Genomic DNA, 72,089 nt, shown 5'->3' on the forward strand with positions numbered 1-72,089 from the left:
CGCACACACGGCGCAAACAAGAGTATGCCGGATTTTAATAGATATGCACGTTGCCGCACATATCTTTTAAAATATGGGGTCAGCACGTGCAAAGGCTGCGCAAAATCGGCAGCCTGCACGCGCCGAACTGTGCAGCCTGCCTCTGTTCCCTCCCAGGCCACTCCAAAATTGGAGTGGCCTGGGAGGGAACTTTCCTTCCACCTCCCCCCACCTTCCCCTCCCTAACCCACCCCCTAGTCCTATCTAACCCCCCCTACCTTTATTATAAAAGTTATACCTGCCCCGGCCGGCTGCCGGCATGTGATTCCACGGCCCGGGAGCAGTTTCAGAGGCCTCGGCCATGCCCCCGAATGCCCCCATACCGGAACCACGCCTGCGGCCCCACCCCCGGAACGCCCCCAGATGATGTGCCGGCCACGACACGCCCCCCAGTAAAGCCCCGGGGGCGTGTCCCGGGGCTTACGCGCACCGCCAAGCCTATGCAACATAGGCTCGGTGCGCGCAAGGGGTGGAAGGGGCAGCTTTTCAGGGGTTACGCGCATATCTTAAGCACATACCCCTTTGAAAATCTGCCCCTTAGTTTGTAAATTGTCTCAAAGCAAATTTGTTTTCTCTACCTGGTATCTCAAGGCTGTCAGTTTTCATGTTAACATTGCAGACTGAACAATTATAGCATGGGCAATGACCAGGGGGTATGATGTCAACTATTTATTTTTGTGGTAAAGCAGATGGTGAGAGATAATTAATATTTTTAGAACGTTTGTTGGTTATTAATAGGTCTTTGTCTCTAAAACTTTCAAGTAGCTGTATCATAGGCCAATGGTGTTTCAGAATTTTAATTATGTTGTGTGACATATGTGTATATGTCAGCGGACAGACAATTTTTTCATTATGTTTTTTCTTTAGGTTTTAGAAGATCAGATCTTTTTTGTTTGAATGCTCTATTAATAACACTCACAATATGTTTCTCAGGATATTCCCTGTCAAGGAATCTCTGTTTCATTTCCACAGCTCTGGATTGAAATGTCTTATCTGCACATAGCCTTCTAAGTCGCAAAAATTGAAAGTATGGCAAATTGTTGATTAGGGATTTGCAGAGCAAAAGTTTATGTTCATAAGTCCATAAGTCGAAAGGGGGTCCCATTTGCGGTCAATATGGACATATGGAGAATTCCATAAGTTGAGTCTATGTCCATACGTGCAAATAAAAATTTAAACCCCTCACCCTCCTTAATCCCCCCCCCCCAAGACTTACCAAAACTCCCTGATGGTACCGCAGGGAGTCAGGACGCCATTTCTGGCGTCACGTCGGAGTGACGCGGCGTCACGTGACTCCCCGCGCGATCGCTCCGGGACCCTCGTTGCACCCAAAAGGAACTTTTGGCCAGCTTGGGGGGGCCTCCTGACCCCCCCAAGCTGGTGACGGCGTCTGCCGTCTTTCAGAGAGATTAAGATATCCAGAAAAGAGTGACTTCTTATCAAGTTGTATCGTAAATCTCAGTTTAGGGTCTAATGTGTTTAACCAATTATGAAAACTGTTCAAATCATTTTGTGTTTTGTCAAAAAGTTTTTTTTCAAATTGGGCTACATACAAATTTGCTATCGAAGGGGCCATTGCTGACCTCATTGCTACTCCTTTCGTTTGCAAGAAAAACTCTTTATTACATTTAAAATAATTATTTTTTAATGCTATTTCGGCAAGTTCTATTACAAATTGATTTGGAATGCATCTGTGTGGGTTATGATGTAGAAGTTGATCAGTAATGATTTCAACAGCTGATGACTGTGGGATATTCGTATACAAAGATTCAATATCTAAGGTAACCATTATTATATCCCCTAATGTTTTTTGGAGGTTTTCCAAAATTGTAATGAAATCAGGTGAGTCTCTGATGTATGATGGGATGGAAGGTACTTGTTTTTTAAGAAACATATCTATAAAAGTGGACAATGGTTCAAGCAGGGAACCTATATGAAAAAGAGAGTGCCTATGTGTGTGAAGGAGAGAGAGAGAAGATGAAGATTGTGTGGCCTTCTTCACCCAAATTCACAACAATGTCTGAAAAATCAAAAGATGCATAAGAATGCAGAGGCAGTGACTGAGAGCAAGGTTAATTTGGATGTGAAGACCCCCTGAAGCAGAGAACAATCGAAACATGGCCATGTCGGGGTGATGCACGGACTGAACATTTAAGCTAATTGTTTGATATCAAGATGCTCTCTTTTCTTGTGAAACAATAGGAGATGATCTATTTTGCCCCAGGGACTTCCATGACTTTTTAAATAAATAGAAAAAAATGTTTCATAAAAAATTGTTACTCCGAAGTGAGTCTGGAAAATAAAAAATAAAGTTGGACCAGAGGTTTATACAGTTTGTGATTATTGCAAACTGAGGTCATGAAGGTCCTACAAACATTTTATATTATGTCATAGAACACGCAGAAACAAATATTGCAAAACAAAACTTAGTTTACTAAATGTTGGGAATATATGGATAATAAATCAGCAAAGTAGTATCAACATTAAATACAGTATCACAGTAAGCTGCACATAAAGCAATACAGGTAAATAGACAGAGAGAAATAAAGATAGAACTTTAATAAAGAATAATAAAGAACAAAAGCCCTGAACACCTCCCTTATACACCTTCCTCATATATATATATATATATATATATATATATATATATATATATATATATATATATATATATATAAGCCAGTGTTCATAGGAAATCTGGAGGATTCGGATCCGGGGACTCTGAAGAAGACACCTCTGGTCTGTTCAGCTCATCCAACTAAAATAAGGAAATGCTAAGCTTTAAATATCCCTCTCTGCAAGTTAGGTGTTTCAATTTGCACTTTTACCCAGGAAGGTATTTCAGTACCAGATCTTCCATTTGGTAAAGGATATCAGTTGTTTAACTTATTATTAGCTCATTGGTATGGGTATGAGTGTTTAGAATTTGATCTTCCCAGGTGATAAGAAATACCAAATGTCATGGCCTTTGATGTATCCAGGGACACCGAATGTTCCTTGGGGCCTCCCTTCTCTTTATCAGCACATTGGTGCCAGGAAGCCTCAGGAATGAGGGAAGGACCCAAGAAACAGCAAGGTAGGCGATCCAGTAAAGCCGTGAGGAAACAACAAAGAGGTGGATGCCACAAAGAAGTATTTTCCAATTCTTTATTAGTGGAGACGTGTAATATAGAACTATTCTTAAGAAGCCCGACTCTGGCCGAGTTTCGCCACACTGAGTGGCTGCCTCAGGGGCTTAATTTTAAAAACCAGTGAGAAGATCTCTCAAACAAACTCATCCGCAATAAAAATCTTTCTTGCTGTGTTGAACAACAACTGTTTTCAGACTAAGGTACACCAAGGAAATAACCCAAGAACTGGCTTATCTTTGCTATAGACTGACCGGAATTTTCAATACATCTCACGCTTAAGCAGTTAAGGTGATGTATATTCCATCTCCATTTTAAACCCTGCCACTATTAACAGATTTATCTGTCCTTCTTACTGGCCAAAAACAAGCTGGAGAAGGAGAGTTCAGTGCATGACAAGCTACCGTCCTCTCAGAACGTTTTGCAAGCGATTTAAAAAGACTAATTCCTCCTACATAATACCTTATAGCCCAGCACAGAACCTCCCTTGGGCTCTTTAAATACGTTCTATAAATATTATTGTCGCTCTCTACCTACGTCACCGTGAGTCAATCTGTTAATAGTGGTAGTCTGAAAACAGATTTTTATTGCGGATGAGTTTGTTTGAGATATCTTCTGACTTCTGACTTGTTTTTAAAATTAAGCTCCTGAGGCAGCCACTCAGTGGAAGAAATGGTAATAGTGTCATGCCTTTGTACCATCCCTGCACTCAAATCACATGCAATATATTGATTCATACCTATCAATCATTGGAGTCTGTTCTGATCCATAGCTGTCTATTCACGTTACAAAGTCTTCCGGAGATCTTGCCTAACCTCATAGTTTTTTTTCATTTGTACATATGTATATATTTGCAAACTTTGTTTATAATTTTAGTGCAAAACTTCCCATGTTATTTTTCCCCCTCTCGTTAATGCCTTTGTTATCATGTTTTACTGTTCAATGTAAAGCGCCATGCCGTGCGTTTGTTTTGCGTTACAATGTGAACCGATATGATATCCTGGATGAATGTCGGTATATAAAAATTTTAAATAAATAAATAAATAAATAAATAAATAAAAGTATCTTTACACAGCGATTGAGCCAGTGAGGATGTGTGTGAGCAAGAACGAGCCAGTGAGGATGTGTGTGAGCATGTATATGAGAGAGCAAATGAGACAGTGAGCATGTGTGTGAACAAGAGCATGAGTGTGTGACACAGCAAGTCTGTGAGAGAGAGCATGTGAGCCAGTGAGCATTTACTTGAGACAGCGTGGGATCTAGTGAGCATATGTGAGAGAGAATATAAGGGAAAATGAATATGTGTGATAGAAAGAAAAGAAAGTTGTGCATATCTCCCACCCCTTACTAATCCAATACAATCTCAGGGTGACTGAAATCTAAAGTTCCCAGATATGGAGAGCAGGAGATTTATTTTAGCTTTAAATGTTAATTATTGGGAGGTGTTTGCTGTGTCTGCTATTTTCAAATATTTTATAGATGTTTTGGAAATAAAAAAAAACAATGTTATATGTTTGTAATCATTGGATGATCTCTTCATCAGCTGTTTTGAAATATTTATTCTTTTTTATGAGTTTGTTTTTACTATTATGATTGATATTTCTTGATGTTATTGTTTGATGTTTAGTGAGGATTGATATCTGTTTTTCTATTCTTACAGTATGGCTTGTTGTGGTATCAAGTTCAGTTTTTGTCCGAGTATTTCTATGTTTACCTTATTATCTCTTCATTTTGTATTTGGTGAGGGTCTGTCTATGTTCTACATGTGTGACTAAGGTGAGATATTCTGCTAAGCAGACTTGTGGTATTGCCCCAGCTGATTTGCATGGATGGAATGGGGATCTACAGCTATGTTTACGCACTGCTAGTCTAGAGTATGCTCTATTTCTTATTTAGGAAAAATGTGACATTTATTTTGGAGAAATTTGGGCTTAATTTTGCCAGATTTCAGAGTCGACTTGGCATGTTGATGCATGTGCTGCAGAGAAAGTGCACAAGGGAGTATGATACCCCTTGGGCCAGTTTTGAAAAAATCCCCTGGGCTGATATTTTCCTGCAATCTGCCCCTGGTCCCAGAGATATATACTTAGACTGGTACTTTTTAATATATTTATAAAAGATCTGAAAATAAGTCATGAGTTAAGTTACCAAATTTGCAGATGACACCAGCTTTTTCAAATTAGTTAAATTGCAAACCGATTGTGAGGAATTGGAAGAGGATCTTGAAAGACTGGATAACTGGGCATCTAAATGGTAGATTAAATTTAATGTGGACAAATAAAAAGTGATGTATATAAGGAAGAATATAGTTACACAATACTGGATTCCATTTTAGGCATCACAAACAGGAAAAAGATCATGGAGTCACTGTGGACAATACTGTGAAATCCTTGGCTCAGAATGCAGCAGAGGTCAAAAAAACAAATAGAAATGTAGATATTATAAGGAAAGGAATGGAAAATAAAATGGAAGATATCATAATGTCTTTATATTGATCATTATATGACAACACCTTGAGTGCTGTATGCAGTTCTGATCACCCAGGGCATGCACACCATCTGTTGGTGTGAACCTAGTAGGTTCACCTACTAGACTTCATCAACATGCCACAGCACAAGAGTTCACTATCATTACAAGTCTGCTGAGGCCATGAACCCAGTGGACTCGTGTTGTCCAGGCCATTCAACAATTGGCTCAGCATATCTAGCAGCAACTAGAGATGTTGCATCAAGTCACTGGTCTGCTTGAAAAGCTGTCAGTATGGATGGATATTATGCAGGCCCAGCTACCAGCACCAGCACCTGCACCAGTTCCTGTGGCTTCACTTTCACCCAAGCTTATCTGTTTCCCGGGACCTATACCACACCTACCACTGCCTTCCAAGTGAAGTGCTACATAGATCGGTTTTCAGCTCTGTTCAATATCTTTGTGAGTGACATTGCGGAAGGGATAGAAGGAAAAGTTTGTCTATTTGGGGATGATACTAAGATCTGCAACAGAGTGGACAATGTCTGAAAGAGTAGAGAGAATGAAAAGTGATTTAAGAAAGCTTAAAAAGAGGTTGAAGACTTGGCAGCTGGGATTCAGTGCCCAGAAGTGCAGAATCATGCATCTGGGGAGCAGTAATCCAAAATAGCTGTATTTGATGGGATATGAAAGACTGATGTGCAAGGACTGGGAGAGAAACCTTGGGGTGATAATTAGAGATGTACAAGAGAAAAACATTTGTTTTCATTTTCAGTTCATTTTTTTGAGGGTTTTTCCATGAATTTCAGTTTGTGGATTGTTTGATTCATTTTCATTTCTGAGAAAAAAATGAATCTAACAATAAAAAATTAAAAAATGGCCAAAAAATGAAAATGAGGCCTCCCAGGTGTTATGATCTACTCCTCAAGAAGGGAGGAGTTATCAATCTGTAATGCTTCACTCCTTGAGAAGGGAGGAGTTAGCAATCTATTGTAGATCTGATGCCGGATGGGCGGAGACATCAGATAGGAGTTAGCAATCTGATAAGGATCTGCTAGGGAGTTAGTAATCTCTATGTGCGAGCTCCTCTGGAGGAAGGAGCTAGCATTCTGTTATGGTTAAACTCCTATGAAGGGGAGGAGTTAGCAATCTTGTAGAAAAGCTCTGTGTTAGAGCTAGGAGAAGCAATCTGTTGAGGACTAGCTCCAGAAGGAGATGGAGTTAGCAAGCTGTTATGAATCTATTGCTGAAGACTCCTGGTAGGAAAGGATTAGCCATTTGTTACCAGCGGAGTGCTTGGAGAGGACACTCAGCTGTAGAGGAATGTAGATAGGTGAATCCTTGGGCCTATGGCAGATGACAGCGCCCCCAGGAGGATATCCTGAGAGGGACCACCGGCTAGGTTTGAGTATGGAGACAGAAACAGAATTATTTTATTAGACAGGTAGTAGAACCACCAGAGGTGGCAGTAGTGAGTTGCTACGCCCGGCAGGGCTGAAGACTCTCAGGTACTGGAACCATAATCCCAGGGTAGCTGAGCTGTAGAGAAACTATAGATAGTGACTAGACAGGTATACTGTGTTCATAGCCAGAACTGGATGACAGATCTCACATAAGGTCTTTAGAAAGCTCAGTAGCTGGAAAGGGTTAGGCCCTCGAGGAGCGAGTACCTGGTTCCAGAGAAAGCTCTGAGAGAGTGATGATAACTCACAATTGTCTGTATCTGTGATAGCTTCCAGGCAGTAGAGAATCTTCAGAGTGTTTAGGAACATGGGCCCTCGAGGAGAGAGTACCCTTTCCTATCGGCAATCTGAAATAGAGAAAAGAGAGCGAGGCCCCCAAGGAGCGGGAACCCCTGGTAAGTCCGAGGAGGCAGAGTAGCTTAGGTAACGAAACCCTTTGCTAACTCGATCCGTTAGCAATTTCTGAGACCTTTTATATTGGAAGCGGATGACGTCAGTTCAGGGGGACGCCCCCGAGGTTTGCGCCCTTGCTGGTACATCAATCGGCACGTGCGCGTCCTACATCATCAGGAACATGGCGGATCCACAGTGTCGTGCCGCTCCGGGGACGCCGGAGGAAGACGGCAAGAAGATGCCGTGGCAGCAAACCGTCCTTCAGGCCCAGAGGGAGTTGCCACAGTGGTAAGGAGGGCGGATTGAGGGTGTCGAGCAGCGACGGATGCAACACCAGGGCCTCCTACCTGCCATCTCAAAAAAATGCCGGGGCCAGGATTCCCCTGTCCCCCACTTATCTAGTCCAGTGGGGATCTACTGGCTTCGGCCTAGGCCCAGGTTGAAGCCTCAGCCTTGCGTAGGCTGGATCCTTATGCCAGGTCCTAGACCCAGGCCCAGGCCCAGACCTGACGATGGGGCCTTCGCCAAGAGGCCAAGTCCCGATATCTGGGCCTTGGACCATGGTCAGGCCCAGGCCTTTGAGCCCAGACCTCAGAGCCTCTTTTTGGTCCTCTTTGTTCTTTGGCACTTGCAAACCAAATGATGCCATCTGCTGGAGTCTCAGAGTTAATTAAATCTGTCCCATTCACTCCAGTGGATGGTGCCATTTTGTTGTAATGCAATGAAATGAATTAGCCTTATTTGTTGTGTTTTGCAGTTTCATTTTAAATGAATGCACATCCCTAATGATAATGTCTGGCCATCTGAAGGCAGCAAAGCAATGTGATAAGGCTATATCTAAAGCCAGAAGAATGTTGGGCTGCATAGAGAGAGGAATAACCAGCAAGAAAAAGGAGATGATAATGCCCTTGTACAGGTCCTTGGTGAGACCTCACCTGGAGTTCTGGGTTCTGTTCTGGAGTCCTTATCTCAAAAAGGATAGACATATCAGAGGCGGTCCAGAAAAGGGTGGCTAAAATGGTATGAGGAGAAGCTGAAGGATCTGAAAATGTATACTCTGGAAGAGAATAGGACATATAATACTGACCTTAAGAAACCTGAAAGGGTTTAATGATGCAAAAATCTGGAACTTCTCTGTTGGAAATGAACTATAGAACTAGGGGTCACAAGATGTAACTCCAGGGGGATGACCCAGAGCCAACATCAAAATATTTCTTCACAAAGAGGTTGGTGGATGCCTAGAATTCCCTTCCAGAAGAGGTGGTGAGGATGAAAGCAATAAACAAATTCAAAAGGGCCTAAGATAAACACTGCAGATCCCTGAAGTATTACGTGCGCCGGCCGCGGCAGACCCGTGGCTCGGCCCCCTCACCTCTTTCAAAGTGATCCAGCTCCTGGTCCCTCGTCTCTGGCGACTGTGGGCCACCGGCTCCGTCCTCGGGTCTCCCCTAGGGCCTCTGGCTCTGTTGCAGTTCCTGATGTTCCGCGTCGGACCTCTCCGCGTGGCCTGTGGAGAGACGCCGTCCCGACCAGGGCCACACCCCTCCCTAGGCGTATGCGCATGCACAGCTGATCCTTTCATAGGGCCCGCGGCGGGAACCTGGCCGCGGCCCCAGATGATGACGTTGGCAGAGCTCCAGTGTATAAGCCCAGGCTCTGCTCTTTCAAATCACCTTTGCAACAGATCCCCTTGCCAGTTGAGTGCTCGTTGCTTTTTCTATTCCTGGTTCTTGATCCTGATTGCCTTTGTTCCTGTTTCCTTGTTCCTGAGCTCCTGTTCCTTAGTCTCCCCTTCGGATTGCTAACCTGGTTTGACCTCTGCATTGCCTGACTACTCCGTTGTCTCTCCCCAGCCCCAGACCTCGGCATCTCCTGACTACTCCTTGCCTCTCTCCAGCCCCGGACCTCTGCATTGCCTGACTACTCCGTTGCCTCTCTCCAACCCCGGACCTCTGCATTGCCTGACTACTCCATTGCTTCTCTCTAGCCCTGGACCTCTGCATCGCCTGACTACTCCATTGCTTCTCTCCAGCCCTGGACTTCTGCTTCGTCTGACTATCCTTTGACTCTTTCCTCATCCAGACCTCAGCCTTGCTTGCCACTGCTTCCAGGCTGCCGCCAGCACTGAACCCAGCTTGCTTAAAGACGCCTCTTCAGCCTTTGTCCTGGACGTGGTTCATTCAGGCTTTGGCCTACTCTTGCTCAGGTGCCCTCTGTCAGACTGTGTTCCTATTGGCGCCCGGGTCTCCGGGACTCCGCCTCATCCAGTACAGACTGATACCTATACTAGTTGCTGCCTCTGAGCTGATGTTGATCCACCCATCGGCGACCACTGACGGAGGCCACCTAAGTCCAGCCGTCCCCGGCAACCAAAGGCTCAACCCGCAGGGAATGAGGGCTGGTATTGGTGAAGCACCAGCTGGCCTCCGTCCGTCAGCCCTCTCTCCTGCCAATGGTGGGGACCCGTAGGATCCCTCCTACGGGTAGCATCAACCCCACCTCGGCCCAAGGGTCTACCTCTGGCGCAACATGAAGACTAAAGATTGGAAATAAAGAAAAGGGTGCATGCGGATAATAGGGATGGGCAGACCAAAAGTTTATGTTCATAAGTCCATAAGTCGAAAGGGGGGGTCAATTTCGGTCAATATGGACATATGGAGAATTCCATAAGTTGAGTCTATGTCCATACGTGCACCAATTCCCTAAATAAAAATTTAAACCCCTCACCCTCCTTAATCCCCCCCCCCAAGACTTACCAAAACTCCCTGGTGGTCTAGCGGGGAGTCAGGACGCCATTTCTGAACTCCTTTGCGAGGAGCACGTGACGTCGGCGTCACGTCGGAGTGACGCGGACGTCACGTGATTCCCCGCAAAGGAGTTCAGAAATGGCGTCCTGACTCCCCGCTAGACCACCAGGGAGTTTTGGTAAGTCTTGGGGGGGATTAAGGAGGGTGAGGGGTTTAAATTTTTATTTAGGATCAACAATCGCGATTTCCAACATATTCAACATAGCTATGTTGAATAAGTTGGAAATCCGATCGTTTTCGCCTCATCACTTTTTTAACTTAAAAAAAAAAAAGTTGCGTTTTACCTATAAGTTCAAAACGAATGCACACCCCTAGCGGATAACCTGCATGGAGAAGCAGTTACTTCCCTTAACAGAAAGCATGGGGATTACTACCCTTAACCAGTTATCCTTGATACTTTTGAAGCAACATTGCTCTTCACTTTGACACTGAAGGCAAAAAGAGGAAATGGATTCAGATGAATGTGTTGATGTGAATCGGTTATTTACACTTTTGGATAATAGAAGGACTAGGGGGCATTCCATGAAGTTTGCAAGTAGCACATTTAAGACTAATCTGAGAAAATTATTTTTCACTCAACTCACAATTAAGCTCTGGAATTTGTTGCCAGAGGATGTGGTTAATGCAGTTAGTGTACTGGGTTCAAAAAAGGTTTGGATAAGTTCTTGGAGGAGAAGTCCATTAACTGCTATTAATCAAGTTTACTTAGGGAATAGCCACTATTAATTGCATCAGTAGCAAGGGATCTTCTTGGTGTTTGGGTAATTGCCAGGTTCATGTGGCCTAGTTTGGCGTCTGTTGGAAACAGGATGCTGGGCTTGATGGACCCTTGGTCTGACCCAGCATGGCAATTTCTTATGTTCTTATGACAGTCAGACCCTGGGTCTGACCCAGCATGGCAATTTCTTATGTTCTTATGACAGTCTGGGATACGGATATGCAGACATTAGGGGAAAAGCTCAGTGTCGCTTCTATGGCCAATTCCAAAAGCAAAACACATTCAAGCATCATTGTCTGAATTATCTTGAAGACTACTTACCCTGTAAAAATCTTGCTAGTTATGGGTTTGATTTTGCTTGAAAATATTATTACCCTTAACATAAGACTTGGGTGTAACCTGCACAGAGCGGCATTTACTACCCTTAACCGTAGCATGGGAGTAACCTGCATGAAGCAGCAGTTACTACCATAAAAAACTTGCTAGGCAGATTGGATCAACCATTTGTTTTTTTTCTGCCATCATTACTATGTTATTATGTTACCTTGGGGACTCCAACAAATGTAGGATTTCATAAACAAATGCACAATGTATTTCAAGCTCCAGGTGGCTCTTTTCCATTCTGACTGCACCAGGGTGAAGTGCTTTCTCTCATGGGTGGCTCTGCCTTCGCTTGGGCCTCCCCCTTGTGTGAATGTGATGAGCCATTTCTCCAGAATTTAGATCACTTCCTACAGCAATTTCAGCTAGTGTTGACCAGCCAGGTAGTACCTTAGCTGCTGCCATGTAGTTTGTGAGAATCCACCAAGGAAAATAGTACTGTAGGCAATTATGAGGTACAATTGTGAACTCTAGCTTCAAAGCTACACTGGGGTAAATGTTAGACAGCCATCTTTTGGCAAGGATTATCGGCAGATATATTCCACCCACACTGGAAGGCCTGATTGCTCTATACATCAGGGTGGACTTCAGGTTCCAGGAACATGCATTGGAAAATTGAGTCTCTTGTCATTCCATTCACCTCGCCCCTTGCTTCCAGCATCCCCCTAGCACCCTCAACCAGTCCTGTGCAGGCAGCCTCCTTGGAGGAACCTATGCAGCTGGGTCACTCCAAGCTCACTGAGGAGGAGAAAAGGAGATAACATCTGCCTTTATTATGCCAGCCTGGGGCAATTCGCCAGCTGCTGCCCCAAGAAGTCAGGAAACATGCACACCTAGAATTGGTCAGAGAGCAACCTTAGGTTGAAGCCCTTACTCTCCACAATTAGTGGTCCCTGTTTGTCTCACCATCTGGGGATCATGGTCCACACAGAGGCCTTTCTAGACTCTGGGGCAGGAGGTAACTTTATCAAGGAGTCACTAGTTTAGCATTATAACCTGTCCAGGACCACCTTGCCAAGTGCCCTCACCATCTCTTCCATCTATGGCGAGTCTCTGCTCGGTCGCCTAAGTGTGGTCACTGCCACACTCACAATGCAGACAGACTTCCTTTATAATGAACACATTGATTTCTATGTGCATACCTAGGAACTTTTGAGTTATAGCTACCCTGAGATTGCTGTTGATTAGCAGAGGGCTGACTGGGGGAGAAGGAATGGAATAATATATATCAGCTTTTGCTCTGCCACCACCCAAAAAAAAAAATTAATCCACATTTTCTCTCTCTTTCTCCCACCCACCACCATGGAGCAATGTCTCCATGCTGTAGTGTTTTCGAAATCCATGTTGCGATGGATACAGTATGTTATTGTCATCCAGGTGTTCAGCTAGCTGTTTCTGCACTGTTTTCTCAATTAGTTTGGCTAATAAGGGAAGATTTGATACTGGCCTGTAGTTGTTCAGGATAAGGGAATCACTGTTTTTTTTCTTAATGATTGGTTTTATCATTGCTCCTTTCAGTATATCTGGCATGGGGCCTGTGAGACAGCACATGCTCACAGACTCTGTGGTGGCTCTGCCCATGCAGGAATTTCTATGATAACCAGAAGCCCTGCATGAGAAGGAACAGGGGCCATTGCAGAGCTTATGAGTTTGCACAGGCTCAGAGGCACCATGCTGACTTTCATCAATAATGCTACTGCCGTTTGCAGATCATGTTGGGCTTGGGACCAGCCATGATGGGAAGGGTGGACTGAGTGTGCATGGGCCAATGAGGTAGCCACTGCTTCTCTCTCCTCACCCACTACTGAACCTATCCAAAAAAAAAATGTTGTCCTTATTATCAGCTTGCCCTCTCTTCCCACTAGTTGTCAACCAACTTTGGTCTAGAGCCCAAAGGAACTTGATATTGCTGATTCTGGCCCAGAGGATGCTAGGAGACAGGGCTGTTTGAAGGGAGGGATCAGATACAGGATGAGTTTAAGGGTTGAATCAGCTGTAGAGGGATTGACTGTCGAGGGTGGGGATGAATGACAGTAGATCGATTGGGGTATGTAAAGGAATTGCTGGAGGTGAGGTGGATAAACTCTTGTGCAGATGTGAGAGGGGGAAGAGGAGAGGAAGAGGAGAGGAAGGGAGGAAGGGAGCCTGAGACCTGAGAGAAAGAGTATGGAGTGAGAGGTAAGCAATGACAGAGAAGTAATTGAGGCTCTAAAAATGGCTTGGAGTTGAGAAAGAATCAGCTGGCAGGATGCAAAAAGAACTGAATGAGAAGGTGAGACGAGCTGGGGGGATATAAGAAGTAATTAGCTGGAGGGGCAGAGGTTGAGAAAGGAAGGGATGGAGGTTGAGAGAGGGGATCAACTGGAGAGGTTGGAGGTTGAGAGAGCAGGCCAGCTGGCACGCGGAGAGGATAAGAGTTGAATGATTGTTGGGGGGGGGGGGGGGGGGGAACTGCATGCCTGCTGATTTGTTTTGGTCACTCTCTGGGGGTCACGTGAATTTACAAGTGCTAAAGTGGGGTCGTATTGGCTAAAGATTTCGGAAGCTCTGTTGCAGACCGCACTGAGTTACAGCCTTCTTTTAAATTCCAGTCCCATAGAAAAAGGTGATTATGAACTTTAGAATAAAGCTGAATATGATCTTTTATTCTTTTGCTGAAGCAGCATTAGAAAATTTATTACAGGAAATTATGATGCAGCTTTTGGCAGCCATCTTATTATATACCTTCCCCTAAATCAGAAATATTTTAGGAATGCAAAGATGATGCTGATGTGATGAGGACTAAAATGATCCTGTTCATATCACTGTTTTCCTATATATTATGACAGCCACAATTATCATAACATTAAAATTATATTGAAGCTGCTGTTATCACAAAATTGAAATGGGTTTTATGATAGAAGTGTCAAGGCTGATTTTACAATCGAAAAATACAAAAAGATAATACCCTGATTTTTGCTGAAATTGCTATCTTTTATACTGGCAAATTTAATGGAGTAATGATTTTATCACTTCACTGACTTGTAAAACTCTATTTATATTTATTTAAGTGAGTTTTCAGGACTTATAGCATTAAAAAAAAAAAAAAAAAGGTAGTCAGAGTCACCAAAATAAATTTAACATATTTTCATATGATGGCTAAAAGAGATGTTTCTGCTTATATACACAAAATTTTAGAACAAATACATTTAACATTGTCTAATATCTTCTACCAAGGTGACCATTGCTTAATTTTCCACCAATTAAATGTGAGTTCTAGTAAAGTTTATTGTTTACAGATATACTGGGCGAAATAATCAAAGAGGGCAACTTTAAAACTAGGACACGTGCACCCATGAACTTGCATTTTAAATGAACCAAATTATGCGCCCTTCATGGAAAATGCGTATATAACCACACATAAACTTATGTGAATAATATCCGTGCATAGTCACACTTGTAACAAAGGTTGCGTACTCATGTGCACAAGCAGTTTACTTGAAGGCTTCAGCGACACACAACTTCCAAATTCTCAAGGGCATGACAGCAAAAGGTACCTGCTCCAGCCTGGCAGCCAAATTTCACTAGCAACAAAATAATGTGCGGCAAATAATTATACTGGGCAATAACAGTTTCACAAACAAAATGATTTTTTATTCTGTTTGTGCACACAATACCACAATAGACCAATGTTTATAATTGGGAGACCTCGACACAGCCGTGTTTCACGTCAAGCTGCATCAGGGGGTTCAAACAAACATCATAAGATTGTTGTGCAGTTTGGCGGACACAGAGGTACAGGAATAAATTATATTATATTTATATATTATGTTATTCTGTGGCTCTATTTATTATGTTATGTTATTATGTTATGTTATTCTGTGGCTCTATTTATTATGTTATTCACTGATGAATTATTTTACTGTTGCTTGTTATTGTTGACTTGTTCTATGTTCATTGCCCAAATGTTCAATTGCTCAAATGTTCTATGTAACGCCATAGCTGCGACTGTTCTGTTATATGGAAACCGACATGATCTGATATTTTGTTCAAGAATGTCGGTATAGAAAAATTCTAAATAAATAAATAAATAAATAAATAAATAAATAGTTATCAATTAAAGGAGGGACCAAAGAGAATCAGTGGTAATTTGTAAAAACAACAAAGCAGGTAGACAAAATATAAAAAATAAAATTGAATATAACTGAAGTGAGGGGGGAAGGAAGGAGAGGGAAGGAAGGAGAGGGGGAGGGAGGAAAAGGAAAAGGTCACTAAATGAATGCATGGAGAACTGTCATAACAGACAAAGATAAGAACTTACTTGAGATATAAGAAAGTGGACAGTCGTCAGCTGATTACTAAAACAAAAATTAATAACAGGGGACTAGTAAGTTAAAAGGCCACTATGTCGAAGTAATCAAAAGTAACAAAACAGTAGCCAGGGGAACCAGGTGTGTAGTACCTTAATAGTAGATGTGCAGCTCAAACCGCGGCAGTGACTGTAACACCAAGGCATTGAGGAAATCGAAAACACTATGACAAGATACAAAACTTTCGAGGTGGCATGGGATTACCAAGGCTCTAGAAGAACTGAACCAAAGAAACTCAAAAAGTACCTTCAAAATTTGAAGTCCTCAGGGACTTTTTCATGTGTTAATAATTCTGCACAACTGGAAGAGTGCCATCGCTGGACAAAATCTACTTAAAGCAAACTATGAACCGGAACCGAAGGTCTCCGATATTGTAGATGAAAGATAAAAAGGGTAACCACCGTATGGTTCAAAATAGTGTAAGACTTACAGGTAAATCCGCAATGTCTCAAGGGGAGATATTAAATAGTTGGCATAGAATAGAAAAAAGCCCGCGAGACCGTCAAGTTGTGTGGCTAAATATAGTTGAATGGTGATAAAATACTTAATGATATAGATCAAAACTGGAAGACCAAAAAGGTATAAAGCGAAATGGAAGCTTAAGTCAGGAAAGTTACCTTATAGGTTTGAAGATTTTCTCATGTTTAACTGGCGGGGTATGACCGCACCGGGAAATGTTCAGAGAGATACCTTTAAACAGACCGGGAGGTCTACAAATCTGTGACTAAAATTGAACATAGAGAAGAAACAAAAATTCACGATACAAACTTTCTTAGATAAGAAGAAAAGGAGAGAAAGGCAGAAAAGGAAAAAGGAGCGAGAGGAGGGAAAGTGAACAGGGGGGAAACTAAAGGATTACATGAGAGCTAGAAAAAAGCAGACCACTCGTTTCCTTATTTAAGCTGAACGGAGCTAATGAGTTCAACTCGTATATCCATCTTTGCTCTCTCAAATTTTGAAGGTACTTTTTGAGTTTCTTTGGTTCAGTTCTTCTAGAGCCTTGGTAATCCCATGCCACCTCGAAAGTTTTGTATCTTGTCATAGTGTTTTCGATTTCCTCAACGCCTTGGTGTTACAGTCACTGCCGCGGTTTGAGCTGCACATCTACTATTAAGGTACTGCACACCCAGTTCCCCTGGCTACTGTTTTGTTACTTTTGATTACTTTGGCATAGCGGCCTTTTAACTTACTAATCCCCTGTTATTAATTTCTGTTTTAGTCATCAGCTGACGACTGTCCGCTTTCTTAAATCTCAAGTAAGTTCTTATCTTTGTCTGTTATGACAGTTCCCCATGCATTCATTTAGTTCCCTTTTCCTTTTCCTCCCTCCCCTCCCTTTTCTTTCCCCCTTCCCCTCCTCCTCCCCCTCACTTCAGTTATATTCAATTTTATTTTTTATATTTTGTCTACCTGCTTTGTTGTTTTTACAAATTGTCACTGATTCTCTGTGTCTTGGTCCCTCCTTTAATTGATAACCATTTATTCCTATACCTCTGTGTCTGCCAAACTGCACAATAACCATATGATGTTTGTTTGATTATAGATTTTGAAAACTCTGGTCCCCCTGACGCAGCCTGATGCAATACATGGCTGTGTCAGGGTCTCCCAATTATAAACATTGGTCTTTTGTGGTATTGAACACTTGTGCACAATAGATGTGTGCACAAACAGAATAAAAAATCTTTTTGTTTGTGAAACTGTTATTGCCCAGTATAATTATTTGCAGCATATTATTTTGTTGCTAATTACCTAAATGTGTGTGTTTTCTACTCTGCTCTCTTTTTGTGCTTTAGCCAAATTTCACTACAAGGAACATCCAATCCCCTGGTGTCCTTGCTGGGGGAACATGAAGCTAACTTGTATTTTGTCATGGAGGTGCACCAGAACCTGAGGCATAATAAGAATGCCTGGTGCCTAGTGTGCTCCCTGTTTAACCTTGGTGCTTCCTACCCACAGGGGTAAGTAGAATAGGGGTAATAGGCCTGGATAAGGTTAGGCTATGCTTGTTGGGACTACTAGAGGGGTTCTATAGACGCAGACGGTGGGTAGAGGTGTGGATATGATCAGGTTGACCATGTGGGGGCTACTAGGGGGATGGCCAATTATCCTATTACTACTCATGTCTTAATTATGAATAATCCATTGTTACATACCAGTATGGAGTTCATATTGACAGCAATAGTGCACATTTAATGGGTTCACCCTATTTCCCCCAATAGATTGAAAACCCCTAGAAGAAGGTCCAGGAATTTCATGTAAAGAGGTGGAGGAAAGGAGGATGATGCACCACCTGCACACTCGGCGGGATGGGGCTGGAGGTAATATTTTCATCAGGCCCACAGTTACTCTATGTCCTCTTTATGTCTCTGCCTATACTATTGCCCTCTAGCTCAATGCCACCCTGCCTCTGCCTTCAGCTTACACAAACCCTCCTTCACACATACACTGATCCATACACATCTCTGTCAGAGGCTGTACTATCCTGAAATGTTACTTGGAAGATACCCTCTGGCCTAACTGGGATGCCTTAGGAGGGTTAACCCACTCCTACATGTATTTCTAGGTAAATAACATGGCCCTTGTCCTGTATAATAATGTGTAGCTTCAGGATTCTAGATTTCTTGCTATATATACCTCTAGCAGTTGCTTTGAACCCTGTCACACATTTTAAACCCTTCCCCCATTGCACATGGGAGGCTCCATCAAACTATATCTTGCTCAAATCAATCATCTGGATGTGAATAGATCATTGTATATAGAAGCCAGTGAATTTATGACATGGTTGTCCGAAACCTAAGAGCACATCCCTTTGCCTTCACTTCTCCCAGAAAAGGAAAATCCTCTAAGTTCCTCTGTTATCCAATTCATCATACCCTGCCACATGTGAACACATGACATGACACACAATTGCTCGTCTTCACAGATGACAACTCCTCCTCATCATCTTTCTTGGAGGAGGAGGAGGAGGAGGAAGAAGAAGCAACAGCAGGCAGGAGCAAGGTCCCAGCTCCAGCCCCCACGGATACAGCAGCCACTGCTGGAGAGGAGCAGTACGCTCTTCTCCCACTCCATCCACCACCAAGAGATGCAGGCTAGAGGTCTAGCACCTCTGCCCCCAATCAGCACACCCCAGGCCTCACAAGGAAGCACAACCTCTCCCCATCCCAGTAGGTCTCATCCCCTTTCGTGTCAGGAATATAGGGATGCTGGGACACAGACTGGGTAGCCATTGCTGGCTGAGGGAATCCTACATCCTTCATCATCCCCTTCTACATCCTTCATCATCATCTGCAGTTCTGCAACTAGAAAGAAGTTCTTCATCTGGAGCCCCATTTTCTGGTGAAGAGCCTCTTTCTAAGCAACATTTCAGGGTTGTGGTACAGATGATGGTAGAGGAGCAGAGCCCTTGAGAGTCTGCTTGGTAATGTGGATCACCACGGTCTTAGACTACAGCACCTGCCTGGGGCAGTATAGATTATAGCCTTCAGGTTGCAACTATGGGGGTAGATTTTAAAAAATAGCGCGATCGCGTACTTTTGTTCGCACACCAGGCGCAAACAAAAGTACGCTGGATTTTATAAGATACACGCATAGCCGCGCGTATCTTATAAAATCCGGGATCAGTGCGCGCAAGGTTGCCGATTTTGGGCAGCCTGAGCGCGCCGAGCCGCGCAGCCTGCCTCCGTTCCCTCCGAGGCCGCTCCAAAATCGGAGCGGCCTCGGAGGGAACTTTCTTTCGCCCTCCCCTCACCTTCCCCTACCTAACCCAACCCCCCCCCCGGCCCTATCTAAACCCCCCTACCTTTATCCATGGATTTACGCCTACCGGAGGCAGACGTAAATCCGCGCTCGCCAAGACCTGACCCGGGGGCTGTTACGGAGGGCGCGGCCATGCCCCCAGAATGCCCCCGGGCCGGCACCATGCCTCCGGGCCCGCCCCCCAAACGCCGCGTCACACCCCCGAAACGCCACGTCATTTGGCGACGCCCCCCGACACACACCTGACACGCCCCTTTTAAAAAGCCCCGGGACTTACGCGCGTCCCGGGGCTCTGCGCGCGCCGGCAGCCTATGCAAAGTGGGGTGGATTTTCAGAGCCCTGCTCGCGTAAATCCGCCCAAAACCGGGCGGATTTACGCGAGCAGGGCCCTGCGCGCCGGTGAGCCTATTTTACATAGGCTCACCGGCGCGCGCAGAACCCCGGGACTCGCGTAAGTCCCGGGGTTTTCGGAGTGGGCGTGTCGGGAGGCGTGTCGGGGGGTGGGGCCGGAGCGCGCGGCGTTGCGGGGGCGTGCCGGCAGCGTTTTGGGGGCGGGTACGGGGGCGTGGCTACGGCCCGGGGGCGTGGCCATGCCCTCCGTACCCGCCCCCAGGTCGCGGCCCGGCGCGCAGGAGGCCCGCTGGCGCGCGGGGATTTACGCCTCCCTCCGGGAGGCGTAAATCCCCCGACAAAGGTAGGATGGTGGTTTAGACAGGGCCGGGCGGGTGGGTTAGGTAGGGGAAGGGAGGGGAAGGTGAGGGGAGGGCAAAGGAAAGTTCCCTTCTAGGCCGCTCCGATTTCGGAGCGGCCTAGGAGGGAACGGGGGTAGGCAGCGCGGCTCGGCGCACGCAGGCTATACGAAATCGATAGCCTTGCGCGCGCCGATCCAGGATTTTAGCCGATACGCGCGACTACGCGCGTATCTACTAAAATCCAGCGTACTTTTGTTTGCGCCTGGAGCGCAAACAAAAGTAGGCTGTTCGCGCTCGTCTGAAAATCTACCCCAATAGGTGCGCCGGCGCGCAAGGGCCCTGCTCGCGTAAATCCGGCCGGATTTACGCGGGCAGGGCATTTAAAATCCGCCCGATATTGAGCAGACTCCTAAATCTGAATTCCCAGCCCTCCCTATTTCCCTGGCATTTTTTTTTTATGTTAAATATTTCGCTCCCTCACCTTTTCCTTTTATTATTAAATACTTGGTAAATACTTTGACAAGTTTAACATTTTTTATATTATTAACATATTTATATTTGACACTTTGTATATGTGTAACAGTGTTCAGATAGCTTCCATGGCTTTTCTGGTGTGGAAATAAGCACGACGAAAGTTTGCCCACTTTCATTTCAGGCTTAAGAGTTTGAGAAGCAGGGGTGCTCATCGCCAGCCTCCTCCCTCATGTTCCCTCTCTCCTCAATCTCTCATCCTGGCTTTCTGGGTCAAGAAAATGAATAAGGTTATAAACTACAAATGACAGAATATATAACAAGAGATAGCTTTCACATTAGTCAGTAACTTGGGAGGAAGTTTCGGTTAATCATGGGTGTGTTGGCAACATGTTTATCAGGCTAGAATACCAGGCCCTGCTCCCTGTGCTGCTTGTGACCACACTTTAGAGGGTGAATGAGGAAGGAGAGTAAATCTGGAAAGTGGGGGGGGGGGGGGGGAATGAGATAAGCAATCACAGGGAAATGTGAAAAAGAAGAGCAGGTTGGGGTCATTTAGTGAATTAAGTCATGGGAGGGTGTAGAGGAAACGACATTGGGTGTGGTGGTGAAATAACTGTAAACGCTAGATTTGTGTTTCTATTGAGCAGCGAGGCCTAGGAGTCATAAAGGAACAATATGCAGTCTACCTCTCTCCTGCCTCACAAGGATTTGGCTTAACATAAAGGCCCAACCATGCTGCTGATAGGTCACATGAGGAAATCCCTTCAAACAGCAACAAACACATTAGTTGAGAAACACCTATAAGGGTTTGTAAGCATAAACTGTAACTTGTATAAAGACACCCTCCTCCTCCCTCTGAACTGGGAAGAGACTGCTACAGAAACTTTCATTGATTTTACCTTATGTAGAACCCAAATAGTACAAGAATTCACTCAATTCTGTTTGTCTCAGATAAGAAATTTTATTGTAAGGCATTTAAATATACCATTAACAATACTAACAAATTATTCCTCTGAGACAAGGAACTTGTACTGAAATTCTTAGTACAGAATATACTTATGGTGATTAGAGCATAGCAGATAATAGAAACTAATACATCAAATTGATTGGACTTGCTTGTAATTGGCTAGATAAATCCCCCAGGACCAGATCCCGTGAGAAAACAGCAGTCTCACCACTCTGAAGATTGTCCTCGTCTCTGAATTACAAAAGAAGCTTGAGGCCACGAAGGCTGTCTCTGTTGCTCAAAGCCCACGCTGGTGGTCTTGGCACCCTGCTGAATTTGTATAGTACTCCCCTGGTCCCTTGAGAGGAACTAGGCAAGTTTGACTCTGAGTACGATATAGCAGGGCAGGAGACATGTGCTGTGCCTTCCAGGATACTGAATCTCATCTATCAGTGTGGTTATGGGGAGGGCTGAGAGCAATGTCTCAGTGTTGTCTTCTTAATGGTGTGACTTGATCTTGATGGCTGAGCCCCAAGACCTTGCTTCTCTGCTGTTTTAAGAGTTAGGATATGCATTATTCAGTGGGCTAATGCATATGAATATTAAGATGACTGGTTCTTCTTCTTCACTTCAGACAACTTGGCATCCCCCCCCCCCCAAAAAAAAGAAAAGGGGTCAGCAGTGAACCACATGATAGGGAGATCTGGTCCAATGATACCTTTCCTGATGAATTCTTCTCTATTGATCAGAGGGTTTAGTTGCCAGGCATTTCTGAAATTCTGATTTCCACATACCCAACAGTTTGCATTATCTTAGATTTTCTCTGTGATTACAGAGATAACTCTTCTTTACTTTGCAAAAGGCCCTAGTAACAGTTTCTTTGTAGGACAGATAGCCAAGCATGTATTCTCACAACCTGTTCAAAAAAAGTTCAGCCCCCTGTATCTGGTTTCAGAGAATACAGGCCAAGTGTCCATTTTGAGATGTCAGAGAATCCATTTGCTGTTTTGTATACTAGTGAAAATTAGGGTTTCTCCCTTATCCACCTTCCACTGCAAGTCCACCAGCACTATATTTGACTAAAAGATTTGCAGGTTATGGAATTTTTGTACACCTGTTACAGCAACCACTCCATGCTATTATTATCTGGCTATTTAAATCTCTTTTATATATGTCATACACAAAAGAGCAGAAAAGTTCCCTGACTGAAGGCAATCCTCAGAGCAAGGCTCACACCTGGAGATTGATGAGAAATATACTTGCCACCAGCTCTTTCACATTCTTACGTATTTAAGAGGCAAGATGAATGGGAAGGTACAGGAGCACACACTTGGAGGTTACACAATGTGGGCCACATATGTTGAGGAACATAGTTCAGGTATAAATGCCTAAGACACACATACTTAGGCCACATATGTTGAGGAACATAGTTCAGGTATAAATGCCTAAGACACACATACTTAGGCCACATATGTTGAGGAACATAGTTCACGTATAAATGCCTTAGACACACATACTTCATACGTAAGGTTTCATTTGCAGACACAGAGACAAACTTTCCTGGTCTGCCCGCATTGCTGTCTCGCTAAATGAAATCTGGGATGGCTGGCAAAGTTGCAGAAGAGAAGGCTAGAGCTGTCATCCAACCTATACAACTTCCACTCTCAATCCTGTCATGCTGGACACAGCTAGGCAGTCAGATGTTCACAATTATCACAATAAATATTGTGAGGAATCTACGTTGCCTTGGACACGGTCCGCCACTCCTTCCGATCCAGGCCACTTCTGTCGTTGGCCTCTGATTTCCTTTTGCACCGTCCTGCAGCCCTTTCCAAGTCCCAGGCTTCAAATTAGGCCTCCTCTGCCCTAGCCTGGCTAGGGCCACTCCTTGAGCTGGGCTAGTGAACACAGCTTCCCCAAAAATGACATGGAAACATAAGTTATATAAACAGTTTTATATTGGTCCAGAAAAGTCTTTTTACTTTGCTGCCTTTCTCCCAGTCCAGCACCTGGGCCTTGAAAAATATCCCCTGTTCGTCAGAACACCAACATAATGCTTAGGCTTTTTTCCTTTAGCCAGCTGCTGCCTCCCTGCTAGGGGATTGCACAACTCGCCCCTACTCCCCTAATGCTGAGCTTCAGTCAGCGGGCTTCCCAAACCAAAAATCATGTTACACCAAACAGGTTTCATAAACTTATACACCAAAACATTCCTTTATCAGGTAGAGAATAACCCATTCCCCAATCAGCTCACTTACTCTTATCTCCATTCTGGATAAAGAGGACTCCTCTGTTAGGCTGTCTATATCCATGTCACTCTCCTCTTGCTCTGAAGAGCCAGGCTTTTTAGGCCAGCTCCACCACTCTGGCACACCCTCGGTTCCGGTGTGTCTAATTCCTCGTCATTATGCTCAGCTGGTTGCTTTGTTTCCTCCCCTATCCATGGGTCATACTGAGCCTCTGGGAGCTTGGGAGTTGTAATCCTTCTAGCCCTCTCTAGCACACCCTGGTGTCTGACTTGAGTGCTAGTTGTGTTTTTCTTCAGATTATTCTTGCTTTTCTGCCTCACATACGGTTGTGCTTCATCACAATATGCATAAAGTAAATTAGCAGGCAAAGCCACATAGAGTGGAAATCCATCTTCTGCAATAGCATGGATAAAATTAGGAATATATCATAGCCTGGGGGGATAACCTGGATAGAAAAAAGAGTCATTGTTTGAAATCTCTGCACAGCCATATGCTCCCTCAAAGGAGTTACTAGGTATGTGCACAATCTTTTTCGTGTGAGCAAGAATGAACTCTGGTGCATAGCCCCCAGCTCAGCATTATCACTTCAATTAGTTAGAAAATGCCATACTGGGTCAGACCAAGGGTCCATCAAGCCCAGCATCCTGTTTACAACAGTGGCCAATCCAGGCCATAAGAACCTGGCAAGTACCCAAAAACTAAGTCTATTCCATGTTACCATTGCTAATGGCAGTGGCTATTCTCTAAGTGAACTTAATAGCAGGTAATGGACTTCTCCTCCAAGAACTTATCCAATCCTTTTTTAAACACAGCTATACTAACTGCACTAACCACATCCTCTGGCAACAAATTCCAGAGTTTAATTGTGCGTTGAGTAAAAAAGAACTTTTTTCCGATTAGTTTTAAATGTGCCCCATGCTAACTTCATGGAGTGCCCCCTAGTCTTTCTACTATCCAAAAGAGTAAATAACCGATTCACATCTACCCGTTCTAGACCTCTCATGATTTTAAACATCTCTATCATATCCCCCCTCAGTCGTCTCTTCTCCAAGCTGAAAAGTCCTAACCTCTTTAGTCTTTCCTCATAGGGGAGTTGTTCCATTCCCTTTATCATTTTGGTAGCCCTTCTCTGTACCTTCTCCATCGCAATTATATCTTTTTTGAGATGCGGCGACCAGAATTGTACACAGTATTCAAGGTGCGGTCTCACCATGGAGCGATACAGAGGCATTATGACATTTTCCATTTTATTCACCATTCCCTTTCTAATAATTCCCAACATTCTGTTTGCTTTTTTGACTGCTGCAGCACACTGAACCAACGATTTCAATGTGTTATCCACTATGACACCTAGATCTCTTTCTTGGGATGTAGCACCTAATATGGAACCCAACATTGTGTTATTTTAGCATGGGTTATTTTTCCCTATATGCATCACCTTGCACTTATCCACATTAAATTTCATCTGCCATTTGGATGCCCAATTTTCCAGTCTCTCAAGGTCTTCCTGCAATTTCTCACAATCTGCTTGTGATTTAACTACTCTGAACAATTTTGTGTCATCTGCAAATTTGATTATCTCACTCGTCGTATTTCTTTCCAGATCATTTATAAATATATTGAAAAGTAAGGGTCTCAATACAGATCCCTGAGGCACTCCACTGTCCACTCCCTTCCACTGAGAAAATTGTCCATTTAATCCTACTCTCTGTTTCCTGTCTTTTAGCCAGTTTGCAATCCACGAAAGGTCATCGCCACCTATTCCATGACTTTTTACTTTTCCTAGAAGCCTCTCATGAGGAACTTTGTCAAATGCCTTCTGAAAATCCAAGTATACTACATCTACCGGTTCACCTTTATCCACATGTTTATTAACTCCTTCAAAAAAGTGAAGCAGATTTGTGAGGCAAGACTTGCCCTGGGTAAAGCCATGTTGACTTTGTTCCGTTAAACCATGTCTTTCTATATGTTCTGTGATTTTGATGTTTAGAACACTTTCCACTATTTTTCCTGGCACTGAAGTCAGGCTAACCGGTCGGTAGTTTCCCGGATCGCCCCTGGAGCCCTTTTTAAATATTGGGGTTACATTTGCTATCCTCCAGTCTTCAGGTACAATGGATGATTTTAATGATAAGTTACAAATTTTTACTAATAGGTCTGAAATTTCATCTTTTAGTTCCTTCAGAACTCTGGGGTGTATACCATCCAGTCCGGGTGATTTACTACTCTTCAGTTTGTCAATCAAGCCTACCACATCTTCTAAGTTCACCGTGATTTGATTCAGTCCATCTGAATCATTACCCATGAAAACCTTCTCCATTACGGGTACCTCCCCAACATCCTCTTCAGTAAACACCGAAGCAAAGAAATCATTTAATCTTTCCGTGATGGCCTTATCTTCTCTAAGTGCCCCTTTAACCCCTCGATCATCTAACGATCCAACTGACTCCCTCACAGGCTTTCTGCTTCGGATATATTTTAAAAAGTTTTTACTGTGAGTTTTTGCCTCTACAACCAACTTCTTTTCAAATTCTCTCTTAGCCTGTCTTATCAATGTCTTACATTTAACTTGCCAATGTTTATGCTTTATGCTATTTTCTTCTGTTGGATCCTTCTTCCAATTTTTGAATGAAGAACTTTTGACTAAAATAGCTTCTTTCACCTCCCCTTTTAACCATGCCGGTAATCGTTTTGCCTTCTTTCCACCTTTCTTAATGTGTGGAATACATCTGGACTGTGCTTCTAGAATGGTATTTTTTAACAATGACCACGCCTCTTGGACATTTTTTACTTTTGTAGCTGCTCCTTTCAGTTTTTTTCTAACAATTTTTCTCATTTTATTAAAGTTTCTCTTTTGAAAGTTTAGCACGAGAGCCTTGGATTTGCACACTGTTCCTCTTCCAGTCATTAAATCAAATTTGATCATATTATGATCACTATTGCCAAGCGGCCCCACCACCATTACCTCTCTCACCAAGTCCTGTGCTCCACTGAGAATTAGATATAAAATTGCTCCCTCTCTCGTCAGTTCCTGAACCAATTGCTCCATAAAGCTATCATTTATTCCATCCAGGAACGTTATCTCTCTAGCGTGACCCGATGATACATTTACCCAGTCAATATTGGGGTAATTGAAGTCTAAATCGAGAAGAAGCAAACCCTTGCACATCCGCAAGTAACAATAAGCACTGGTGCAAGCTAAAACTTATCACCACCAAGAGTTTCAAATAATGTTCTTTTATTATTCCAAACACGTTAGAAGTAACAGGAAACTTAAAATGGCAACTCCGTATGTCATAACAACAATTCTCAGTAGTCCCCCGACACGGTCCCGTGTTTCGCTTGTCACAAGTGCAAAAAATGACGACTAGTTTCCTGGAACGCGGCTACCCACCCCGGGTGGTTAAAAAAGCTTTCAAAAGGGCCTTGTACACCCATAGGGACTGGTTATTTTGTCCACCTACCAGTCAAGGCGATGGAGCTAATAATTGCATCCTACCGTTTTCTATTGTGGGCAGAAGCATCACCAATATGATCCGGCGCCATTGGTCAGCACTAGCACTCACAGAACTTTTCCACAGTCCCTTGCGTTTCACTTTTCGATGCGGACAATACTCACGTGACCGTCTAGTACACACAGCATTGCCATCCACTGATAACACTTTTAGTTTGAGCGCCACCCACCGCCCGTGTGGACACTGCACTATGTGCAGCCACACTGCTGTCTCCTCTGTGTTTATACATCCCATCTCGGGCCGGTCCTTTAAGCTCCACTCAGATTCAAACTGCATGACAAAAGGAGTAGTCTACGTTGTTTGGTGTCCCTGTCCGCTACTTTATGTAGGCAAGACTACCAGGATGCTTAAAACTAGAATAATAGAACATTGCTCTAATATTCATTCCTCGAGGATGGACGAGCCCCTGGTGGCTCACTGGTCCCACCACGGCCATGCCATCTCTGATCTCTCCTTCACGGTAATAGAGGTGGTTCATCGCCCATCTCGGGTTGGTGATTTCCCTGAGATACTCGGGAGGAGGGAACAGAGATGGATTTTTACCTTGAATACTGTTTCCCCTAAAGGTTTGAATAAGGACATTGAATGGTTCTTGTTTGACTGAGTGACTGTATCTGTTGATTGCCAGCTGATCGGATCTTTGACAGATCTCGCGAGACTACCCATGTTCGCGCCTTTTTTCCTCCTTTAAATATCTGTCACCTGTGAGGGCGCTCGCGCTCTGGGTAACATTGTTACAGGTATGTGAATGAAATGTTAAAATATGCTTAGAGGGTATGTAGCCCTATTTCTCCATCTATTTATTTATGTATACATGCTTTGTAATTTCGGATAAAAACTCTATCTTTGGTCCCTCCCGATTAGAGATGTGAATCGTGTCCTCGATCGTCTTAATGATCGATTTCGGCTGGGAGGGGGAGGGAATCGTATTGTTGCCGTTTGGGTGTGTAAACTATCGTGAAAAATCGTTAAAATCGTGAGCCGGCACACTAAACCCCCCTAAAACCCACCCCGACCCTTTAAATTAAATCCCCCACCCTCCCGAACCCCCCCAAATGCTTTAAATTACCTGGGGATCCGGCGGTGGTCCAGAATGGCGGCGGTCCGGAACGGTCCCCTCAATAGAATCGTGTTGTCTTCAGCCGGCGCCATTTTTCAAAATGGCCGCCGCAAAATGGCGGCGGCCATAGACAAAAACGATTCGACGGAGGAGGTCGTTCCGGACCCCCGCTGGACTTTTGGCAAGTCTTGTGGGGGTCAGGAGGCCCCCCCAAGCTGGCCAAAAGTTTCCTGGGAGTCCAGCGGGGTTCCGGGAGCGATTTCTTGCCGCGAATCATTTTCGTACGGAAAATGGCGCCGGCAGGAGATCGACTGCAGGAGGTCGTTCAGCAGGGGTTCCGGACCGCCGCTGAACGACCTCCTATGGGAGTAGGAATGTGTCTAATGTCCTTTAAATGTATTAGTGAATTCACTATGTGTCTGTTAGTGGCCTACCGGGGTCTGATCAAATTCTCAAGAAAGTTTTTGTTGATGGTTTTTTTTTTGTGACAGTGGCACCTGCCTATAAATTAAGGGATGAGCTAGGGGTGGGTGGGCAAGGGGTGGGAGGGTTGGGAAATACAAACAGTCTAACTTCAGTTAGTCAGCCTGAGTGACTCACTGCTCTCTTGATTAACAAATGTTGGTCCCTATTCAAACTCAATCACACTACCTCAACACCTTTCCAAGGTGAGTAACTGAGCTGAACTATTCAACTTTTTTACTTAGGTATACACTGCTCCTAGCTTATTTCTAGCTTCTGGCTACTTTTTGGGTTTTTTGTTTTTTTTTGTGGGTTTTTTTTTTCCAATACAAGCACTCAGTTAGTATTAAATACAAACACTCAGTTCTTTAAAAGTCTGGAGAACACTCAGTTCTGCAGACTTTTAAAAATAAACACTACCTACTGCTACCTTATTGACTGACTAAAAATACAGTCTAACTTGTTTATTCACTGCCTTTCTGACTATTAAAGGCACAAACACACTAAATAATATTCCCAAATAGTTAACTTTGCCCCAATACTTTAAAAAAAGACAATGTCCCAAACAAAAACTTACTGATTCCTTTCAGCCACCAGCAAGGTGATCCTCTCCTCTCAGTGTTCCCACTGAGAGGAGACTAGATAAATAGGGGACAGAAGGAGTAGTTGTGAATGAAGGCTCCTGGTGCCAGGAGTAAGAGGAAACTGCCAGGTGAGAGGAGTGTTAGATGAAAAGAATAAAAATATAAGTGACCACAAATTAGAAATAGAAATGTGCAGATGCAAATTGAAATGGAAACCACAAGTAACCACACTCTACTTGCATCAAAGTATGAATTGGGCACAGCTTCTCCATGAGAAGCAGGAAGAATTTGGGTTGCTTCATAAGATGTTGGCACCTACTGTTATTCCACCTATCTCATGCTGCTGAGGTAAGTAACACCCTTTCCTGATCTGTCTCTCAAAACAGAAATAGGTGTGGATTGCACCTGTGGCATCATGATTGGGTAATAATGAGGCAGCAGATATAAATCCTGAAGTACTTCAAAGATCTGAGTTCTAGCAATGCTATCCTGGGAGAGAGTCATACTTACTATAAATATTCTGGAGGAGAAATAAGAGGGTTTCCGTGAGTAAGAGGGAATGGAAGCAGAATGTTTGCAGTTTGCAGACACCTTGCAGCAGCAGGTCCAAGAAACAGAAAACAATATATACATGATTGCCAACTTTCATGTAAATTTTAAAAGGAGAGTGTGTTGCCCATAAATGCGCATATTGGGCACGCAAGCAAAAATAAGCTGAATTTTATATTGTGCATGCAAGTACACGTGTATCATTTATAGTATCCCTACTGCACATATGTGTGGAGCCTTTATGCACATACTCACACAAGTGACCATAGGGATGAGGGAAGAGAGAGATAGAGAGCGAGAGAGAGACATTCTGACACTCTATATATCTCAGACTGGAAGAGGGGCACTTTCAACTCAGGATGGGTTTTGGGGGGTAGTCTTACAAGGTTCTACAGAGCATTGTGCCCTAGGCAGACCAATGTATCACTGCCCCTTAGTCACAATTGGCCAAGATGTCCTCGGCCTCTGACTTGCCAAGATTTAGCCTGACTTTTGGTTGTACCCTGACCAAACGTTGCTTAGCCCACTTGCTGCAATCTCCTTAAATCTTTTATGCCACTCCTGGTATTGCTTTACCCCTCCTGGTGCTTTGGACTTTTGATACTATTCTTCCTGCTTCCACTTCAGCCCTTCAGATGCACCTTGAGGGGATACTTTTCTTGCTGCATGGCTCTGTTCCTACCATTTCTGTTTTTAATCTCCAGTACTTCTGCTGCTGTCATCACTCTAAGCCGGGCTTGTCACCTTAGGATGCTTTCTCTTCTGCTACCATTGTCTTTCAGGTTCTCTTTAAATATCTTTTCCTTATTGTACTTGCCAACTCTTGGTCTTGCCCTGGAAATCTGTTGCTTTACTCAGGTTTTACTCAGTTACCTTTAATGATTTAATGTCTCCTTAGACTTTTTCTTCAAACTGCCTTCCCTTACAGTTCCTATGACTATTGGTTTCTTCCGGAATTTAGCCATTGACAGATTTTACCAAGACAAAAAGCAGAGACAGCAGAAGTACAGCTCCCAAAACCAGGATCTCGCTCCTCCATTATTACTGCTTCTCAGGTGATAGAGGTAGTATTAAAAAAAAACCCAAAAATTGATTCAGAAGAAAAATCATATCCTGAATTCCCTGAATCGCAGTATATTAAACTACTAGAAGCTAAAGAGCATTTGGTGCCTCTAGTCAGTAGCATCTTAGCCTCTAGTGAAGATCATCTTGAAGACTGAGCAGAGAGCTCCTTAATTTAATGAAGCCTATAAAAGTGACATCAGTACCCCTACAGAGATTTCCTCTGAATTGTCCCTGCTCAGGGCTTTCTCCCAATTTGAATTGCACCCTTTGCCACTAATTGGAGCCCTGAGGAGATCTTGTCAATCTGAGTTACTGCTTTACACCTCTCATGATACTTTGGGTTCTTCATGCCACTCTTTCAGTTGCTTTGACCCTTTGTCACTGCATTTTGAGGGATTCTGCCTCTTTTGGTGCTGTATTTACCCCTTCATGGTGCCTTGATCTGTTCATGCTACACTTCATGCCAGTTCTCACATCTTGTACAGCCTTGGTAGATTCATGCCACTGTTGTTGGTGCCTTACACCTCACTTTTGGAGCCTTTGGGTGTTCTGGCCACTCTTGTTGCTGTTTTGCTCTTCTGATGGTGGCTTGGAGAGCTTCTGCCACTGTTAATACTGTTTTGCCCCATTGAGGCGCTACTTTTGCCCTCACCATTTTGACTTTTGCCCTCACTATGTCGACATAGTGAGGGCAAAAGTAGCACCAGCGCCATTTTGAATATTGGCAATACGGCCTGCGTGCAAGAGATCGCTCCCGGACCCCCGCTGGACTTTTGGCAAGTCTTGTGGGGGTCAGGAGGCCCCCCAAGCTGGCCAAAAGTCCCTGGGGGTCCAGCAGGGGTCCGGGAGCGATCTCCTGCACTCGTGACGTCGGGTGACAGGAACCAAAATGGCGCCGGCGCTACCTTTGCCCTGTCATATGGTAAGGTCAAAGGGTCACCGGAGCCATTTCTTTTAACGCAGCCATGGCCCGAGAGCGGGAGATCGCGCCGGGACCCCCCCACTGGACCCCAGGTAATTTAAAACATTTTGGGGGGCTTCAGGAGGTTGGGGGATTTATTTTAAAGGGTCGGGGTGGGTTTTAGGGTGCCGGTTTCCCCGCCCTCCCCCTCCCCCGATTTACAATTTTTTGACGATAAATCGGGGGAATTGTTATTGTATCGCGGCTCTAACAATTTTTGATGATTTAAAATATATCTGACGATTGTTTTAAATCGTCAAAAAACGATTCACATCCCTACAAATTATATCGCAATGATAGGGAGGATCAACTTGGTGGGGGTGTGGCACTTTATGTCTGGGAGGGTATAGAGTCCAACAGGATAAAGATCATACAAGAGACTAAATGCTCAGTAGAATCTATATGGGTAGAAATCCCATGTGTGTTGGGTAAGAGTATAATGATAGGAGTATACTACCGTCCACCTGGACAAAATGGTCAGACAGATGATGAAATGCTTAGAGAAATCAGAGAAGCTAACCAATTTGGCAGTGCAATAATATTGGGAGATTTCAATTACCACAATAATATTAACAGTTAGGGATGTGAATCGTTTTTTGACGATTTAAAATATCGTCCGATATATTTTAAATCGTCAAAAATCATTAGAGGCGATATTTAATAGGAATTACCCCGATTTATTGTCAAAAATCGTAAATCGGGGGAAGGGGGAGGGGAAGGGGAGGGCGGGAAAACTGGCACACTAAAACATCCCTAAAACCCACCCCGACCCTTTAAAATAAATCCCCCACCCTCCCGAACCCCCCCAAAATGTCTTAAATTACCTGGGGTCCAGTGGGGGGGTCCCGTTGTGATCTTCCACTCTCGGGCGTCGGGCACGTTGATAGAAAATGGCTTTTGCTTAAAATGGCACCGGCCATATTGCCGTACAGCAAAATGGCGCCGGCCGTACGGCAACACGATTCGAGTGCAGGAGGTCGTTACCGGAGCCCCGCTGGACTTTTGGCAAGTCTTGTGGGGGTCAGGAGGCCCCCCCAAGCTGGCCAAAAGTCCCTGGGGGTCCAGCGGGGGTCCGGGAGTGATTTCCTACGCTCGTGACGTCGGGGAAAAGGAACCAAAATGGCGCCGGCACCATTTTCTATCAACGCGCCCGATGCCCGAGAGTGGAAGATCACAACGGGACCCCCCCACTGGACCCCAGGTAATTTAAGATATTTTGGGGGGGTTCGGGAGGGTGGGGGATTTATTTTAAAGGGTTGGGGTGGGTTTTAGGGATGTTTTAGTGTGCCGGTTTTCCCGCCCTCCCCCGATTTATGATTTACATGATATTTAAAAACACAAAACCGCGACGATCCGATTCCCTCCCCCCCAGCCAAAATCGATCGTTAAGACGATCGATCACACGATACACATCTCTATTAACAGTTAATTATCAGTATGAAACGAGCCACACTGTCTCAGTACCAATACGTTGCAAGCTACAACCTTTCTCTTTTTTCATGTGCAATCATTTATTTCATATCTGTGGGACCATCATAACACCCACGGTTTGTAGGCATTAAGCCTGAATCTAAACCGCAATGGACCGATGATTAAATGTGACCCGTTGCGGTTTAGATTCAGGCTTACTGCCTACAAACCGTGGGTGTTATGATGGTCCCACAGATATGAAATAAATGATTGCACATGAAAAAAGAGAAAGGTTGTAGCTTGCAACTTATTGGTATTGAGATTTCAATTACCCCAATATTGACTGGGTAAATGTAACATCAGGACTTGCTAGAGACATAAAATTCTTGATTGTAATAAATGACTGCTTCATGGAGCAATTGGTTCAGGAACCAACAAGAGAGGGAGCTATTTTAGATTTAATTCTTAGTGGACAAAGTTCCTCATGAGAGGCTTCTAGGAAAAGTAAAAAGTCATGGGATAGGTGGCGATGTCCTTTCGTGGATTGCAAACTGGCTAAAAGACAGGAAACAGAGAGTAGGATTAAATGGGCAATTTTCTCAGTGGAAGGGAGTGGACAGTGGAGTGCCTCAGGGATCTGTATTGGGACCCTTACTGTTCAATATATTTATAAATGATCTGGAAAGAAATACGACGAGTGAGATAATCAAATTTGCAGATGACACAAAATTGTTCAGAGTAGTTAAATCACAAGCAGATTGTGATAAATTGCAGGAAGACCTTGTGAGACTGGAAAATTGGGCATCCAAATGGCAGATGAAATTTAATGTGGATAAGTGCAAGGTGATGCATATAGGGAAAAATAACCCATGCTATAATTACACGATGTTGGGTTCCATATTAGGTGCTACAACCCAAGAAAGAGATCTAGGTGTCATAGTGGATAACACATTGAAATCGTCGGTTCAGTGTGCTGCGGCAGTCAAAAAAGCAAACAGAATGTTGGGAATTATTAGAAAAGGAATGATGAATAAAAGGGAAAATGTCATAATGCCTCTGTATCGCTCCATGGTGAGACCGCACCTTGAATACTGTGTACAATTCTGGTCGCCGCATCTCAAAAAAGATATAATTGCGATGGAGAAGGTACAGAGAAGGGCTACCAAAATGATAAGGGGAATGGAACAACTCCCCTATGAGGAAAGACTAAAGAGGTTAGGACTTTTCAGCTTGGAGAAGAGACGACTGAGGGGGGATATGATAGAGGTGTTTAAAATCATGAGAGGTCTAGAACGGGTAGATGTGAATCGGTTATTTACTCTTTCGGATAGTAGAAAGACTAGGGGACACTCCATGAAGTTAGCATGGGGCACATTTAAAACTAATCGGAGAAAGTTCTTTTTTACTCAATGCACAATTAAACTCTGGAATTTGTTGCCAGAGAATGTGGTTCGTGCAGTTAGTATAGCTGTGTTTAAAAAAGGATTGGATAAGTTCTTGGAGGAGAAGTCCATTACCTGCTATTAAGTTCACTTAGAGAATAGCCACTGCCATTAGCAATGGTTACATGGAATAGACTTAGTTTTTGGGTGCTTGCCAGGTTCTTATGGCCTGGATTGGCCACTGTTGGAAACAGGATGCTGGGCTTGATGGACCCTTGGTCTGACCCAGTATGGCATTTTCTTATGTTCTTATGTTTCTTATGTAACACAGGATTTGGTGAGAGAGGTAACGGTGGTGGGGCCACTTGGTAACAGTGATCATAACATGATCAAATTTAAACTAATAACTGGAAGGGGGACAATAAGTAAATCTGCAGCTCTAACACTAAACTTTCAAAAGGGAAACTTTGATAAAATGAGGAAAATAGCTGAAAGGTGCAGCTGCAAAGGTTAAAAGTGTTCAACAGGCATGGACATTGTTTAAAAATACAATCCTAGAGGCGCAGTCCATATGTATTCCACACATTAAGAAAGGTGGAAGGAAGGCAAAATGATTACCATCATGGTTAAAAGGTGAGGTGAAAGAGGCTATTTTAGTCAAAAAAAAATCCTTCAAAAATTGGAAGAAAGATCCATCTGAAGAAAATAGGATAAAACATAAGCATTGTCAAGTTAAGTGTAAAACATTAATAAGACAGGTGAAAAGAGAATTTGAATTGAAGTTGGCCATAGATGCAAAAACTCATAATAAAAACATTTTTAAATAAATCCGAAGCAAGAAACCTGTAAGGGAGTTGGTTGGACCATTAGATGACAGAGGGGTTAAAGGGGCTCTTAGGGAAGATAAGGCCATTGCAGAAAGACTAAATGAATTCTTTGCTTCCGTGTTTACTAATGAGGATGTTGGGGAGATACCAGTTCTGGAGATGGTTTTCAGGGGTGATGAGTCAGATGAACTGAATGAAATCACTGTGAACCTGGAAGATGTAGTAGGCCAGATTGACAAACTAAAGAGTAGCAAATCACCTGGACCGGATGATATGCATCCTAGGGTACTAAAGGAACTCAAAAATGAAATTTCTGATCTATTAGTTACAATTTGTAAACTTTCATTAAATTCATCCATTGTACCTGAAGACTGGAGGGTGGCCAATGTAACCCCAATATTTAAAAAAGGCTCCAGGGGCGATCCGGGTAACTATAGACCAGTGAGCCTGACTTCAGTGCCGGGAAAAATAGTGGAAACTATTCTTAAGATCAAAATCGTAGAGCATATAGAAAGACATGATTTAATGGAACACAGTCAACATGGATTTACCCAAGGAAATTAAAAAGTCATGGGATAGGAGGCAATGTCCTTTCGTGGATTACAAACTGGTTAAAAGACAGGAAACAGAGAGTAGGTTTAAATGGTCAATTTTCTCAGTGGAAAAGGGTAAACAGTGGAGTGCCTCAGGGATCTGTACTTGGACCGGTGCTTTTCAATATATATATAAATGATCTGGAAAGGAATTCGACGAGTGAGGTTATCAAATTTGCGGATGATACAAAATTATTCAGAATAGTTAAATCACAAGTGGATTGTGATACATTACAGGAAGACCTTGCAAGACTGGAAGATTGGGCTTCCAAATAGCAGATGAAATTTAATGTGGACAAGTGCAAGGTGTTGCATATAGGGAAAAATAACCCTTGCTGTAGTTACACAATGTTAGGTTCCATATTAGGAGCTACCACCCAGGAAAAATATCTAGGCATCATAGTGGATAATACTTTACAATCGTCGGCTCAGTGTGCTGCAGCAGTCAAAAAAGCAAACAGAATGTTAGGAATTATTAGGAAAGGAATGGTTAATAAAACGGAAAATGTCATAATGCCTCTATATTGCTCCATGGTGAGACCGCACCTGGAATACTGTGTACAATTCTGGTCGCTGCATCTCAAATAAGATATAGTTGCGATAGAGAAGGTACAAAGAAGGGCAACCAAAATGATAAAGGGGGTTGAACAGCTCCCCTATGAGGAAAGGCTGGTTAAGACTGTTCAGCTTGGAGAAGAGATGGCTGAGGGGGGACATGTTAGAGGTCTTTAAGATCATGAGAGGTCTTGAACGAGTGGATGTGAATCGTTATTTACACTTTCAAATAATAGAAGGACTAGGGGGCATTCCATGAAGTTAACAAGTAGCACATTTAAGACTAATTGGAGAAAATTCTTTTTCACTCAACGCACAATAAAGCTCTGGAATTTGTTGCCAGAGGATGTGGTTAGTGCAGTTAGTGTAGCTGGGTTCAAAAAAGGTTTGGATAAGTTCTTGGAGGAGATGTCCATTAACGGCTATTAATGAAATTTACTTAGGGAATAGCCACTGCTATTAATTGCATCAGTGGCATGGGATCTTTTTAATGTTTGGGTAATTGCCAGGTTCTTCTGGCCTGGTTTGGTCTCTATTGGAAACAGGTTGCTGGGCTTGATGGACCCTTGGTCTGACCCAGCATGGCAATTTCTTATGTTCTTATGTTGAGAGAACATTGCACAAATCTCATCTTTGGGTGAGTTTCCTCACTCCGAGGGTCATCAAATCTTCACTAGAGAGCACTGTTCTGTTCATACATCTCACTTTGAATGTCAAAGTGGCCTCTAACCCCTACACTAATACCTAAACCTCACCTCGAGTTACTAGGTGGGCCTCCCATAAGGATATAAATACCTATCTAGTGTGAGTGCATTGTGGCTAGTCTCTCTCTCTCATCCCACCAATGGTTATATGGAAGTATAATTGCAATGAAGTGCCTATTACCATAAAACACACCCCTTTTTCTATCACAGGCAATATTTAGTGCATTTTGATAAATCCAGGCCTAAGGCTGCAATCTACAAAATGAATGAACAAACTAAAACAAATGTTTGACTCTGAAAATACTTATTATGTCACTAATAAGTATGTGTATTTGTTTGAAATGACATAGGGAATATCAACAACATTCTCTACAACATTTAATTTTATTTTTTAAACCAAACTATTTGTAAATAGTCTGCATCATTCTTCAAAATGCATTATGGCATTAACACACACGTTAAGGTGTTTTTGCATGCATAAAATGCCTTAACGCATGGCATGATGCAAATTTTTAAAAGGGGAGGGATTGGGGAGGAGTCGGGAGCGGGATTTCAACAAAAGTGAGCTTACTTCGCAAAGTGCGAAGCCATAAGGCATAGTTTTAATGCCAAAAATAACTATACCTTTTTCAGTAGCATTAAGCTGTGCAATATCATGCATTATGCCCATAATGCAATTTTTTCACAAATTCTGTTTTGGGTATTTTTAGGCTGGGAAAGGCCTGGCGGGGGGGGGGGGGGGATGGCGGAGAGAGAGAAAGAGAAAGAAAGAGAGAGAGAGCGAGACTGAGACTGAGACACTGGTGTGGCACCATAGTAAGCAGCTATTTATGCTACTATAAGAGGCCCAATGTGAGGTTTGGGTAGTAGTGTAAGGGTTAGGGGTCACTTTTGCATACAGAGTGAGACATACGAACAGAACGGTACACTCTTGTGAAGATTTGATGTCCTTCAGAGTTAGGAAAATCACACAACGATGAGATTTGTACAATGTTCTCTCAACCTAGCTTGATGTTACCCAAGTAGGGAGTCCATTAAGCTAGGCTGAGAGAGCATTGTACAAATCTCATCATTCTGTGAGTTTCCTCATCCAAAGAACATCAAATCTTCACAGGAGTGTACTGATCTGTTCGTTCATATGTCTCATTCAGCATGTAAAAGTGGCCTCTAACCCCCTACACTACTCCTAAACCTCACCTTGAGTTACTAGGTGGGCCTCTTATCTACCTTATAAATGGGCTCTGACCGACGGCCCGCAAATGCGCAGTAGAGAGCAGCTCTACCGCGCATGTGCGGGCCAGCACGTTGGTCAGAGCCGTGCGTGCCCGAAACAAAAAACATGGCGGTGTGGCCGCAGGAGCGGCGGCGGCCGCGAAGCAGGAGCGGGAGGAGGAGCAGAGGCGCCGCGCGCGAGTGACACCCCCCTCCGAGATCTGCTGGCAGGAGAAGCAGCGCCGCCGCGCGCGAGTGACACACCCCCCCCCCCCCCGAGATCTGCCGGCAGGAGAAGCAGCGCCGCGTGCGCGCGCGCGGAAAGCAGCGGCGCCGTGCGCGAGTGACACCCCCCCCCCCCGAGATCTGCCGGCAGGAGCGGCAGGAGAAGCAGCGCCGCGCGCGCGGGAGTGACACCCCCCCCCCCCCCCGAGATCTGCCGGCAGGAGCGGGAGGAGAAGGGGGTGAGAGGGAAGGTGAGAGAGGGAGAGAGGGAAGGTGAGAGAGAGGGAGGTGAGAGAGGGGGGAGGGAGGTGTGAGAGAGAGGGAGGTGAGAGAGAGGGGAAGGGAGGTGAGGGAGGGAGAGAGGGGGTGAGAGGAGGAGGGAGAATGAGGGGGAGGGAGTGGGAACGAAACGGACCGAGCCCGTTGTTACGGGCTTAACGGCTAGTAGAGATATAAATAGCTAACTACTACAAGGGCCTCTTTTTCTCTCTCTCAGTCTCTCTCTCTCTCTCTTTCTCTCTCAGTTTTATCATGGTAAACTTACTGCACAGTGCAATAATACTGATGCAAAGCAGTAAGTTACCACATGGGGCAGTAACTCCCAAATTTCCCTAAACACACCCCCTTTTCTTAGCACGAGCATTATCACAGAATTATTAAGACTTTTTGATTAATCTAGGGAGTGTGCTCAGAAACCCCTAACAAATATCCGAACCCAAGGGTCTCTGGAGATACTCTGTCCCATCCCCACCATCCCAGGAGGTGACCGTTTCAACTTAAAATGTAATATTTAATTTTAAAAAAACCCATTCACAGGACCCAGCTCTAAAACCACCCTTTTGTTAAAATATAGTGTGTCCCCCCAAGAAATTATTTATTTACAAAATTTATAGTCCGCCGATCTACAAATCTCAGCGGCTAGCAATAAAGCATTCACAGTAATTAAATCTCCATATTAAACAAACAACAGATTATAGGGACAATACACATATCACACAGGGACAAGCAAGTCAATAAATAATCCCAAACCCCAGCAACAGGTAAGGAGAAACCATTGCCCCTAGATCTGGACAGAGTCAGGCTCACATGCACCCACACTCTAACCCGCCCTCCCAATCCCCACCCCCAGACTCACCAAATCATCCCTGGCATTCTAGTGGGGGCCTAGGAGTGACCCCATTTCTTCCAAACCTGACCAATGCAGTTTTCCAAAATGGCACCAGCTGGCCCTTTGCCCAATTATGTGACAGGAGCTATCCAAAGGCACAGGTAGCCCTTTCACATGATACGAAAAAAGGGCCAACTGGTACCATTTTCTAAAATGTACAGAGCCCAGGCTGGTGTTGCAAATTGAGATTCAGCCTCTGATGCAGGGCTCTCAAAACACAGTGCCGTGTCAAGCTAACACAGAAGCATAAACAAGTACTACATAGAATTTAAGCATCCAAATAGGAAGTTTCCATTTTTATAAGCATTTGAATATATCAAAAAAGAAAAAAGAAGTCAATGTTCCAACTGATGATTACATATCACTGGTAAAGCAGAAGAAATGTTGTAATGACAAAGTAACCACTCGGTGATATAAGGGTCCTTCTAAATTTTGAAATGCTTTACAAGAAACACTTTGTACTTTAAAAATTAGAAATTCATAACTGAAGTGTAATTTTCATGAAACAATTGTTTTGATATATTTTCTGAACTGGGTTTTTTTTGTAAGTCTAAATGTCACCATAAGGGGGTTATTTTGCAAGCTGCGATAGCCCATTATTGCGTGCGTTAGGCCATTATCGCATGCAATAACGCCCTAATGCTTATTGGACTTATTGTGGCAGTAGAATTAAAATTAGGGGAAGGAGTGGAGTTTGGGAGGAGTTAGGGAGGTGTTTAGGGGAATGGGATGGTGGCACCACTGCTGGCGATAAGGTTTTGGACATTATCGCCGGCAGTAGCACGGGAAATAGCACCACCTTTTAGTGTGGTGCTATGGGGGCGATAGTCGCACCGCCGTGATGCGGCCGGCTGCACACTAGCGCCCTCCCCTTTATCGCCCCCCTGCCCCCTTTATCGCCGCAGCTCATCATTCTGCAGGGAATGGTGAATCTAGTATTAGCCAGGTAATTAGCTCTTCCATTTTACGTCTCAGTCCCACTCGCCACTTAGCCAGCTAATAATTACCTGGAAAAGTAGTTATCCAGCAATTCAGAAGCTGCTGAGTATGGCTGGATATTCAGCTGCTGCCACTTAGCCGGCTATCAAATCTTAGCTGGTCAAGTGGCACTGAATAATCAGGCACTAAGGTACCAATGCCTGTAGTCTATTCAACAATCTCATTTACCTTGAAGACATCTTGGAAGGAGAGGGCAGAATGCACTTAGATTTTTCTTTTTTTGAGGGAGGAAATTACATACATGCTTTTGCAAATGCTAAAGATTGTACATAATTCGAAAATCATAGACTCTATGCCCATATGTTTACCCTCATAGCAGGCAGGGAATTTTAGGGAATTTAGGTAGAGTGGAAAATGGCTTTGAAAATTGCTTTCCCTAGTCCTAGAAATATTTTTAAAAGTCAGTTGTATGACATTAGATAGATATAACTTATTTGTGCACAACTTTACCTGCTGAGAGAAATCTGGTTTGTATACAATATGGAAAAGAAGGGAACTGAGGAACTGAAACTGCAGACATTTGATTTATTTTATTTATTTTTTGCCCAGCTGACAGATACAGCTCCATCTAAATGAACATCGTGTCAAACAGTGGTTTTGTTTGAATGAAAATGCTTTCTTGTATATTAGGTGAAAGTATTAGACTATTCAAATATAAGTATTTAAACCTAATTAAGCAGATCTTTTAGTTTTTATATTTGCTTCTACGTGCAATTGTTTAGAAAGCTGCACGTAGATAATAACTAGATGACTGAAAGAGATTAGATGCTTTTTTCCAGTAACATCTTAATAATCCCCAGATCAATCAAGAAAGAATAACTATAAGCCCTCTTTAAAAAATCACTTCTGTACTTAGAATTAATAAAGAAATGTCATATCCTGCTTAACTAAATTTGTGTATTAGTATTATAAACATGCAGCTTCTCTGAGGACTCTTGTCTGGCTATTCCTCTCAGAAGTAGAGGAGTGCTTCAGTGCCTTCAACCCATAATATGCTTCAGACAGTTACAATGACAAGTGGCTATAGCTGACCATGGTTTCTGTTCCTCTTTCTCTCTGGAGCAAGTTGGAAGAAGGCAAAGTGGTACAGTTATAATAGTCCAAAGGAAAAGGAACCGAAGAAGAGAGAACAGAAAGCAACAGGTGTCATCTATTTGAATCCTTGGGCCCATTGTTTAATCCAGAGTCATAAAAGTGCAAGGAAAAGGAAGGGGGAAATATTCATGAACAACCACAGGATCCCTGAAATCAATGATATGCAGAGTTTCTATCGCCAACTGTTTAGATTAAGAATAAGTAACCCGGGGCTGGTGCAAGGGTATTTGGTGCCCTACGTAAACCTTATGGATTTTCACACACACGTGCACACACACTCCCTGACCCTCCCCACACACAAATTAAAATGATGCATTTATAACAATAGTGGATATTCTTGCCACATGCAGTATATCAAATTTATCAAATAATAATTTTACATTTTGTCACAATTTTTCAAACACCAATAAAATATTTCAAAGCGGCATTCACAATTACAACTAATCTCCTGCTCTTTATACCTGGGAGCTCCTGATTTCCAGGGGCCTTCCGTGAGCAGTGGTGGTGGTTGCTGTGTACACAAACTTTCTCCTCTCTCTTTTTCACTCACACACTCAATCACACAAATGATCTCTCTCTCTCTCTCACACATCCTCACACACTCACTCTCACACATTCATAAACACATGCACACATACACACACATACCTCAGAAGCTCACACATATGCTCTCACTTACTCACCTTTTCCCCCTCTGGAAGCACAAGCTGCAGCAGCCTCCTCCTCTTTCTTTGGACAGGGTCTGCTCCACCTCTATCTCTAAGCCAGAAGCTTCTCAGCCTCCTGCGCCGCCTTGTTTATTTGGCCCCGCAGGCCTGCTGGTGTTGAAGCCCCTGCTTTGCCTCATTTTTATTTCATCGTCCTCGTGGGCCCATTGCTGCTGAAGCTCCTGCTACTTTACTTTTCATCAGCCCTGCTTGGCCTTTTACTGCCTTTCATTTCTTAGGCCCTGCAGGTCTGAAGCTGCTCCTATCACAAAGATGCATCACTTTCCTACTGACATGGACCCACATGACACCACTTCCTCTTCTGGCCCGCAGTGGCAGGAAGGAAATGCCATTGCTCTGCTTCCCCTAGGTTATTTGAAAAGTTGTAGAAAGGGAATCACTATAGGGAACAATTGTTATAACATTAGCCCTTTCTCATTAGGCATACTGCAGGTTCTTTGGGGATCGAAGGAAACCAAGCACAATTTCAAAACCATCTGATCCAATTCTTGGTTATTGTTTTACACACCAAACATTTTTCCGCCTCATTCATTCATTCATTTTCATTTTTAATAGGAGAACTAGTTGAATGCACAAACCCTCGATTTTCTCTGGATGTGCTCTTCCCCTTCCCCTCCTCACACAGAAGAAAACAAACTCAAAGAATATAATTCAACACAAGTTTACTGAATGAATGAACTTTGAAATAGCAGGAATATTCTTTACAAGTATGCAGGCAAATGAATACTAACCAAAAAGATTAATGGTTCTATTTAGAACCTCATAAGTCTTTTTATTGAAGCAGTCCCAAAAACAAAATATCTGCAGTGCAAGCAAAAACAAAATAAGAGATCTGTAGTTGGTACACTTTCCTTTTTCTTTCTTTGGACATTCACAGTTCTAGTAAAAGTTCATATCTTTATTCTTTTACATATCTAACACACAAGTTTCTGTGGGGAAACCCACAGCTCATTTTCCAGTCTTGGGAGACATGATGTCTGGAAATTATTGGTACCAAAAGAGTATTCAGGATCCAGGCAGCTCAACTCTGTCCTTTAAGGGAATATTCCTTTCAATCTACTGCTGAACATTCTGGCTCCCACTTCACTCTGGCATCTGTCTTGTAGACAAAGGAAATCCACAGGAGGCAGGATTTCAGTAGGTTATTTCAGGCTCTTTGGTTGCAAGAACTTAAGTCCTTTCTCCAACTCCCCAACTGCTTGGACAGCAGGTATACATACTGTAAGGAATATGGAATACTCCTTGACTGGGACCACTTATCTACGAGGTCCCAAAAAGAATGCAGTCAGGATATATAAAACAAGAATTTATTTCTAAAGGATTGAATTGACATACACACACACAATCATCATATCACAAAGCAATGTAATAGACTATACACCAGCAGTACTTGTTCAAGACCTTACCGTCCGATTTCCTCAAGCCGAGAAGTGGGGGCTGCCATCAGGAGCGGTCAACTGCGGGAACTCCCGAACGTACGTCTACGTTGCAGGATCTGCTTCTGACTTTGCCCAGGCTGCTCTCTGAATTTAACCAGGTGTGTTTGCAAAGAGGAGGGAGCACTGGATGGCCGGCACCATCTTTAAAATGGCGCGGGCCATCCGGTGCTCCTACCATGTGACAGGGGCCGGCCAATGGCATGGATACCCTGTCACATGGTAAGGGCAAAGGGCCATTGGTGCCATTTTGATTAGTGGCAGCCGTCGGCCCGGGAGCGGAAGATTGCTCCTGGGACCCCCACTGGACCACCAGGTACCTGTAAAATGTTTTTGGGGGGGTCGGGAGGGTGGGGGAAGCAAAGGGATTAGTTTTAAAGGGTCGGGGTGGGTTTAGGGGTTATTTTTGTGTGCCGTTTTTCCCGCCCTCCCCCAAAACGATAAGAGAACCCCCACGATCAATATCGTGGGGTTTTCCTATCGTTTCGGGGGAGCCCCCGATTTCTGATAATTTTGAAAATATCGACAATATTTTCAATCATCTGAAGCCCGATTCACATCCCTAATATCGATCCTCGGTAATTGGAATCAATAATGCCCCCAAGTATTTGGCCCAACTGGATTTAATTTGCAACCAACCAAAATGTCCAGTGGGGATACTGCATCTTATTTGTAAATCATATAGAAAGGATTTGTTCGGGGGGGAAATTACAGCTGTAGGGTTTGTTAAATCATATCCTGCTGCTTCAAAACTATTACGTTGGGGGAGTTCAGCTTTCCCTTCTGCAGTCACCCAACAGACTATATTTCGGATTTGAGAAAGCTGTTGTGTGTTACCTTGGTACATTCTTTGAAAGGGTGTTTTGCCATCTCCCTTTAACGGCCGACTGTTAAGTAACTGTAAGGCCGTGGGGAGTATGTCTTTCTATCCTTTGAAAGAGGCTGACTTTGTCAGCGTACGGAGCATATTCTTTAACAACCCGTTCATTCTCTCAATCAGGCCAGCCGCCTGTGGATAATAGAGTATATGGAATATCCATTCTATGAAATTATCTTGGGCATATTGTTGGATTTGATGTCCGGTGAAATGGGTACCCCTGTCACTCTGTATCTGTTTTGGTAACCCATAATACTGACTCATTTCACAGAGCAATTTAAGGGTTGCTTTTTGACTGGCGTCTGGGGCTGGGACCGCCATTAGTACTCCACTGCACGTGTCTACTGCAGTGCATATGTAAGAATCACCACCGCTTCTTCTGAGTGGACCAATAAAATCTATTTGCCAAATCGTGGCGGGTGTTAGGCCACGATGTATGTGCTCTTTCTCTATTGCTTGCGGGGATCTAGGATGGGTCATTTGACAGTATTCACATTGTTTAATCACATTTTGGAAGTCCAAGAGGGACCCTGGTATCCCTCTGGCTTCAGCCCACTTGAAAGTAGCCTCTGCCCCCAGATGACCACTTTTGCTGTGTGCCCAATGCCTTAAACCTTTTTCTCTGCCACATTCATCAGTAATCTCTGCAGTTCGGATTTTTGCATGCTTATCTGCAACAGAGTTGTACAAGTTAGATAATGAACTATCTTTGACATGTGCATCAACGTGAAAAACCGTTACTTCTTTATCATGGAATATCTGCCACATCTTTTGCCATAAGTCTGCTCCCCACACGGGTCGGTGATGTATTTTCCAAACATCCTGTTTCCATTTTGACATCCATAGTGTCAGCCCCTTCATCACTGCCCAGCTGTCAGTGTATAAGTGACATTGAGTGCCTGCACGATGTAGGGCCATCCATATGGCATATAGTTCTGCAAACTGGCTAGATTTCCCTTTTCCTTCCTCATTATATACTTAGTTAGTGTGAGGGTTAAAAATAGCCGCTTTCCACATCCTCTCTCTACCTTTCATTCTAGCTGATCTGTCTGTGAACCATGCATACTCTCTAGATTCTGGCGATAATTGGTCAAATGGAACTCCTAGCTTTACGTTAGACGAAGGTAGGGTTAGTTTATCTATACCATTTCCCTCTCCTTCGTTGGGAATATCTGCAATTTGTTCATGTAACATCGAGTGGCCCGTTGGCCCATTTTTTGCTCTATCCTGAATATACCATTTCCATTTATTTATTTATTTGTTTGTTTGTTGAGTTTTATATACTGTCATTCGGTAGAGCCATCACAACGGTTTACAAAAGTATACATTTTTCTTAGCAGTTGTGTAACAGAAAAAACAATGTGAACGTTATACATTTTCTTAGCAGTTGTGCAACAATAAAAAACAATTTGAACAATATCAGAAATAAGCATATCAAGTCCAGAGAGCATTATTAGGTTGGAAGAGGAGGGTATGCAGTTTAGGGTGAAGAGAATGTATTAAGAGGTTTATAACTGAGAGTTCAGTTGAGAGTTGGAATGATCAGACGTCTGAGGGTCAGTGTAGAATTTGCGGAACATTAGTGTTTTTAGGTCCTTTTTGAATATTTTTAGGTTGTGTTGGGTTCCCAGGAATTTAGGTAGGGTGTTCCAAAGTTTAGGTGAAACAATTGAAAAGGCTTTTTCTCTTGTGGTTGACATTTGACATCAGAAGCTTCTTGTGTGTATCCAATTCTATGTGTATGGGGATTACTCTGCACCCATTGCATTATGGGAATCAGGGGACACATTAACACATCATGACCCTGTGTTAATTGGTCAGTGTCAATTAGAGCCCAATAGCATGCTAATAACTGCTTTTCAAAGGCGGAGTACTGCCAAGCTGCATCTGGCAACATTTTGTTCCAGAACCCTAACGGTACTCTTTTCCCATCCTGTTTTTGCCATAGACTCCAATCAGCATAACAGGAGTTAAATGACACTTGCAGTTCCACTGGGCCCTCCTTCAGGGGCCATAAATCTAGTGCAGTCTGAATAGCAACTTTCGCTTGGTCAAATGCATCCTGTTGTTGTTTTCCCCATTCAAATTTCTCCTTCTTCCTCGTAACTCGATACAGGGGAGCTAATATCTGTCCCAAGTGTGGAATATGCTGTCTCCAAAATCCAAATAGCCCAATAAATTTCTGTGCTTCTTTCTGAGTGCATGGCGGGGTAAATAACAACTCTTTACCTTTAGCTTTCGGCAAGATTTCTCATTTTCCCTCTGACCATTGTATTCCCAAACATTTTACCACGTTACTAGGTTCTTGTATTTTATTCTTATTAATCTTCCACCCCTTTTGTTCCATTGTTTCAACAACTTGCGCTAACACCTTCGCTACCTGCTCTTCAGTTTCTCCTTGCACGAGTATATCGTCAATGTAATGTGTCAGCTGCACCGGTGGCGGACAGGCCCTCTGCCACTTTCCTATGACATATCGTGGGGCTATGTAAGTATCCCTGTGGTAGCCTGGTAAACATGTACTGTCTCCCTTCCCAAGTAAATGCAAATTGTTCCTGATTTTCCTTGCAAATGGGTATAGTAAAGAAAGCATTTGCCAAATCAATTACTGCATACCACCTCCCAGGGTGTGTTTGAATCTTTTCTACCAGAGTAACTATGTCTGGAACTGCTACAGTTAAAAGGGCAGTGTTCTTATTCAGAGCCCTGTAATCCACAGTCATTCTCCAGGAGCCATCCGGCTTTTTTACGGGCCAGATGGGATTGTTCCAGCCACTTGTAGTGGGGATAATTACTAGGGATGTGAATCGTTTTTTGACGATATAAAAAAAATCGTCAGATATATTTTAAATCGTCAAAAATCATTAGAGTGCGATACAATAGAAATTCCCCCGATTTATCGTGAAAAATCGTAAATCAGGGGAGGGCAGGAAAACCGGCACACCAAAACAACCCTAAAACCCACCCCTTTAAAACAAATCCCCCACCCTCCCAAACCCCCCCAACATGTTTTAAATTACCTGGTGGTCCAGTGGGGGGGTCCCGGCAAGATCTCCCGCTCTCGGGCCATCAGCGCCATTTTGGCTGCCACTACTATAAATGGCACCGATAGCCCGATAAAAAAAAACCCCACCCGACCCTTTAAAATTACCCCCTTAGCCTCCCCCACTCTCCCGACACCCCCCAAAAACCTTTTTACACATACCTGGTGGTTCAGGGGGGCCGCGGGCAGCGATCTCCCATTCCCACGCTATCAGCTGCGCTAAAAAAAATGGCACTGATGGCCCTTTGCCCTTACCATGTGACAGGGCAAAGGTAGCGCCGGCACCATTTTGAATATTGGCAATACGGCCCACGTGCAGGAGGCCGCTCCCGGACCCCCGCTGGACTTTTGGCAAGTCTTGTGGGGGTCAGGAGGCCCCTCCAAGCTGGCCAAAAGTCCCTGGGGGTCCAGCGGGGGTCCGGTTGCAATCTCCTGCATTCGTGACGTCGGGTGACAGGAACCAAAATGGCGCCGGCGCTACCTTTTCCCTGTCATACGGTAAGGGCAAAGGGCCACCAGCACCATTTCTATTAATGCAGCCGTGGCCCGAGAGCGAGAGATCGCGCCGGGACCCCCCCCCCCCCACTGGACCCCAGGTAATTTAAAACATTTTGGGGGGCTTCGAGAGGGTGGGGGATTTGTTTTAAAGGGTCGGGGTGGGTTTTAGGGTTGTTTTGGTGTGCCAGTTTTCCCGCCCTCCCCCCTCCCCCGATTTACGATTTTTTGACGATAAATCGGGGGAATTGCTATTGTATCGCAGCTCTAATGATTTTTGACATTTTAAAATATATCTGACGATTGTTTTAAATCGTCAAAAAACGATTCACATCCCTATCAAGTATAGGCTTGTCTGAATAGCCATGTCTTTAGTTTCTGTTAGAATTTTTTTTGGGCAGAGTTCTTGTTGAAGGTCAGTTGGCATGGTGTTCCATAGGACTGGGCCTGCAATGGATAAGGCCCGTTCTTTAGTGGTGGTGAGGGAGGTGAGTTTGGGTGACGGTGTGTGTAGTGTGGCAGTGTATTGAGTCCTGGTGGATCTTGAAGGGGTGCAAAATCTTAAGGAATCATTAAACCATTGCATATCATGATTATGTAGGGATTTGTGGATGATTGTAAGGGTCTTGTAGTGGATCCGGGATGATACTGGGAGCCAGTGAAGATCCTTTAAAATTAGGGTAATGTTATATTTTCTTATGTTTTTCTGATTTTCTTCAGGTGGATTCTTCTTCCTATTTTTGAAGGATTTTTTTGGCTAAAATAGCCTCCTTTCCCTTCAGCTTTTGATCATGCAGGTAATTGTTTTGCCTTTGGTCCAATTTTCTTAATGCGTGGAATAAGATTTTGTATTACAACTGTAGATTTACATATTGTCACCCTTCCAGCCATTAGTTCAAATTTAATTAATTAAGCAGCAAGAGGGGGACTTTCCAGTCTTTTGCATTGAGTGTCACATGCATGCCAGTGAGAGATTGTATGTGTGTACTCAGTACAAAGAGTTCTTGGCTCTCAGAAAATGAATCCAATCTCTGGAGGCTAGAGTGTCAGACCTGGAGGAACTGAGGCAGACAGAAAGGTACATTGATGAGACATTCAGGCACCCCAATTTCAGTCTGGCAGACCCGGTGGGGCCTTTGATCATAAAAGTCTTCCAGGTGCAGAGAATAACCCTGGTGTAGCAGGAAGTGATCCTGTAGCAAGGACCTGCTCTCCAGCTGATGCATTATCCTCTTGCATGGAGGATGTGTTTCCAAGGGCTACTGCCCAAGAGGGAAGGATAAGGTCAGCTGTCACAGTAGGTGATTCAATTATTAGAAATATAGATAGCTGGGTGGCTGGTGGATATGAGGAGCACCTGATAACCTGATTGCCTGGTGCGAAAGTGGACTTCACACATTATCTAGTTAGGATTTTAGACAGTTCTGGGGAGGAGCCAGCTGTCATGGTACATGTGGGCACCAACAGCACAGCAAAATGTGGGAGGGAGGTTGTGAAAGCCAAATTTAGGATTTTAGGTAGAAAGCTGAAATCCAGAACCTCCAGGGTGGCATTCTCTGAAATGTTCCCTGTTCCACATGCAGGTCCTCAGAGGCAGGCAGAGCTATGGAATCTTAATGCATGAATGAGACAATGGCACAGAGAAGATGAATTCAGTTTTGTAAAGAACTGGACCACCTTTTGGGGTAAGGGGAGACTTTCTAAAAGGATGGGCTCTACCTTAACCAGAGTGGAACTAGGCTGCTGGTGCTAACTTTTAAAAAGAAGATAGAACAATTTTTAAACCAGAAAGAGGGGGAAAGCCAACAATCACTCAGCAGTGCATGGTTCAGAGGAAAGTATCGTTGAAGGATACTAATGAAACAGGAGAGTTAGGGCATCCCAAGTGAGAGGTTCCAATAAAAGCAAAAGTGGTTAATGTGCCTATAGGTAAAGAATCACCCGAGCTAAAGGATTCCAAATTTTCTCTATCATCTAAAGAGCAGGTTGTAAATGCAAACAAAAAACACACTTTGAAATGTCTGTATGCCATGCAAGAAGTCTAAGAAGTAAGATGGAGAGTTAGAGTGTATAGTAGTGAATGATGAGATAGACCTAACTGGCATCTCAGAGACCTAGTGCAAGGAAGATAACCAATGGGAAAGTGCTATATCAGAGTACAAACTATATCAAGATGACAGGGAGGATCAACTTCATGGTGGTCTGGCATACTATGTCCAGGAGGTCATAGAGTCCAACAGGATAAAAATCATACAAGAAACCAAGGGCCGGATTTTAAAAAGGTTACGTGCGTAAATCCTCCGGATTTACGCATGCCGGGCCTGCGCGCACTGGGCCTATTTTAAAAAGGCCTAGCGACACACGTAAAGTCCCGGGACATGTGTAAGTCCCGGGGCTTTACGAAAGGGGTGGTACGGGGCAGGGCAGGGCGGTCTGGGGGCGGGTGGGGCCAGAGGCCTCCAACAGAGCAGCCATTGCTGCTCTGTCAGAGGATCGCGTGCCAGCAGGCTGCCGGCACGTGCAACTTGCACCTGCCTGGAGGCAGGCACAAAAGGTAAGTCAAGAGCCAGTGGGGGTTAGAGTAGGGCTGGGGGGAAGATTAGGGGAAGGGGTGGGAAGGTTAGGTTAGGGGGAAGGGAACAGAGGAAGGCAGCTCGGCTCGGCGCACATAAGGTGCAGAATTGTACACATCCTTGCGCGCACCAACCCCGGATTTTATAACATGCGTGTGCCTGTGCGTGCATATTATAAAATTCTTTTAAAATCTACCCCTAAATGATCTTTTAAAATCTACCCCTAAATGATCAGTAGAATCTATATGGGTAGATATCTCATGTGTGTTTGTTAAGAATATAGTAATAGGAGTATACTATCAGCCATCTGGCCAAAATGATCAGACAGATGATGAAATGTTAAGAGAAATCAGGGAAGCTAAACTTTTTAGCAGTGAAGTAATAATAGGAGATTTCAATTACTCCAATTTTGACTGGGTAAATGTAACATCAGGACATACCAGAGATGCAAAGTTCCAGGATGGAATAAATGACTGCTTCATGGAGCAATTGGTTCAGCAACCAATGAGAGAGGTAGCTATTTTAGATCTAATTCTTTAGTAGAACACAGGATTTGGTGAGAGAGATAATGGTGGTGGGCTACTTGGCAAAAGCTGAGGTCTGATCATGGAGATAGTCAATAGCAGAGTCAAGTAAAGCTGAGGTCTGATCACGGAGATAGGTAATGCATAGTCGGACAAAGCAGAGGTCTGGGTCTGGAGATAGGCAATACGTAGTCAGGCAAAGTGGAAGTCTGGGTCTGGAGATAGGCAGTAGGGATGTGCAGAGCAAAAGTTTATGTTCATAAGTCCATAAGTCGAAAGGGGGTCCCATTTGCGGTCAAAATGGACATATGGAGAATTCCATAAGTTGAGTCTATGTCCATACGTGCAAATAAAAATTTAAACCCCTCACCCTCCTTAATCCCCCCCCCCCCAAGACTTACCACAACTCCCTGGTGATCCAGCGGGGAGTCAGGACGCCATTTCTGAACTCCTTTGCGAGGAGCACGTGACGTCGGCGCCACGTCGGAGTGACGCGGCGTCACATGATTCCCCGCGGGTTCGCTCCGGGACCCTCGTTGGGCCCAAAAGGAACTTTTGGCCAACGAGGGGGGGCCTCCTGACCCCCCCAAGCTGGCCAAAAGTTCCTTTTGGGCCCAACGAGGGTCCCAGAGCGAACCCGCGGGGAATCACGTGACGCCGCGTCACTCCGACGTGGCGCCGACGTCACGTGCTCCTCGCAAAGGAGTTCAGAAATGGAGTCCTGACTCCCCGCTGGATCACCAGGGAGTTATGGTAAGTCTTGGGGGGGGGGGGATTAAGGAGGGTGACGGGTTTAAATTTTTATTTAGGATCAACAATCGCGATTTCCAACGTATTCAACATAGCTATGTTGAATAAGTTGGAAATCCGATCGTTTTCGCCTCATCACTTTTTTAAGTTAAAAAAAAAAATAAGTTGCGTTTTACATTTAAGTTCAAAACGAATGCACACCCCTAATAGGCAGTAGCATAGTCAGATGAAGCAGAGGTCTGGGTCTGGAGATAGGCAATGCATAGTTGGACAAAGCCGAGGTCTGGGTCTGGAGATTGGCAATACGTAGTCAGGCGAAGCGGACATCTGGGTCTAGAGATAGGCAGTAGTGTAGTCAGGTGAAGCGGAGGTCTGGGTCTGGAGATAATCAATGGCAATGTCAGGCAAAGCAAAGTCAAAGTCTGTGTAGTCAATACGAAGCATTAGCAGGATAGGAAAGAAGAGACAGTAACCAGGAACAACGAGGAACAAGAACGCAGGGTTGAGACGAATCTCTAGGACGTAACGAGTTCTTGACCAGCGAGGAGACCTGTTGCAAAGGCAACACCAGGGAGCGGAGCTTAAATACTATGATTAGGTTGACATCATCATCCGGGGCCGCGGATAGGTTCCCACCGTGGTCCCTACTTAAGAGTCAATGATGCGCGTGCACGCCTAAGGAGAGACACGGTGCGAGTAGCAGCGACTCTCCACAGGCTACGCGGAGAAGCCCAACGAGAAATTGAAGCAGGACCGGGGACGCCATGAACTGTGGCAGAGCTGGAGGCACCGGGGGAGGCTCGAGGACAAAACTGACAGCCCACCACCGCCAGTGAGGAGGAACCAGAACTGGAGTCACTGTAGAAAGGTAAGTGGGCCGTGCCGCAGGTTTGCCGCGGACGGCACACGTAACAATAAAAAATGGACTTGAAACAGCTCAGATGAATGTTCACCCAAAATGGGGGTAATGCTGTAGCATCATGCATTTAAAAAGCCAGCAAATATGCACATAAATTACACCAATTTTTAAAGCAGATTTATGTGCTAAGTCTGCTTTGAAAATTACCTCACCAAATCTGCACATTACACCTGCTAAATGTCTGCACAAATGTTTTATGAAAATTTATAGATACTCTTTAAAATCTTAAAATATACATGTAAGTCAAAACCCCATCCCAACATTTCCTCTGGTAATGCCACTGCTCAGTCCAGATAAACTTATGCATAAGCATGACACATGCAAATAAGTTTAGCTGCATATTGGGTGGACACTATTGTAAAAGGCAATTTCTGAATATAAAGCACTGCTTTCCCTACAGAAGTCCCTTAGAAAATTACCCTCTTTGTGTATTTCACAACTACTCAATCTAGAAATAAAATGAAAACAATAATGAAACAGACTGATAGTCAATATAGTTTGTGCTACTGAATATACTTGTTTATAAATGGAGGAAAAAGTAGCTTTCCTAAATCACAGTGCATAAACAATAATTAATGTCAGACCTAACTTAATTATAATAACATAGATTGAACAATACTCATTAAGCTTGCTACTGCTTCATGTAGTAAAGCAAAAAGCTTTAGACTTACAGATCAATTAAGTGAGTGTTTGCTAAGTTCCACCCATAATTCTTGAGAAATGTGTATATTTACAAGAAAATTGAACTTACTATGTACTATCTAGTGCAAGACTTCCCAAACTCTAGATTGGGAGACCAAATGGGGTCACCAAAACCTCCAGATGGAGTCACACGTGCCTAGAAGGGTAGTACTCTTCAGATCCCACTAGCAGCAGCAGCAGCAGTAGTAGTGGAAGTCAGCATGGAGGCCTGTGAGGCAGCACAAACACTTAAAGGTCCAGCAGTGGTCCCCCAGTCACATGAGTTTCCATGGTAACAAAAAGCCATGCATGAGGAGGGATTGGGGCCATTGTAGAGCCTGTGAGCTTGCACTGGCTTACAGATCCTATGCTGACTTTCATTACTAATGCTGCTACTAGGGATGTGAATCGTTTTCCATATCGTCTTAACGATAGAAATCGTGTGGCAGGGCAAGAAAATCGTCTTAGGCACGATTTTTTAGTTAAAAAATCGTTAAAAAATCGTTTTTTTCCGATTAGTGCGCACTAACTCGAGTTAGTGCGCACTAACGGGAGTTAGTGCGCACTAACTGGGAGTTAGTGCGCACTAACTGAAAATGATACAATTTGACACTTTTCAGGTCAGTTAAGGTCAGTTTAGGAATGAATATGTATTCCTATTGGCTGCCCTCTTATTTATTCATGTTACCAAGTTTCCTACTGACAGTATATGGGGGATGGGAAATGGAAACAGTTGGTAGCTTGACAAAACAAGTAATGTGATCAGTCAATGTGACTAGAACTTGTGCCCTAACCCTGATACCAGGGGTATTGTGATCTTCCTGCACACAGTGCCCTATCCCTATTAATACCAGGAGTGTTGTGATCTTCCTGCACACAGTGCCCTATCCCTAATACCAGGGGTGTTGTGATCTTCCTGCACACAGTGCCCTATTCCTGATACTGGGGGTGTTGTGATCTTCCTGCACACAGTGCCCTATTCCTGATACCGGGGGTGTTGTGATCTTCTTGCACACATCCCGGTATCAGGGATAGGGCACTGCATGCAGGAAGATCACAACACTCCTGGTATTAATAGGGATAGGGCACTGCATGCAGGAAGATCACAACACTCCTGGTATTAATAGGGATAGGGCACTGCATGCAGGAAGATCACAACACCCCTGGTATCAGGGATAGGGCACTGTGTGCAGGAAGATCACAATACCCCGGAGGAGTGAGGGTCAGGCAGCTCCCCCCTGTCTGTGAAGCCAGCCTCTCACTAGTAATGCAGGGAGGGAGCTGTCTCAGACTTCACCATCCTCCCCCCCCCCCCCCACCCACACACCATTCACTGGCTGGGACATGGGGGAAGTCAGGAGTGAGGGTCAGGCAGCTCCCCCCTGTCTGTGAAGCCAGCCTCTCACTAGTAATGCAGGGAGGGAGCTGTCTCAGACTTCACCATCCTCCCCCCCCCCCCTCACCCACACACCATTCACTAGCTGGGACATGGGGGAAGTCAGGAGTGAGGGTCAGGCAGCTCCCCCCTGTCTGTGAAGCCAGCCTCTCACTAGTAATGCAGGGAGGGAGCTGTCTCAGACTTCCCCATCCTCCCCCCCCCCCTCACCCACACACCATTCACTAGCTGGGACATGGGGGAAGTCAGGAGTGAGGGTCAGGCAGCTCCCCCCTGTCTGTGAAGCCAGCCTCTCACTAGTAATGCAGGGAGGGAGCTGTCTCAGACTTCACCATCCTCCCCCCCCCCCCCCCTCACCCACACACCATTCACTAGCTGGGACATGGGGGAAGTCAGGAGTGAGGGTCAGGCAGCTCCCCCCTGTCTGTGAAGCCAGCCTCTCACTAGTAATGCAGGGAGGGAGCTGTCTCAGACTTCACCATCCTCCCCCCCCCCCCTCACCCACACACCATTCACTAGCTGGGACATGGGGGAAGTCAGGAGTGAGGGTCAGGCAGCTCCCCCCTGTCTGTGAAGCCAGCCTCTCACTAGTAATGCAGGGAGGGAGCTGTCTCAGACTTCACCATCCTCCCCCCCCCCCCTCACCCACACACCATTCACTAGCTGGGACATGGGGGAAGTCAGGAGTGAGGGTCAGGCAGCTCCCCCCTGTCTGTGAAGCCAGCCTCTCACTAGTAATGCAGGGAGGGAGCTGTCTCAGACTTCACCATCCTCCCCCCCCCCCCCCTCACCCACACACCATTCACTAGCTGGGACATGGGGGAAGTCAGGAGTGAGGGTCAGGCAGCTCCCCCTTGTCTGTGAAGCCAGCCTCTCACTAGTAATGCAGGGAGGGAGCTGTCTCAGACTTCACCATCCTCCCCCCCCCCTCACCCACACACCATTCACTAGCTGGGACATGGGGGAAGTCAGGAGTGAGGGTCAGGCAGCTCCCCCCTGTCTGTGAAGCCAGCCTCTCACTAGTAATGCAGGGAGGGAGCTGTCTCAGACTTCACCATCCTCCCCCCCCCCCCCTCACCCACACACCATTCACTAGCTGGGACATGGGGGAAGTCAGGAGTGAGGGTCAGGCAGCTCCCCCCTGTCTGTGAAGCCAGCCTCTCACTAGTAATGCAGGGAGGGAGCTGTCTCAGACTTCACCATCCTCCCCCCCCCCCCTCACCCACACACCATTCACTAGCTGGGACATGGGGGAAGTCAGGAGTGAGGGTCAGGCAGCTCCCCCCTGTCTGTGAAGCCAGCCTCTCACTAGTAATGCAGGGAGGGAGCTGTCTCAGACTTCACCATCCTCCCCCCCCCCCCCCCCTCACCCACACACCATTCACTAGCTGGGACATGGGGGAAGTCAGGAGTGAGGGTCAGGCAGCTCCCCCCTGTCTGTGAAGCCAGCCTCTCACTAGTAATGCAGGGAGGGAGCTGTCTCAGACTTCACCATCCTCCCCCCCCCCCCCTCACCCACACACCATTCACTAGCTGGGACATGGGGGAAGTCAGGAGTGAGGGTCAGGCAGCTCCCCCCTGTCTGTGAAGCCAGCCTCTCACTAGTAATGCAGGGAGGGAGCTGTCTCAGACTTCACCATCCTCCCCCCCCCTCACCCACACACCATTCACTAGCTGGGACATGGGGGAAGTCAGGAGTGAGGGTCAGGCAGCTCCCCCCTGTCTGTGAAGCCAGCCTCTCACTAGTAATGCAGGGAGGGAGCTGTCTCAGACTTCACCATCCTCCCCCCCCCCCCCTCACCCACACACCATTCACTAGCTGGGACATGGGGGAAGTCAGGAGTGAGGGTCAGGCAGCTCCCCCCTGTCTGTGAAGCCAGCCTCTCACTAGTAATGCAGGGAGGGAGCTGTCTCAGACTTCACCATCCTCCCCCCCCCCCCCTCACCCACACACCATTCACTAGCTGGGACATGGGGGAAGTCAGGAGTGAGGGTCAGGCAGCTCCCCCCTGTCTGTGAAGCCAGCCTCTCACTAGTAATGCAGGGAGGGAGCTGTCTCAGACTTCACCATCCTCCCCCCCCCCCCCCCCTCACCCACACACCATTCACTAGCTGGGACATGGGGGAAGTCAGGAGTGAGGGTCAGGCAGCTCCCCCCTGTCTGTGAAGCCAGCCTCTCACTAGTAATGCAGGGAGGGAGCTGTCTCAGACTTCACCATCCTCCCCCCCCCCCCCCCCTCACCCACACACCATTCACTAGCTGGGACATGGGGGAAGTCAGGAGTGAGGGTCAGGCAGCTCCCCCCTGTCTGTGAAGCCAGCCTCTCACTAGTAATGCAGGGAGGGAGCTGTCTCAGACTTCACCATCCTCCCCCCCCCCCCCCCTCACCCACACACCATTCACTAGCTGGGACATGGGGGAAGTCAGGAGTGAGGGTCAGGCAGCTCCCCCCTGTCTGTGAAGCCAGCCTCTCACTAGTAATGCAGGGAGGGAGCTGTCTCAGACTTCCCCATCCTCCCCCCCCCCCCCCTCACCCACAAACCATTCACTAGCTGGGACATGGGGGAAGTCAGGAGTGAGGGTCAGGCAGCTCCCCCCTGTCTGTGAAGCCAGCCTCTCACTAGTAATGCAGGGAGGGAGCTGTCTCAGACTTCACCATCCTCCCCCCCCCCCCCCTCACCCCACACACCATTCACTAGCTGGGACATGGGGGAAGTCAGGAGTGAGGGTCAGGCAGCTCCCCCCTGTCTGTGAAGCCAGCCTCTCACTAGTAATGCAGGGAGGGAGCTGTCTCAGACTTCACCATCCTCCCCCCCCCCCCTCACCCACACACCATTCACTAGCTGGGACATGGGGGAAGTCAGGAGTGAGGGTCAGGCAGCTCCCCCCTGTCTGTGAAGCCAGCCTCTCACTAGTAATGCAGGGAGGGAGCTGTCTCAGACTTCACCATCCTCCCCCCCCCCCCCTCACCCACACACCATTCACTAGCTGGGACATGGGGGAAGTCAGGAGTGAGGGTCAGGCAGCTCCCCCCTGTCTGTGAAGCCAGCCTCTCACTAGTAATGCAGGGAGGGAGCTGTCTCAGACTTCACCATCCTCCCCCCCCCCCCTCACCCACACACCATTCACTAGCTGGGACATGGGGGAAGTCAGGAGTGAGGGTCAGGCAGCTCCCCCCTGTCTGTGAAGCCAGCCTCTCACTAGTAATGCAGGGAGGGAGCTGTCTCAGACTTCACCATCCTCCCCCCCCCCCCCCCCTCACCCACACACCATTCACTAGCTGGGACATGGGGGAAGTCAGGAGTGAGGGTCAGGCAGCTCCCCCCTGTCTGTGAAGCCAGCCTCTCACTAGTAATGCAGGGAGGGAGCTGTCTCAGACTTCACCATCCTCCCCCCCCCCCCCTCACCCACACACCATTCACTAGCTGGGACATGGGGGAAGTCAGGAGTGAGGGTCAGGCAGCTCCCCCCTGTCTGTGAAGCCAGCCTCTCACTAGTAATGCAGGGAGGGAGCTGTCTCAGACTTCACCATCCTCCCCCCCCCCCCTCACCCACACACCATTCACTAGCTGGGACATGGGGGAAGTCAGGAGTGAGGGTCAGGCAGCTCCCCCCTGTCTGTGAAGCCAGCCTCTCACTAGTAATGCAGGGAGGGAGCTGTCTCAGACTTCACCATCCTCCCCCCCCCCCCTCACCCACACACCATTCACTAGCTGGGACATGGGGGAAGTCAGGAGTGAGGGTCAGGCAGCTCCCCCCTGTCTGTGAAGCCAGCCTCTCACTAGTAATGCAGGGAGGGAGCTGTCTCAGACTGGTATCAGGGTTAGGGCACTGTGTGCAGGAAGATCACAACACTCCTGGTATTAATAGGGATAGGGCACTGTAAGAGATGACTGTAGTAGATTGAATAAAGATCTGATGTTTCTGCTCTCCTCACACCAAACAAAAACAACACACAAGCAGAGAAGCCCTTCTTACAAAGCTGAGCTAGTGAGTTAAGTAGGAGGAAAAGTAAACATACTTGTGCCAGTGTGGCTACTTAAAAAATACACTTACCAACAATCAATTACATATATTTGAACTGTGTACAGTTCCAGCCAGGACCACCTTTCTAAAATGCACAGTGATTGGCAAATTCAACATGCACTAGCATTTCAGGTGCCTGCTAACAAAAATAATAAACAAACAAGTTCTAGTCACGTGAGTGCTGATCATTACATTACTTTTTTTGTCAAGCTTCCAACTGTTTCCATTTCACATCCCCCCAACCATTACCTCAGTATTAGCCTTGGTAACATCAATAGATAAGAGCACAGCCAGCCAATAGGAATACATACATACATATTCATTCCTAAGTGACCTTTACTGACCTGGGAAGTGTGAACACTTTGTTTCATTTTCTGTTGGTGTTCGTTAGTTTCCAGTTCCATTTCCCTTCCCCCCAACCATCACCTCAGTGGTAACCTTGGTAACATCAATAGATAAGAGGGCAGCCAGCCAATAGGAACACATATTCATTCCTAACTGACCTTCAGTGACCTGGAAAGTGTTTATTTGTATCATTTTCAGTTAGTGCGCACTAAATCGAGTTAGTGCGCACTAACGGGGAGTTAGTGCGCACTAACACGATTTAACGATTTTTAACGATAAATCGTTAGAATTTCTATTGTATCATGTTCTATAACGATTTAAGACGATATAAACATTATCGGACGATAATTTTAATCGTTGAAAAACGATTCACATCCCTAGCTGCTACCACTTGAAGTATCACTATTAGTCTTTGAACTAGCCAATGGGGAAGAGTATGCCAAGTGTGCATGGACCTGTGGAGATTGCCACTGTGGCTCTATATTCACCCACCACTAAACTTACCCAAGAGAAAAATGTTGCCTCTGTCATCAGCCTGTCCTCTCTTCCCACCAATTGTCATCCATCTTTGGTCTGATGCCCAAACAAAAATGTTGCCACTGACACTGGCCAGGGGGATGTTTGGAGGAGGGGATGTTTGAAAGGAGGGATCAGATGCAGGGAGAGTTTGGAATAATGAATAAGGAATTGACTGTGTGGATAGGACTAAAAAAATTTAAAGTAATAAAAATAGTACTTACCATCAGAAGGAGTTCAATAAGAGAGAAGAGCTGACAGCTGATATACAGGACTTGATGTAATTACTGCTAATAAAAACAAACAAACACAGTTTCTCAGAGAGTACATCATAGTGCTGCACATCCTTGATGACTGAGGGCTGTAGAATAGAAGGAGGTTTGGTGGTCACTAAGGGCAAACACAGATCTAAAGAAAGACTGTCATGGTGTTTCTGGGGGCTATTTTAATCCTAGAAAAGTGAGAGATAAGAAATAGTTAACTAAGGTAGTTGTTCTGCCCTGGCGAGGCATGGAAATGTTTCTATTGCAGAATGTAACATAGTACATAGAACAGAGGTATCCGGTTGCTATGGAGAAAAGCAGCTGAAGTGCCGTTTTGAAACTTTGGTTCCGACTGAGCTTCCCCAGCAGAATAAACAGTTACAATCAGAGGGGGAGGGTGCTGTGTTTGAATTGACCCAGTAAGAAATAACATTGTTGCCATTTAGACATAGACAGCTGTTTAGCTGTGGTGTTGAGGACAGGGCAGGAAAGTGCACAGTTTTAAAACTAAATAGAATGAAAGACAGAGGGAAGTTTACCAGTTAAGTTACAGTAGAGATAACCTACATGTATTGATTTAATCCGGTTGCTATAGTGATTATCAAAGTTCCCTAATGGTATCTAAGAATGACATCAATATAGCTTCCTTAGCTACAGTGAAAAGTAAGTGGCAGTTAGAAAAGCATAGTGAGAACCTAAGCAGAACTCGTCAAGGTAGGAAGCGCTGCACAAGTGCTCCTCAGAAGGTTAATTCTAATCTGCTTAGATGAATATGAGAACTTAGAATTTGGCAAGTATTATAAGAATATGCAAGTGGGTAAGCAAATATAAAATAAAAAAAACTATTTTGGTAATTGTTGGTGCCTTCATTTATAATAGGGCCCAGAAGTAGTTTATATAATTTTAAAGAAATAGCTGTCCCGCGAGTAATTAATGACAGCAACTGAAATTTTTCATTTGACAGTGAATTTATACACTGTTATTGAGAGAAATATAAAGAGAGTGCATTGACTGTTCATTTAAGAGAACTTATGCTTAAACCCTGTAAGGGTATACAAAGACTTTGTCTTGACATATTGGAAAATATATAGTACAGATATAGATTGTACTATTAAAAAGAAGTCTGTCGCTAATAATCTAAACCTCAAGATTCATTTGATGACTATGAAGAAAATAATGCACTCTTCTACCAGGATATGGGAAATTTCAACAAACACACTTTAAAATTCTACCCACAATATAATAGAGAGAAGAGAAACTTGCCTAGCTAGGGTAACTATAATTATCTTTTGTTTTAATTAGTCAGAGAACAGTAACAATTAGATACACCACGAACACTGAGGTAACACACAGACATAGTTGATGGAAGACCTGGACATGTATAGGGAGGTAGTCTCTCTCATTGATTTGTTATAGGTAGGAAGTAGGTACCAACAGTAGAAAGAAAAGAAAGAAGAAGAAGCAAGATTATTTAAAGCAAAGAAGAAGAATCAAACCTTTTCATCGTGCTCTAGCAACGTACACGAGTAAAGAAAAAGACAAAACAAAGATAAAAAGAATTAAAGCTAAGTGAATACATAAACACCTGACTAACAAAGACCGAACTGAAGGACTTGTTCGATGAAAAGAGTTTTTAAAGTAAAGACAAGATATAAGTAAAAGAAAACCTAATGTAAAATGTAATGATTATAAGTTATAGTTATCTGAGTTTCTTTAAGAGGTTAATGGTTATTTAATGTATTTGACGTATTGTTTGTTAATAAAAAAAAAAAACATTTAAGGTAAAAGATAATAATCATCACAACTTTGGCTTTTATCCTTTTTTAATTTACCTCATTCCTCTCCTAATCGGCAGGAGTATAACTGATCAGGTGATAGAGTGTATTTCACTCTATCCTTTATAAAATTACCTGATAAGGAAAGAGGATTTTCATATATACCTCTTTACTAATAACACCAAGGTTACCCACATCCTTCCCTCGGCCTGGGTAATATATTATATAAAAAAAAGGGAGGGTAACCCGTGTAAAGGTGGTTTACAACTGTATATGTTGAGAAGGGGGAATGACAGAAGATCTTAGGGGATTCCATAGAGGAGCTGGGAGTGAGAAGGTATCAACTGCGGGGATGAGAGCTGGAGGAAGAGGTGAGGGGAGAGGGAGATGAGGAATGTGATGAGAGGAAGGGGATGACAAAGGATCAATTGGGGGTTATAAAAATGGCTTGGAGGTGAGAGAGGTTCAGCTGGGAGGATGTGAAAAGGGTTGGAAAGGGTGAGAGAGAGAGGCTGGGATGGGAAGGTGAGAGGTGTTGGGGGATGGAAGAAGTCATCTGCTGAAGGGGCAGAGATTGAGAGACGAGGTCCTCAGAGGTGGATAGAGATTGATAGTATGTATAGAGGTTGAGAAAGGGAACAGTTGGAGTGCCTGGGGGGCAGTGAGAGTGGAGGTGAACCACACCCCTACTAATTAGATTTCATTGTCATCTGGGGTCATGTGAATTTTGAAGTACTAAAATAGGCTCATATAGGCTAGATGTTTGGGAAGCCCTGATCTAGTGCATGGATAGGCAACTCTGGTCCTTGAGTACCACAAGTTGGTTGGGTATTCAAGATATCCTCAATTAATATTTATTTATTTATTTTTGGTTTTTATATACCGGAAGTTCCTGTATACAATAGAGATGTGAATCGTGTCCTTGATCGTCTTAACGATCGATTTTGGCTGGGAGGGGGAGGGAATCGTATTGTTGCCGTTTGGGGGGGTAAAATATCGTGATATATCGTTAAAATCATTAAAACCCGCTAAAACCCACCCCCGACCCTTTAAATTAAATCCCCCACCCTCCCGAACCCCCCCCCAAATGACTTAAATTACCTGGTGGTCCAGCGGCGGTCTGGAACGGCAGCGGTCCGGAACGGGCTCCTGCTACTGAATCTTGTTGTCTTCGGCCGGCGCCATTTTCCAAAATGGCGCCGAAAAATGGCGGCGGCCATAGACCAACAGGATTCGACGGCAGGAGGTCCTTCCGGACCCCCGCTGGACTTTTGGCAAGTCTTGTGGGGGTCAGGAGGCCCCCCCAAGCTGGCCAAAAGTTCCTGGAGGTCCAGCGGGGGTCAGGGAGCGATTTCCCGCCGCAAATCGTTTTCCGTATGGAAAATGGTGCCGGCCATACGCGTATGGCCGGCGCCATTTTCCGTATGGAAAATGGCGCCGGCAGGAGATCGACTGCAGGAGGTCGTTCAGCGAGGGTTCCGGTGCCTCGCTGAACGACCTCCTGCAGTCGATCTCCTGCCAGTGCCATACGCATATGGCCGGCGCCATTTTCCGTACGGAAAACGATTTGCGGCGGGAAATCGCTCCCTGACCCCCGCTGGACCTCCAGGAACTTTTGGCCAGCTTGGGGGGGGCCTCCTGACCCCCACAAGACTTGCCAAAATTCCAGCGGGGGTCCGGAAGGACCTCCTGCCGTCGAATCCTGTTGGTCTATGGCCGCTGCCATTTTTCGGCGCCATTTTGGAAAATGGCGCCGGCCGAAGACAACAAGATTCAGTAGCAGGAGCCCGTTCCGGACCGCTGCCGTTCTGGACCCCCAGGTAATTTAAGTCATTTGGGGGGGGGGTTCGGGAGGGTGGGGGATTGAAGGAGGTAGGATTTGGCAAGGAAATGTTTAAGTTATTTGGGGGGGGTTCGGGAGGGTGGGGGATTTAATTTAAAGGGTCGGGGGTGGGTTTTAGCGGGTTTTAGTGTGCCGGCTCACGATTCTAACGATTTATAACGATAAATCGTTAGAATCTCTATTGTATTGTGTTCCATAACGGTTTAAGACGATATTAAAATTATCGGACGATAATTTTAATCGTCCTAAAACGATTCACATCCCTAGTATACAATACATATCACTCCGGTTCACATTTAACAGAGATAACTATCGCCGGGGGGGCGGTTTACATGGAACATATCTAATATAATGAACGGATAAACTCTTATAATGAACAGTCTATTAAGAAACAGGGTAAGATCAACTTAGAACACAACTTGGAAACATATAACTGAAGCAGTATAGATATTAAATTATTGCTGTTAGACAAGTATGGATTGTTGTTCTACTTGCTTTTAGCTCTCTGGGAAAGCTTGACGGAAGAGCCAAGTCTTGAGTTTCACTTTAAAATTAGTATGGCACGGCTCAAGGCGGAAGTCCGTTGGTAGGGAGTTCCAGAGAGATGGGCCCGCAGTGGATAGAGCGCGTTTTCTGAGTGATGATTTTGCAGGTTGGGTAATCATTCTGTTCTGGTATGCCCTTCTGGTTCAATATTCAATATTCAATATTCAAGAGATCAATCAAATTTTTATATTTCAAAGACAGCCTTCTGAGCATATTCCATCTGACCTTCACTTCCATTTTAGAGCAGCTCTTATTTGACTACTGAAATATATTAGAGACTGGGAAATCATTAGAGATAAGGAGTATGAAATCATAAAACAAAAACAAAGATGATAGATAATGACCACACGGCCTATTCTTTTTGTCCAGTCTCTTTTTTTATTTGCAATACCATTTGATCTCCAATTTAACTGTGTTTTCTCTTCATTGAGGAACCTTTTTAGATAGCCTCTCCTTTTATGAATTGCATTAATGGTTTTGCCCCTCTACCTTGTGGGTAGTCTGATCGAGAGCAAGAATCATCTTCATCTGATGAGTCATATCCTGAAGAATCAAATGTGAACTTGTTTTGCACATTCTTGTTCTCTGTTTTGCATCCAAGGATAGAACTACCCTCTGTGATAGTCAATCTCATCATGATAAAACTTGTCAAATTTGATCTTTTTAAAATTCTGTCTAAAGATTCTGTTGTAGCTGTTGAAATGGAGCCACCATCATTTTTCCCAATAATTTAGTAGCAGGATCATTATCTGCCCAAATCATTTCAGCTGATTTCTGATCTGTGCAGACAATTAAGATCATACGATCCAACTACATTTGTACAGAATTGCATTCCATCATGACAAAAAATCTTCATCCTACGTGCATAACCACAATTTTATTAGGACATGATGCCCTCGTGGAATACAAGAGGACTTACAATATTCAAGGAGGATATCATCATGTAATTCCATGTGGATCAATCAGCCATGTAACTTGTGTAAAGAAAACCATTGCTCTGCTGTACATGGAGAAATACAGAAAATGAATAGATGTGCTGACTAACAACTGTTGAAGATCAGTTTCTGAAAAACAGCATTATCAAACCTTTGGATCCCATCACTCAAAATAAATGACTTAGTAAACCATAAAAAAAAAAAAAGAGTAAACCACTGTCTCAAAATAACTCAAATGACCAAAATCATAGAGACAGCCTAAGCCACCTTATAGTGATTAATGGCAGTAAACTCTTGTAAGGATTAAAGTGTCAGCAAGCCAATCAGTGTAACCCTTTATTGAGGTCACCCAGTCTTCTAATTCATCCACCTTATCCCTAGTATTGTGAGTCAAACAGCTAATTCTGAATTGTGTTCCATGTATCTATGTGTGCACAAAACACAAAAAATAGAACCTCCAGGGGGAATGCAAAGAATGTTATCTTATCTGAAGGCAATGCTCTTTCACTACTCCTCAGAGTTTCATAAAGCCTGCAAACTTGATCCCCCAGAGAGACTTTAATCCTCTTAAATGCCGTGCATGATGACATCACTCACCAAGACCATACTAAAAATAAATATAATCAATTCAAGCTCTGCTCAAAAGTTTTTCGTGAAAATACAGTTAGATCTTATTCAGCATTTAGTCCATCATTGATACAGTTTAAGTAACCTGCCCGAGAAGTCCCCTCCCTGCCAGTCTTTTAAAAGCCTGTCAATCACACAAACGCATAGGTCATTAAACTCATCTCCATATGTTAAACAATGCTGTTTCCCAAGCATTTCTTGGAATCATGTTGTCTATAAAAACTCAGCATTTCAGAGGATTAATGTCACTCCAGAGGATCCATTTTCAGGTGATATGAGACTCTGAGCAGTCTGTGGAAGAGGGTTGCTTTTGGTTAAGTTAAAATTCTTTGCATTCCTCCTGAAACAGTTGTTTGACGAAACATAAGCTGATGTTAGGTTCTTTTTAATGATATTAATTGAAAGAGAGAGATTCTAATTTTTGTATTTTGAGTGCACATAGACAAATGGAACACAATTTAAAATTAGCTGTTTGACTCACTTATTACTAGAGCTAAGGTGGATGAATGAAAAGACCGTGTGACCTCGATAGAGGGTTACACTGACTGGCTTGATGACACCTTAATCCTTATAAGAGGTTACTGTCATTTATTACTATAAAGTGGTTATGAATGTAATATTTACTGTAGATCAGAAATTTGATGTTATCACATGGCAATAGGCAATATAACTCCTTAGTGTATTCTTTGATAACATTGTCAAGCCTTAAACAGACAATGCACAAAAAATATATTATTTCAGTTTTGTAGTGTAACCCTTGGGCAGGAAGGATCCTTTAGTTGGCACCCAGGGACATATAGGAAAGAGAGGATGGATCCTTTGTTCACACAATTCTTCTTAACTCTCTGTTTCTCCATGGATAGCATTAACATTCTGAGTCCAGGACTCTGCATCGGGGATGAACGGTAGTTCTTATACACAATTTTTGCAATACAAGCCTTTCTCCATCCTGTGTACAGCACATTAACAACCAATTCAGTATTTTCAGACACAAAACACATTGAGAAGCAAGGAGGTTTCCAACTTCTTTTACTGATAGTTGATTTAATGACCAATGCATATTTTTTAGGGATGTGAATTGTTTTTTATAACGGGTCAGGCTACGGGTTGGGTGACCCATGGAAAACTTCGTTTTCCAATGAGTCGGTTTTTTTCTCAGCAATTTTTGCCGAAACCCCCCCCCCCACTCCAACCAAATTTAGTTAATTACAACCCCCCACCATTCTGACCCCCCAAAAAGGTACCTAAAATCCCTGGTGGTCCAGCAGGGGTCCCGGGAGCAATCTCCCACTCTCGGGCCATCGGGTGCCAGTAAAAAAAATGGCCCCGGTGGCCCTTTGCCCTTACCATGTGACAGGGGCTACTGGTGCCGGCATCATCTTAGAAAAGAGAGTGCTGGACCACTAGAGACTTTAGGCAAGTTTTGGGGGGATCAGGAGGGTGGGGGGTTGTAATTAACTAAATTTGAAGGGTTGGGGTGTGATTTTTTTTTTTTTAAATAAATGTGCCCCTCCCCCCCGGGCTAACCCAAACAACAAATTTTCCGCGAAGTTTGGGGAAAATCCGTCTCAGGATTCAGGTCCTTCAAACCAAGCTGAATTGGAATATTTCTTTGAAATTTTCTAATTCAGCAAAAACGATTGCACATCCCTAATATTTATAGCTTTAATTCAGATTCCAATTAAAGTCAATAAATAAGACAGAAGTAAGATTAATAAATATGTGACCTCACTTCAGATTCTTTTGGAAGCATTATTATTAACATATAGGGATGTGAATTAATTCAGGATGAATTAGGCAATTTCAATGAAATTGCCTAATTCGTCCTGGTTCGAGGACCCCAAATCCTGAATACATTTTTCCCGAAAGGTTCGGGCTTTGCACATCCCTATTAACATATGTCATCCTTCTCCTCACAGTTTCCCCAATTATTTAATCTTCCCAGACTGAAGGTAGTTCAATACTTTTTTAGATTCCCAATTTATTCTAAGCTTCTCCCCACCCTCTTCTGGCACCCTAGGCAGCCGCCTAGTCCTGTCTAATACTTGTGCCAGCCCTGCTGGCCCTACCAGGGAAAATTCCTTACTCCTTCTCCATAAATAAGGAAAAAAATTATACAGCAGGAAACAACAAGCTCCTGGCTGTAGAAAGGTCCAACTCAAAATCCACAACGTTTTGGAACAAAAGCTGAACAAAAAACCACAAGCATAGATGGTGCTTAAAGATGATAAACAGCTAGGATACACCATCTGCATCTTCCACATAGGAGAGCAAAACCCAAATCCCACCCTCCCAATATTTATCAGAACATAGTCCTAGATTCCATACCTTTTCCAGAATTCTTCTTGAAAACTTTAGCTCTACTAATTATTACCTGATGGGTACTCCCCTCTCAATATTTTCAGCAGTGTCCACTAGGGATGTGCATTCGTATTGACCGCATATGTAAAACGCTACTCATATTTTTTTTTAACTTAAAAAAAGGATTCGACATATACGATCGGATTTCCCACATATCCAACATAGCTATGTTGGATATGTGGGAAATCGCGATTGTTGAGCCAAAATAAAAATTTAAACCCCCTCACCCTCCTTAATCCTCCCCCCCCAGACTTACCACAACTCCCTGGTGATCGAGCGAGGAGTGAGGACGCCATTTCTGCAATCCTTGGCGAGAAGCATGTGACGTCGTGCCACGTCGAGTGACGCGGCGCCACGTGATTCCCGGCGAGTTCGCGCCGGAAGGCTCGTTCGGCCCAAAAAGAACTTTTGGCCAGCTTGGGGGGACCTCCTGACCCCCCCAAGCTGGCCAAAAGTTCTTTTTGGGCCGAACGAGCCTTCCGGCGCGAACTCGCCGGGAATCACGTGACGCCGGCGTCACTTGACGTGCCGCCAACGTCACATGCTTCTCGCCAAGGATTGCAGAAATGACGTCCTCACTCCTCGCTCGATCACCAGGGAGTTGTGGTAAGTCTGGGGGGGGGATTAAGGAGGGTGAGGGGGTTTAAATTTTTTTTTTTGCACATATGGACATATACCCAACTCATTTAATTTTTTTTATGTCCATATTGACCGCAAATGGGACCCCCTTTGGACATATGGACATATGGACATAAACTTTTGCTCTGCACATCCCTAGTGTCCACAATTCTCAGAACAAATATCTCCAACATCTTACCCCTTAAGATCCTTTATTCTTCTTCCCTTTACGCCATTGGCAGTACTACTCATTTCCAGCTGCATTTTTCCACATATCAGATTCTTTCATGATGAAAGACACCACTCTCCCAAGATTTTGGTTACTGAGTCCTGGGAATCAGCTCCAATGGAATAAAAATAGTCTTTGAACCCAAAGAAAGAAAAATCAAGCAAGAGACAGCAAGGGAAGAAAAACTTCCTTGCCTCACAACAGAGGAGATAGTCCAAAAATAATTAATATTTAAAGTCCTCTACCTCAATCACTGTAAGGTCTATCCTCTGAAGAAGAGATAATGCATTTCAAGTCTTCCCTACCCCATGATCCAGCCTTGAAAATAGGGATGCCCAAATCTACTGTAACAAGGGGTCCAGGCTCTTGCAGAGACTTCTCCAAAGTTGGATTACAAGAGTAAAATCAAGCAGAATCACATCAGACAGGAGGCTGCCCTCCAGTGCTGGTGCACGTGTCTGCAGCCACCATAGGCAGTGTCATCACGATATCATGTGATTCTGTCTCACTCTCACTCAACAAACCACTTTTCGTAAACCGCAATTCTCTTATATCTCGCCTGCATCTACAGCCTTCTTCACGCATTTCAAAAATGGTGTTCTCGCATCCACCTATGGTGCCTCACCCTCTTCTGGCACCCTAGGCAGTCCTGTCTAATGCTTGTACCAGCCCTGCTGGCCCTACCAGGGAAAATTCCTTACTCCTTTTCCATAAATAAGGAGAAATATTATACAGCAGGAAACAACAAGCTCCTGGCAGTAGAAAGGTCCAACTCAAAATCCACAATGTTTTGGAACAAAAGCTGAACAAAAAACCATGAGCATAGATGGTGCTTAAAGATGATAAACAGCTAGGATACACCATCTGCATCTTCCACATAGGAGAGCAAAACCCAAATCTCTCTTTACTGATTTCTGCCTAAACCTACCCAGCTGGTTGGTACACTTCTATTAGGGAACCCAAAGGTTACTTACAGCAGAATACCCTTAAGTCCAGGTCTACTAATTTTGTATAGTCTTGTTCTTCTGTAATCATAATTTTTACATATAACTCTTCACATCTAGACCAGTTTAACCATTGTTGTCTTTTATATTTCTTCCAGAAACCAAATCTATTCAGTAGATTGCCATAAAACCTCTCTCTCTTTGTACTAAACATAACACTAATATGGTGCTCTTATAGGTGGGACCTTAACACTAGGGATGTGCAGAAGGAAAAATTCATTTCAATTCAGTATTTGTTTCACCGGGACCCAGATCTATTCGTTTTATTTGTTTTGCGATTTCCCATTAAAGTCGTTTTGCGATTTCCCATTAAAGTCATTCTCCCAATTTATTCTAAGCTTCTCCCCACCCTCTTCTGGCACCCTAGGCAGCCACCTAGTCCTATCTAATGCTTGTGCCAGCCCTGCTGGCCCTACCAGGGGAAATTCCTTACGCCTTCTCCATAAATAAGGAGAAAAATTATACAGCAGGAAACAACTGCAGAATTGGAGTTTTCTTTTTAATTCTGATGAAACTTCTGGGGAGCAATCATCAGAATGAGAAAAGAGCTCCAAGGTACTTAGACTGTGGCAATGTGGCACCAAAGTGGATTGAATAGCCTAAGGCACTGTAAAGGGGCAAAGGGGTACCAGGAGTGGCAAGAGTGCTTTAACAGAGGTGCAAAGCAGCAGTGAGAGTGTAAAAACATACCACAGCTTCAAAAGAGAGCACTGATAACAGATGCATGAACTCTTAAAGGCAGCACGACAGGCAAAGTGGCAAGACAAGTGGCATCAACATCCTACAGCACAATGAAGGGGGAACATAGCAAGCAGAAAGACTAGCACCAACACACTGAGGAACAATGACAGTGGCAAGAACACCACAAGGAGTTGACTGAGTCATCTGGTGTATGGCAGCAAGGCAGAGTGGTAGAAAGCTGATAGGGGCAAGACAGGCTGGCCTCGGGGAGAGTTCCCTTTTATTTGCGCAGTAAAGGGCTCCATAGAATGGGTTTACCCCTAGAGTAGGTTGTTTCTATTGGCATCTAGTGAGCTCTTGCTGGTAGGGATGTGAATCATTTTTCTGATGATTGAAAATATCGTATGATATTTTCAAAGTCATCAGAAATCTTGGGCTACCCGAAACCGATAGGAAAACCCCACAAAATTGTTCGTGGGGTTTTCTTATCATTTTGGGGGAATGTGGGAAAAACGGCACACAAAAACAACCCATAAACCCACCCCTACCCTTTAAAAGAGCTCCCTTAGTTTCCCCCACCCTCCCGACCCCCCCAAAATGTTTGAAAATTACCTGGTGGTACAGTGGGGGTCCCTGGAGTGATCTCCCGCTCTCAGGCCGTCAGCTG

The sequence above is a fragment of the Rhinatrema bivittatum genome, chromosome 2 (assembly GCF_901001135.1).
Source record: "Rhinatrema bivittatum chromosome 2, aRhiBiv1.1, whole genome shotgun sequence".
Lineage (NCBI taxonomy): Eukaryota > Metazoa > Chordata > Amphibia > Gymnophiona > Rhinatrematidae > Rhinatrema > Rhinatrema bivittatum.